A 70,026-nucleotide genomic window follows, 5' to 3' on the forward strand; every position below is an offset into this window, starting at 1 on the left:
TATTCTTCAATAAGCAATAAGGATTGCAGAATAGATTGGAAAGAAGCCTTAAAATAAGAGGTTATCGAGAAATTGTATGATGAACCATTAGGGACAGAACTGTGGTGAGAGCTGAAAGCAGGAAAACCCCAAAATAATTTCAATGCTTTATCTTTGTACTACAAAAAATAACATAAGATGGTAAGAATGTGAAATTTTAAAAACATTTTTATAATGAAATGTGAGATCCCCATGAGTTCCTCTATTTTAATAATATTTGGCATTAAGTGTCTTAGAAGGAGTCCTAAAGCTATTATATATTTGCAATCTGCCTTGTCATTTTTGCAGGAACTGTACTTCTATAATATGAAACCCTTTTTAACTAATATGCATTTGAAAATGCTGTACAGTGTTAGTAGATAGAAAATAAAAAGTAACTTATTCAATTGTTTTAACATAGTCTTTACCTGATTTAAGCTTTTCTCTTTATAACATCCTTCTTTTAAATTATGTTGACTTGTGTTACAAATGTACATAAAATCTTGTCAGTATCTCATTAATAAAGTACCATTAGTTTATACTTGTAGTGGGTTTAGCACCTGGGATATTAAAAAATTGTTTAGGAAGATAACATCTTGTGTGGGATTGTCTTGTGTGTTTTATAATATCTTATATCCTTGGCTCCAACCACTAAATGCCTGAGCCCCCATGTCTCTGTCCCCAGTCATCACACAACCATACATGTTCCCATGTTTCCAAGATGCACCCTCTGCTACAGTACTTGCCTGGTTGAGAACCTAACTAAATCAAAGGTTCCTACTCTTTCATGAGGAATATTATAGGTTTCAATCATTTGAGCCTGTAGAGTGAAGCCTGGAGAAATAGATTCTGGAATGATTTCCTGATGGCTGGAAAGGCCACCATGTGTTTGATGAAATGAGAGTTTGGGAGCTGAAGTTAAATGATAAATGTCAGATTTTGCTAAGATGGATGTCAAAAATGCCCTTGAGGAATAAACTGGCTATTAGCAAGAAGAAACTTAGGTCAGAAGTGAATTTTGCTCTTGTTTTGTTGTTGTCTTTCAGTCTGCAAAACTGGGTTAGGATGAGGTAACCAAGAAGAAAAGGAAACTAATGTGCAAGCAGGTACCATGTGCCAGAAACTCTATTGATACTCCCATATCTAATCTTCATAACAGCTCTTTAAGGCGGCTACACTGTTCTCACTTAATCCTTGCTTAACAGCAGAGGAAACTTGGGTTCTGAGCAATAATGTAACTTTTCCTATCTCTGTTGAAAAACAGAATCTGCCAAAAAGAGAAACAAGAAGAAAATTGGATGTTGGAATTGGAGCAGATTGGAATATTAATGCTGTTGAGTAGGCAAGCAGACTCTTTAGGTGAGAGATTAGTATGTTTGTATAATAGTAGGTAACACTGAATCTCCTAACCTGATCTAAGGTCTTCCGTCCAAGTGGTAAGAATATACCTTATAGGTAGGATGTGTACAAAATACATCTCCCAAGTCTTTAGGTTTTTCTGCAATTTAGGTTTTTCTGCAATTAAACATAGCAAATTCAAAGAGGGAAGTTCTACTGAGCTCAAATTAAAGATTCATTGTAGGTAAAATGAGTTGCTTTCTGAGAGGTTATGGACAGAAAACCTTTAAGTGTTTATTTCCTGTGCTATCTTTGGCAAGATCTACATTTAAATCAGTGGGGCTTGTGCTTCAGTTCTGGAATCTTACAGGCAGTGTGCCGGAACATGCTCTTACCAGCTCATGGGGGCCAATTGTTACATTTTCAGGAGTTTTGCCATCTGTTTGTTAAATCATTGATAGTTTGAAATTAGCTCTGATGGGAATATTTACATCACAGAAATCAGCAAACCCTACAAATCTAGCCCCTCCCCTTCCTTTCCAGAACTAACTGTTAAACATTTATCTGCATACTACTGCTTAAAGGTTATGGAATGCTTCCACTGTGGTCTTTGGCATTCACTTGTGCTCAAGGGATCTTGGGTTTCTTGGGGTATCTTTCTATGGCTTAAAATCATTGGCCATAGGACAGATACTGAAAAAATTATTTGCTCCTTTGTATTAACCCACTTTCAGTTGGGATAAGAAAAGTAACTCAGTTACTAATTTTGGGGGAGCTCTCTAGTGCAGATGGTCCTGTTAATCAGTTTGCAGCTCATTATCATTAAGGCTCTTATTATTTCTACTTATCCTTATTCTTTACTCCCATTGCCCTCTGCTGTCACTGGCCAACATTCTAATCAATATAATGTTTATACTTTTGTGTATATTCTTATAAAATGTGCACTTTTCTGCATATATATATTAACTTACATAAAGTTTATCTCATTCTATTTTATTCTATTTCTTATCTGTTACATACAGAACTAGTATTAAAGATTCTAAATTTGACCATGTTTTGACCAATTGTCCTCTGGTACTTTCCCATCAAGTGGGAATTCCCACATTCTTTCCAACACTTTACAACCATCTAGCTTTCTATTTCCAGGCTAATAGGTATAAATAAAGTGATATCTTTTCTTCATCTACATTTGTTTGATTACTAATGAGTTAAGCATCTTGTTATATACTTGCTAGCCTTTTGGGTTTTCTCTTATGTAAATAGCCTATGGATATCTACTTTGCACAACTTTTTTTTCCATGGAGTTCCTGTCTCTTTATTGTACATTCTAGACATTAATTTCTTATCAGCTTCAGTTCCTGCAAGTAACAGAAGGAACAAATTTAATTACCTTTAATGTCTTGGCCCTAAAACTAGAAGCCCATAATTTTATATTGCTTGGTGATAGTGTACCAAGAAGGAAACTGCTCCCGTTACCTTGCCCTCCACCCTCCCCCTTGGTTCTTTTATCAGTTAAGACAGATTATATTATGTCGTAGTACGAAACATTCCCCATACTTTTGTAGCTTAAAATAAGCAGTATGCCTGAGTGAGAAATGAACATGTCAACTGTGGATCAGCAGAGTGGTTCTGCTTGTCACAGTCACTCAGGGACTGATGGATCAGCTACCACCTCAAGCATTGCTGGTTGCTAAGACAATGGGTAAGAGAATTCTGGGGGGAAGGAAGGGGGGTCTCGCATCAACAATTCCATGCTTGGTCTGGAAGTGACACCTGTTGTTCCCAACTCATTGGCTGGAAGTGGTCATGTGGCCTTATCCATTTCCAAGAGGACCTGGCAGTACAATCCTGTCATTTTACTAGAAAGAAGAGAGATACAAATTGTCAACAAAAAACATTAATATCTGCCTTTCTGGCTGAACAGCTATAGAAATGCAAAGATGGGTGGAAATTAAGATGGACACACTAGTATTTCAGCAACATTTGACTTTAAAGTGAACAGGTTTTTCTCTTCCTCATTCTTGAAGCCTCCCCCTCCCCTTCACTTGTTTTTCTGTAGAATCCTTTGTTCCAGGAACTCAGTATTGATATTGACATCTCACTGACCTCAGTATATACTTAGTAACGAGACTCAGATGGTTGGCGCCAGTGCTTGACCATCTTGAGACCACCTTGAAGACATGGCGAACATGGTTGGCAGCACATACCAGATTCCTATCAAAACCACCCAGATCCTGTATTTTCCTGTAAAGCCCCTCAACCTTTTACCCCAGGCAGGTCTGCAGTTTTGAAGGCATTATCCTGCTACAGCTTACTTCGCCTGGCAAAGTAATAAAACCATCATTCCTCTTTATCTCCAAACTCTGTCTTGGTGTTATATTTCAGCTCTGGAGCACAAAGGTCAGTGTTCATTGATTTGGTTGCCACCAAATATGCTGGTCACCACTTTCTGTCCTGTAGCCAAAACACGTTTGACCTTTCTTGAGAGACAGAACCCCAGACTCACTTCCAGTCAGTGCATCAAACTCAAAGCCAAGGATCTTTGAGTGATAAACACAATTCTTTACATCAGGTACAGGTGTGTGTTCTCCATTATCTAGAAACCTATGCAACAAGATGACAAGTTACTAGTTTTTCACACACCAATATACATTGTTGGAATACCAAAAAGATAAACAATATTTTTCAGACTGGGAAAGAATGGGACACTTGGGAGTCAATGGCAATTTTAAAATCACCCTGGGAATGTGTTGTGAGGGTCTTTTATGCTGTAGGTGGGGGATGTTTCTAACTAGGGTTCAGTTGTGCTTCCTGGGAGGAACTTCCAAGCCCATTGTTTTCCAAGGTCCTTGGTTTCAGCCTTGGGGAGTTTCTCCCTTCTCCGTTATCTTTCTTGGCTACCTTTGAGGAGGGAAGGAGAATATATCCTCCATAGACGGTGAAGAGCTTTCTTAGCCTGTGCTTTAGGGACTAAGGGTCATTTTAAAATTCAAATAATCAATTTAAGTTTCAAATTTTGGTTTAGTCTTGTGGTTCCTTGAACTACAACTACACATGTAATTGGATTCTCATCTATTTGATTCCAATCAGAAGCATGTGCCAATAGACTCATCCATAATTATTTTCAAGACTGGGATAAGTTCAATCAAGTGCACAGCTTGAACCTACAAGGATTTGGTGGGAGAATCATAGACTTTGTCTCTTCTCATCAAGACATTTTGTCCTCTTAAAACAATGTTGTGGCTATTATAACCTTAACCAGATCTATGCTCCAAGATAGCTGAAACCATTCACAAGTTTTAAATTTCAGGCATGCCTTTCACTTGGTTCTTTCTATAAGGTTGAATCCTAATAAGCCTTTTTTGCTCAGAAGACTTCTCATTTTTGTCTATTACCAGTTGGATATGAGAAGCAGCGCCTCTCCCAATCCTACAAAGCCAGGACTTTCTGGATCCTCACTCTCTCCTTTCATTGTTGGTTACAAACCAGCCAACTCTTTCCTGAATTAATCTAGTTTTTGTTTGTTGAAAAATATAGCCAGTGGCAATTAAAGTTCCAATCTGTTTCCTCAGCGACGCAAGTTTATCAAGCATATATATTACATACCTTCCAAAGTGTTACAGGTGACAATTTTACCAAATGTTTCACCACTGTATAACATGGGTTGTTATTTTTCTAGCCTCCAGACTTTATTTAATTGCTATTAGTCCCTCAGCCAGTGTCCAATAATTTGAGATTTTTGTTACGCTGACACCCCCTTTTCTAAGTGCTTGTTTGTATAATGATCCAGGTGTTCTTCTTTCCAAGATGGGTGATTAATGTAGCAGGTTGCTGTGAGGTCCTGCTGCTTACTGGAATGTCTTCCTGTGTTACTGAATTAGAAGGAGAAGACAATTGATTCATTTTCTTTTAAGGTCCAATATTTCTAAGTAAGTTACCAAAGATAACATGTTAAAGTAACACGAAATGAATATCTAAAAACAATATATTGAATATCTCTTTCCCCCCTTGCTATAATCATAGCAGTCTTAAAGATATTCCTCACATGGTTTGCCTCATTGCCTGACCCCTCCACACAGATATGAAGAATAAATGAGTAACTTGGCAATACCTGTCTTTTGTCAACATATACTTGCATAATCAGAAATTTTCAAGGAATTGAAAAGTATTGAGGCTACTCAGGCTCCAGCTTCATGGGTCTGTCCTTTCAAAGACCCTTCAGTAATTTCAGACACTAAAATACTGGAGTACAGATTTTTTGGGAGATAGAGAAATGAATGATACTTCTATACCATGGGGGTTGGGATAATAGTTTCTTCCATAAGGCTGAGGGAGTTGATGCCAACTTGATGTTTAGAGTTCGTTGACTAATAGGTCTCAGAGTCATCCAGTACTGTCAGGGCATGAGAAGGTTGGAGATGGCAAAGAAGACTGCATAGGCTAGAGACAGCCAAGATGACCCTGAGTTAACCACAGCCCTGGGCTTGGCATCCAAGAAGACTCAAACTCCCCATGAACCAGGTGGTCAACACCTGATCATTGGGTACCAAAGTACTAACTCCATAAGATTGTCTGATGGAGCAAAGTGACAGCATCAAAGAGAAACTCATGAGATCTCTATGTAGAGCAGGGGTTCACAAATTTTGACTCTAAAGGGCCATATAGTAAACATTTCAGGCTTTGCAGGCTATATGTGATCTCAGTCACACGTTTTTATTTTTCCCTTCTTCCTCTCCCTACACTTCCTTTTTCTTCTCTCTCTCCTTTTTCTTTTCCTACTTCTGTTCTTCCCCTTTTTCTTTCACAACTCTTTAAAAATGTAAGAATCATTCTTAGTTCCTGAATCATACAAAATCAGGATGAAGACTATATTTGGCCCAAGGGAGAATCTCTGATGTAGAGGAAGTGGGCCAAATCTCTATAAGACCATGGATACTAGGAAGCTACACAGGAGGTAAGGGGCCATCTGCAGGAAGAAATTGATGCCATGTGATGAAGTCCTTATTGGTCAATGTCTGTGCTAAAATACCAAATCCCAAGGCACCAACACTTATGCATAGAAAGATGTGGTTATGCTCTTTTTCCCTCCCACAGCTGAATGGACATAATTTCTGAGCAAAGATAAAGAGGAAGCCTGAAAAAGGATCTTTAAATAAACAGAAATGTAATTAAATGATTTTGAACTTGGCTGGAAATAATCATTGAATTGGACCACGTTTTCTACTGCTGAGCAGAAGTAGGGCTCCAGAGCTAAGATGAAATTGGTTACAGAGATAGTTTCAATTATGTTCTTTCCATATTGACTTTCAATCTATACCTGGTTTACAAAAATGTTTGAATTAGAGACAATACATTTCTGTCTGCCATTCTCATGTTGAGCTATCAAGTTTGTACACTGCACATTCCAGACCTCTTTTAGTCTGTGCCGTACAGGTTTTGTACTCCTTTCTCTCTATGTATATCCAAACCTCTAATAAGAGATGAAGTTATTTACCTTGGAATCCTCAATTATTTTTTTTAACATTTTTAAAGTTTATTTATTATTTATTTATTTCAAGAGAGAGAGCACACACACAAGTGGGGGATAGGCAGAGAAAAAGAGAGAGAGAGAGAGAGAGAGAGAGAGAATCTCAAGCAGGCTCTGCATTATCAGCACAGAACCCAATGCAGTACTTGAACCCATGAACCATGAGATTATGACCTAAGCCAAAATCTAGAGTTGGACACTTAACTGACTGAGCCACCCAGGCACCTGAAGGATCTCCAATTGTTTTAGCCACTTTATAAAAAAGAGGTAAAATATAATTCTTAAATAGTTCATTTTTTGAGAAATTTTCTAGACTTTTAAAATTGGGTACTTTTCAAACCAACTCTGACAATACAAAACCCACCAAAAGATACTGTCAAAGTTTACTTGATTAGAAAAAAATTAACACTATCTAGGCTGTAAGAAAAAATTGAGAATATTCTAATTATTGGAGACATTTAGGTTTTAAAATGTATCAAAAGTTCAATTATAAAAATAAATTTCAAAATGACCCCTATACTTGTTCTTTGTGATTCTTAATGGGGAGAGCTACAGGACAAACAAAGAAGCCCTCAAATCTTGAGCTGATATCTAGAAAGGGTTATTTGACTCTTAATGCCTTGGGTATTTTGGCCCAGGAAGTAGTAACAATCAGGCTCACCTTTAGGGCAGATAAACTCTTAATTGCAGATATTGCAGTGTAATCCTGAGAAGAATCCTCTTATCGTTTTGAGAAGTTCTAGTCCACATGCCTTTGGTCTTTAGATCTTTTCTTTTGAAGTTCTTTCATTCTCCTGAAAGGCTCAGAACAGAGTTGTACAGGGCTTGAGTCAGGTTGGCATGTGATGGTATAAATCAGGTTGGGCCTCATGGGATCCCCAGGGCCAAGACAGACAGGAACTCCAAGGCTGGGGGATAGCTGTCAAGAGGGTGTGTTTACACCAACTTCTTGATGGCTTGATGCTTTTACTGTCTTTAATTCTGAGTCAGCTCAGGTTCCCTTGCCCAGTTCTATCCTGCCTCTGTAGTACCTTAAAAACTGAACATAAGGAGATTTAAAATTGGACTTGCATTTTATCTCTTGGTTTCATGTCCAGCAAGACTGAATTCCTAGATTTACCTGGGAGTCTTCAGAAAGATTTGAATCAACTATTTCTCAGAGATGGGTTACTGTCTTAGCAAGATCTCCCTTCATGGGAGGTGCATCTGGGAATAATTCTGTCATAGTAGCCTCCAGTCTATCCAGTTTTCCTTTGTTTGCCCAATCCTTGGGCAATGGAGAGGATGGCAATTAATGACTCTGTATAGCTTGTTCAGATGATTTGGGGCCGAAATGTCTACTTCATTCCACTGTCTGCTTTCTCCGAGGATTTTGCATCAGCATCGACCTGCAATTGAATGCCATTTTAAGGTTTAAGGTTTCTAGCAGTTGTTAAAAATTCTGTTAAGAATTTTCTCACTTTTCCAGAGGCTTGGGAATTAAGAAGGGCAGTGAAGTTTCTGAGTCAAGGATAAAGTCTTTCATAAACCTTGAATAATTGCCCCTGCAAAATATCTTTCTTTATGAGTGGTTAGAATAGATATATTAGTATGGCCTAGGTAGAAATCATGAAGTTGTAGAGTCCCTTTTTTTAAGTTATGCCATTGTTATTGCTACAGTTTCAACCCTTCCAAAAAATAAATATTGTATTACTACTACATATTTATTGTCTAGGCAGACAAGTTTATAAAATTTATTTGGAGATGCTCAACTAATCCTGTCATTCATGTTTTGGTGTATATCACCTTTATAGGTTTTTCTTTTTATTTTTTTAGTATTATGTTAATTATAGTGAAGCATGAACTGGGCATATCTTCTCTTATTTTAGAAAAGTTTTCCTGTTACTATTTAGTATCAGAGGCAATTTGTCCAAATTGTAATGAAGTGTATCATGGAGGATTTTAGCAAGGTCGATTTGAAGTTGTCTGGAAACACTAGGCATCCTTCCTGGATTTGACAGATCTTATCCTCATGAATTTTAAAACTTGATGATTTCCACTTTTTTCCAAAATTCACGGTCTAATTTTATGCTCCTGTTTATGGACTCTTTGAACTTCTTAACGGACTTTACTTATCTGTTTTGTAAGGGAGTATTTGTGTTAGAACAGTTTGTTTAGCAGGGTGATCTGCTATTGCAATCTCCTTTACTATAGACCTCTATCTTGATAACAACCTTCTTGGGCAGAAAACATTTGTGTTTCTATGGCATTTCAAAATCATGAACGACTGAACTACTAATGAACTATTTCAAAAGCATATCAGTGATCAGTGTGTATGTGTGTTTTATTTATTGGCAATTTAACTTGCCTTTTGTATGACCACAAGTTCAACCACTTGAACTGATTTGGCTTCTGTTAAGGGATAGGGTTCTACAAGAGAATCTAGAATAGTTACTGCATGTCCATCTGGTATTATTACTTTTCCCTTTTAAGATAAAACCCATCAATAACAAAACAGTCATAATCTGGTGTGGGCATGTCCAAAAGATTTTTTTTCCGGGATGGATACTTCTCAAAGTACAGAAAAATAACCATGAGATTCTTTCTCTTTCATTAGTTCAAGTTAATCATGTTACTGGATTAAGAATGTTAAATCAAGAGATAGGAATATAAAGAGGAGAAAATAACAGTATTTGACAATTAGTTCATCCTTAACAGAGAGTGCTGGATGTCTTCAATGAGCAACAGGGGCTGTGCTGCATGTGGTACTTCAGATTTGTAGATGATCATATTACTCCAAGACCTCTGGGAAAACAAATGTCAAGAAGAAATTAGAAGCGCAAGAGCTTTATTGGAAGTAATGATCCTGTGAAATATAAAAGCAAGAGAGAGGGAGGAGCAGTCAGGTAAAGTCTTTAGTCTGTGAAGCAGGGACAATACTTGTCAAAGAAGAGAAGAAATGAGAATTGAGAATGAACTCTGGTTCTTGACTTGAACACTGTGGTGGATCTCAAAAGCACAGTCCTTGGAGGCTGTCAGCTAAGTGCACGGGTAGAAATCATGGTGGGTTTTCTCTTTAGAGGAGGTACTGTGAAACTACATTGCTGTCACAGTCCACGCTTATACTCTGCAGATTCACTGAACACAATGGAAGCAGCTTTTTAGGGTTCCTATATACCTCTCTTCCTGAGTAGGGATTCAGGTAGGAGGTTGGTTGGAATAACCATAGCTTTGCCATAGCCGGTGGCCTTCGGGCAATAACACAACTGATATGTTGCGGACTACTTGACAGATGATCAGATTGTGAACTGTCCCTGAGGAAAACTGTAAAGGAATTTTGTCTTTACAAAATGCAAATATGAATGAAAGTTTTCTGATTGGGACAAAAAAGAAAACATTGTTAAATCCATGGTTTCAAACCATGTACTTTGAAGCCTTATTAATCTGCTAGCAGTGCTACCACATCCAGCACAGTGACTGTGGCAGGTGCTCCTAGTTGGTTGTATAGTCTGTGGTGTAGTAGACTATGGGGCAGGGGCGGGGAGGGGGGTCATTTACCAGGATCCAGTCAATTTCTCTAGGGCCAGAGCGGCAAGTTAAATGAAGATATAATAGAGACCACCGCCCTTGTATCCTTTTTGGAATGTGCAATTGTTTTATATTTCCTTGTCATACCTGGGGTGGGGGTATTTCAGGGACTTCCACTTGGCCTTCCCCTCTACGATAGCTCCTATCAATAGAACAAGGACCCAATGTGAAGGTTATACCAACTGGCAAGTATGTCAGTTGAGGATTATACATTTGAGGGTTAGGGAAATGATGACTGCATGTAGAACAGATATAGAACAGACTGAGTGGATATACTGTAAGTCAGTGCAATCTATTTAGTAGCTGGGGTTTGCGTGCCCCACTCTAGCAGTGGAAACTTTATTCTGTTCTGTGGGTATCAGTGTCAACGATGAACCTTTGTCCAAAAGTCCTTGAAATGTCTGGGTGTTCCCCTTCCCCATTTTTCAAGTAAATGGCCATTAATCTTGTTGGGAAAGGACTAGTGGAACCCTTAGTAGGTACCTACCATGGTTTTGCAAAGTCCTTCCTCCTGAGGACCCAGTCATTTCCGTAGCCAGTGAGTTCCAGATCTTAAAAACTATTCGGGTCCAGGAACTGAGAAAAATAATAAGACTTTAAAATGAGATGACCACCTTCAGCCTCCTGCTCTTTTATTCTTGACTTCTTTTGTTTGTATGTAGTAAGCAGCACCCTCACTAACTGCTAGTCTATTTTGTCTGTAGAGACACTGCAATTCCTTGAAGGCTAAGCCCCCTTAGCTGCCCCTCCAAACTTGCTGGTCATGAAGCTAAATTTGACCCCCTGGTTTGTGGTATTTAAGCCCCCACCTCTCTCCTATTATCCCCCATTAGCCTGTGTTATTAATAAGCCAAATCCTGAGACCATGTTTCCTCCTCTTAGCCCTGACTTGAAGAGGAAAGGAAATGCCTTTTAGAGATGCTAGTGTCCCTTTCTCCAGCACATTCCTAATGGCTTGTTGAATGGTGGTGTATTCTGAACCCTGCTGTGGAGCATAATCCTGTGGTGAGTATTCTGGCCTCATATAATATGTTCATTCCAGCAAGTCTACTCCCCTGAGCCTTTTAATCCCTTTTTCCAATGCGTGTCTCAGCAACTCAGACCTTTTTCCTTCACACAGTATAGATGGACCAGCACTTCCCCAGGTTCCTAAGAACCATCTAGCAGCATGCTCACTGCAAACTTAGGGTCCTTGCCATATCCCATTAGGAGCCCTCAAGTAAATAAACTCTCATTTATCCAGTCTGGCACCCTTGGTTAAACTCTCAAAATCCATTACAATGGATACACCCCTTGGTCTTGTTAATAAAAGCTATATAATTCTTACGGTTCCTTTGTGATCTAATCTCTATCCTTTCTTAGCAAACCTGGCATAACCCCAGATGGCTCATGCTGGCATTTAACCCTAGTTATCAGCCTTAAAACCAGAGCTGTAGGGGCCGAGGGCAGGCAGCCCCAAGATGGGCTAGTTTGGCATGAACACTGTTTGGAGTTAAAAACAATCAAAACCCAGCAGAGTCAGGAAAAGTTCTTTACTCAACCCCCCCTCAACTGCCTGCCTGTACCAGGAAGAAAGCTATTAATAGAGATTCCTCTTTACTGAGAAACTTATCTGCATAACAGGGTAATGTTTCTTTTCTAAAAATCACCTTTCACCTTCCTGCTAATGATCTTCCTTCCCTTTGTATCATCAGACTCTACCCCTCTCCTTAGCTCCTGTGTCATGTTGCTTCACTATCCTTGGAATTCCCATATCTGTGTGGATTCTCCAAATGTATGCTATCAAATTTGGTTTTCTCTTTTTAACCTGTCTCATGTCAATTTGATTCTTAGTCCACCTAGAAGGACCTTGAAGAGTATAGAAAATTCTTCCTCTCAACAACACAAAATGGGGACATTTCTTGAGGTGGGCACCAGATGCCTTGTGAGGAAGAAACCTTCTAAGTATCTTGCTGTATGAAGTCAACATTAGCCTTCAATAGGGAGGGGATGGCCAACTTTCTCGGCTCTGATTCAGGGTGTCCACAGAGACACTGTCCTCAGGGACACCCAACCATCTAGATACCCTCTTGCCATACTTCCCCCCAACATGGCTTTATCCTTAACATAGTAGACCCTCTGTTGGATGAGTTTTCAATAGTCTTTGAACCCTCCTAACCTTGACTGTCAGATTAGGTGTTTGTTTCTCAGTTGTGCCTGATCTCTTTCTGAAGAATAAAAGGGCCTCTTTCTAAACTATTAAACAGCCCCCATGGTTCTCACACTTACTTTTAAACTTTTTAACTGCCCTACAGTGTATCATTTCCCCTGTGTAGTTCATCAATGAAGCAGCAATAGCCAGCCAATTCTACTTTCCTTGTATGTATTGTTACCCTTATTATCTTATATATGTTGAATAGTCCCACTGTTGTTAGCACTTGGGCTTCCTTTTGCCTTGTGTCAGGGAGTAGCCTTGCCGCACATGCCACTTAGAATGAAGTCCTTATTACCTGACGAGGGATCATAAAGCAAGCTGAGGGCAAAGCACAAACTAGCATATTCACCCCCTACTCCCCAGGAGGGATATGTGTGATATTCCTCAGGCACTCCTGGCTGCCCAAGAACTAAGGACAGGACAGAAAACAAATGTTTAAGCCAATAGAACCTCTATCAGTTTACAAATATCTTACTACAATTACAAGAAAAAGACAATCTTATCAATAGCCTAATGTCCAGAAACTCCCTACTGTCTTAATGTTAATGCTTTGCTAGAGGGAAAAACAACCTTAGCTAGATAATAGCCAGGCCTCTAGAAATCTATGAGTTGTTAGCATATGAAAATCCCTTTAAGAAACTTCCTCTTATATATATATAACTCCACTGTATATAACCAGTCACCCTTCACGACCATAGTGCAGCTCTTTCTGCCCACGGGTCCTGTCCCCATGCTTTAATAAAATCACCTTCTTACACCAAAGATGTCTTCGAGAATTCTTTCTTGGCTGTCAGCTCTGAACCCCCAATTACCCCCAAACCTCATCACTACCCAGCTGGTGACTGAACCAGTTCCCAAACCCCATTTTACCACCTTTCTTGGGCCACTCCAAGTACCAATTGTGTTAGGTTATGCCTTTTAAGAAGCAGCACTAACAGCACTTCAACTAGTCTAAGGGTTAACTTGACTCAAGCTTATGAACTCCTTGCTTACTGACCTAAGTCCCTTCATCTGTAGCAGAACTGTCTTACATTCTTTGACACTTGCAGACTACTAGTCTTAAGGAATGAAGGGCCACTTTACCAGAAGATAAGGGCTGACTACATTCGAAAACAGCTGCCATGGATGTCCACAACTCTGTTCAGGGTCATGTCAACTTATGACTAACCACCTGGGCACCTGCTTCTCTTACATGCAGCTCCCTTCCCTTTTCCCATGCCTTCCCTTTAAAACACTCTAGATTTGCCAGGATGGGGAAGATGGTCTTTGAGATATTAGTCTACTATCTTCCCAGATTGCTGCCTTTCCAAATAAAGCAACCTTTCCTTTCCCACCTCACTTTTCTCTCAGTATTGATCTTTGAGTGGCAAGCAGTCAAATCTAAGTTTGGAAATAGTTCTGTGTCCAGTAACATCACCAAGACATCCAGAAATGCATTAATTTTATTGCTGGTAATGGCTGTGAGACATAAAGGGGTAAAGAAGCAGGAATAGGGAAAGCCTTTAGACTACAATTCAGGTCTGACACTTATGAAACAAGGCAGGGAAGAAATGGGGATTGGATAGGAATAGCATGCAACAGAGGTGCAGCTTTGAGAGTCTCAATGAGCCTGACAGAAAGCTCCAGAGCAAAGATTGTCTATCACAGGAGGCTTGTACTGGACAAAATATCCACACTCTTGTATTCCTGTTTCTCTGTGTCATTGGGAGCTGTCGGGGTAGGGTTGTCTGATTCAAATACAGCAACAAATCCTGAAGATGCTACAACTACTGGTTGTCAATGACTTGCACTTCTCATTACAGGCCCTCAAAGGGAGATCTGAGCAATGCATTTTGCACTGTCATGCTGCTAAATGAGGTATGTGCTAGAGGCTAGGCCTTACTTTTTATATTGCAGATTCTATATCTGGGATCATTTCCCTTCTGTTTGAATAACATTTATTAGAATTTACTTAGTGGCTTTATTCTGGTTGTAAAACAGTTTTGAATGCTCTTTTTCTTGAGTATGTATCTAGGTATAGAATGATAAGTTCTCTTTTCTCCCCCACTTTAAATATATCATTTCATTGCCTTCTACCTTCTATGATACCCTTAAGAGTTCAACCATCATTCTAATTGCCTTTATTTTGTAAACTATCTTTCATTTCTGACTACTTTTTACAGTCTTTCTTCAACATTTATAACGTGTGAGGATGTGGTTTTATTTTTATTTTTATTGCTTTAGATTGGGAGTCTTGGCTTTTTAATAACTACAAAAAATATTTCGCTACTATCTATCTTTTCGTCATGCTTCCAAGTCCTTCTAGAAGTGCAATCAGACAAATGTTAGACTTTTCATTTTATTCTCCATGTCTCTTCTTTATTGTATTCATAAATCAGTCCTCCTGGAATACATTTTGGAAATTTTCTTCAAATTATATTTCTAGTGTAGACAGCGTAAATAAAATTAATCAGATTTTTAACTCATATTCTGAATTTTGCATTTTATGTACTGTATTTTTTCCTACTTATTCTATTTGGTTGTGTTTTAAATCTCTTGGTCATTCTTTAAAATCTCCTGTTCCCAGCTCATTTTCAAGGATCTCATTTCTTTAAACATACTTGCTTTTCACTCTGATTGTTAATTCTGATATCTGAGATGTTTGTGAGTCTACTTCTGCTAGTTCTTACTCATAATATGTTTTCATTATTATTTGTGGTTTGTATTTTTATGCGTGTATGGAGATCCTCCATTTTCTTGGAGTCCTCTCTGTGGAAATTCCTAGAATTCTGGGTTGTTCAGTTTCTCAGTAAGGATTGATGTGTTCTTTTCTCGGTATCCTGGAAGTATGACTAATCCTACTGAGAAATTAAATTCTGTGCTTGGGGTTTCCTTGGACCACACAACTAACTTGAATGGAGACAGTAAATATGAAGACCAGACTAGTTTATGTTTATGTACTCTCAGAAAAGAATTTATCTTCATTTCCCCATAACTTAGTGCCAAGTTTGAGAAGGCATGTTTCCTTGACATCATCTTTTCTGGCAATGTTCCTTTTTTTGTTTTTGTTTTTAATATCCTGAAGAAGTCAAAATTTTGTGCAGTGATATAGATTCCCTAGGTGGATGGGCTGTACATTTATTTCTTCCTCGTATTAGCTCCCAAAGAAGTAACTTGAGAATATCCAGTGTTCCACAGAAACTGACAGGTTGATTTGGTGCCTACTTATTTGGCATTCCTGGTTTTAAATAATTTGGGGAGTTTTTCATATTCCTTAATTCTGTACCAATCTGTTGACACTTTATAAAAGATATTTTTATATTTCTATTTATTCTATTAAATATTCCCTCCTTAGGGAGAGACTGTTTAGAATATTGAATCCACCATATTTCTACAAATAAGAAATACTAATAGCTCTTTATCCGTTAGTTTTTCATGGAATCCCAAATTTTTTCCAACTGTTTTTCACCAGAAAGTAAGATTGCATATTTTGGCAACTGGATACTTTAAATAAAACCAACTTTAATAAAACTCTAACTTACCCCAAAATATTCTTGTGAAAAAAGCTTCCCGTTGAGGAGAAGGAGAAAAGGTAATGTGTGCCAAGAAGAAGCTGTTTGTCACAAAAGCGTTTTTGTATGTGTGTGTTTTGTTTTTAAGTCAACTTGCTGTTTGCTTTGTTATCCAATACAATCTCGATGTTAACAAAATGTTTATTTCTTTCTGGCTTATCCATATTTTGTTCTCTTAGGGCTCTGTTTCTTACTGTTGATCTTCTCTCTGTTCGTTTCCATCCCAACGGAGCCAAAATTCCAAGCTCTTGTGTTGGGGCGGCATTCAGTCCATTGGATAATAGAAATATGCATTTCTTTTTTTTTTTTTTTCAACGTTCATTTATTTTTGGGACAGAGAGAGACAGAGCATGAACGGGGGAGGGGCAGAGAGAGAGGGAGACACAGAATCAGAAACAGGCTCCAGGCTCTGAGCCATCAGCCCAGAGCCCAACGCGGGGCTCGAACTCACGGACCGCGAGATGGTGACCTGGCTGAAGTCAGACGCTTAACCGACTGCGCCACCCAGGCGCCCCAGAAATATGCATTTCTAAGGTTCCCATTTACATTATCTTTCCTGTGAAAGGTACTGAAGGACAAGAAATTTTCTACTGACCCCTGCAGGACCTTAGCCCCAACTCTCCCCTCCTCCTGATTGTACCACCAATGGCTGCTCCACAGCCTCACTCTTGTTCTTGCATCTTGTCCCATGATTAACACAGCCTCAGTTTCCCATATTTTTCAAGGTTTGAAACATGAAATCTGATCTTCTTTAATAAAGTCTATGAAATCTTAAATGTCTTTCTCCTCTAGAACATTCAGTTTGAACACTTGTCACAGAGCAACTTTTAAAGCAATTGCTTGAGTTTACACCTCTTTTGTTCATTAAATGTTATTAGTGACCAGACAATGAGTATTCTTGGCACTAGGATGACAAGGTGAATAAATATGACCTTTGCCCTCAAGGTTTTTTTGTTTTGTTTTGTTTTGTTTTAACAGAGAAGCAAAGAGTTCCTATGTGATTTGAGACATTCTTCACATTTCCTGGTAACCAAAGTAATCCAAGTTTGGGTAAACTTAAACTCTACAAATGATAGGAGAAAAGAATAATGAGGGTGCATCTGATTCATCTGGAGATGGTAAGCTTATGTTTCTGGCCATGGAAGTTTCTTCTACAACACACAGACAAAACACATTTCCACAGAGGAAGACATATGATCTTCACATAAAATAAGATGCTTTTAAGGAATCTGATCCTTCAACTCCCTTCCAAAATGGGGAGGGAGATTCTGGCAAATTTATATCTTCCAGAAAAATAGGTATGTGAAAGTTGGATGGGTTCATTTACTGTGTTTAAGGAAATGTAAATTTTTTTTTTAATTTTTTTTTTTCAACGTTTTTTATTTATTTTTGGGACAGAGAGAGACAGAGCATGAACGGGGGAGGGGCAGAGAGAGAGGGAGACACAGAATCGGAAACAGGCTCCAGGCTTCGAGCCATCAGCCCAGAGCCCGACGCGGGGCTCGAACTCACAGACCGCGAGATCGTGACCTGGCTGAAGTCGGACGCTCAACCGACTGCGCCACCCAGGCGCCCCAGGAAATGTAAATATTTTAAACAGACCACTGGGGTGGCAATCAAGTCACCATATCTGAAGTTCCCCAAAATGTAAGAGAAAATATTTACCTTCAGATTATTTTGACTTGTTAGAACCTCAAGGCTGAACCAATCAACCTCAAGGGTTTTGACTATATACCTTGCAATTGTCTCCAGCTCTAAAACTTCAAACTATTTAATAACTTAAGAAATGATCATTGTGTACTCCATTGTTATAAAGGTCTAAAATTAATTAAAAGAGTTCTTCACCCAATAAATTATATACTTTTGAAATGTTGTAGATTTGCTTATGCATAGCTCTTATCTGAGAATTTAATATATGAGAAATAAGACTGTGTGTACATTACACCAGCTGTGTACCTATACTGCTATTTTATAGTAAAGGAAAACCCGATTTGTGATTATGAGAATGGAGCCCTGAGTTTTCCTTGTGGTGGCTGTAACTCCCTTATGCTCTACACCTTGGCTCTGCTGGCAGTGCTCTCTACTTCTGTTCTGCTGGCCTCACTGTAATTCTAGTTCACCCTGCTGTGGAACAATAGGGGAAATGGGAATAAAGACACCAGTAATAATGACAGCATATTATTGTATTATTGCAGCAGTGTGCCCCCACGCCCCCATTTTTTTGGTACCACAAGAGAGTATCATTTAGAAGAGAGTGTTTGTATGTGTAACCATTCTATTCCTATTAGGTAGATATCAAGTGTTATCCTCATTCTGTCACTGAGGAAATGGCCCTATTGCTGGGGATTGGCCCAAAGACACACTGTAAAATCACAGTAATATACGAGGAACTAGCATTTTAGTAGACATTTGAGTATCTACTATGTGCTAGGAGTTTGTTAACGAAATCAAATTTCTTTATGGAGCAAAATTGCCAATGCCAGGGGGAAAGATGGGAATGGTACTGAGAGAATATAAGGGTCTGGTAGATATGGAGTCTCCCTGAAATGAGAAGATTCAGAGGAAGTCTTGTAATATGCACTTGAAAGATCAGGTGACTGGTAGCACAGTTTCATTTCAAAGAGGAGCATTGTCTACAAGGAGTCAAGCACCTTACAAATGTTCTTGTTTAATTTCCTGCACCGCCCTATGAGGTAGGTGTTTTCCATGTCTCAGAGATAAGGAAATTGTGGTAAAAAGATCAAACCGCTAATGCGACAGAGAATGATTTCTGCTTCCAGGAAGATCAAGTGGAAGTACTTATCTCTTTTCCTCTCACTAAGCACAAGAAAACACCTGAACACTTCATATAAAACAAATATAAGGCTCTGAAAAATAGAAAGAAGAAGGACAATAGACTAGGAACCCCAGGACCCAAGGAGTGACAGTGTGGAGAAATCCCTGGGTTTTCTTTTAGCCAGAGGTTGACAACCCAGAAATGCCAACAGGCATAGACTGTAAAGGCCCAAACAAAGGCCTTTTCTCTGTACTAAAAAGACCAGGAAAGAAGAAACCTGTCAAGACAGGAAGCTTTTAGACAATAACCCCTCTATTCATGCCAAGCATCACAGAAAAACTGTGGTGGAGAGCCTAGATTTCTGCCTTCTGGAGGCTGTAAGATCCCCCACTGGGGTTGTATCAGGGAAAGCTGAACAAAAAATGAACTTGCATCCCTTCTAGGCAGTAAGGAGAAACTTGGCCTCACCCAGGGCAGTGGAGACTATGTTGGAGTCTGGGTTTCCACCTCCACTGAGTGGTAATGAAATGGCATCCTTACCTTCCCTTACTGGATTTGTGTCCAAAAAAGCCAACTCAAATACAGTGTAAAGATAAGATCCAGAGTCCTATAAATTATAGAGGTGGAGAACAGATTAGTAAATTCCAAGGGTTAGATAGGTTGAGAGAAGGGAGGTGCATGTATCTATGAAAGTCAATATGAGAGATCCTTGTGGTGATAGATATGTTCTATCTATGAATGCCAATATCCTAGTTGTTATAGACTGAACTGCCCCCCCCACCCAAATTCATATGTTGAAGCTTTAACCCCAGTACCTCAGAATGTAACCATATTTGAAAATTGAGTCTTTAAAGAGGTACTAAAGTTGAAATGAGGTCATTAGGGTGGATCCTGTTCCAATATGGCTGGTTTCCTCATGGGAAAAAAGGAAATTTGAACATAGACACTTATAGAAGGAAGACCCTGTGAAGACAGAGGGAGAAGATAGCCGTCTATAAGCAAAGAGAAACCATCCCTGTTAACACCTTGAGGTGCTCCGCTCACCTTAACTTCAGCCTCTGAGGCCAAGAGACTTGGAAGAAACCGACCCTGTGGACAACTTGATCTCAGACTTCTAGTTTCCAGAACTATGAGGAGGTAAATTTCTGTTTTTTAAACCCATCTGATACCTACAGGACTTTGTTATGGCAGCCGTAGCAAACGTATACACTAGTTATGATCTTGTACTTTGGTTTTGCAAGATGTTCCAGGGAAACTGGGTAAAGAGTACATGGCATCCTTTTGTATTATTTCTCACAAGTGCATGTTAATTTATAATTATCTCAAAATAAAAAGTTTTTTTAAAAGTGGTCCGAGTTCCAAATGTAGATCTCTCTGTTGCTAAAGCTTTTGCGCAAAAGTTACCCAAACATTTTTAATATATTGTCAAATTGGTTTCCATACAACACCCAGCACTCATCACAAGTGCCCTCCTCAATGCCCATCATCCACTTTCCCTTCTCTCATACTGCCCATCAACCCTCAGTTTGTTCTCTGTATTTAAGAGTCTCTTATGGTTTGCCTCCCTCCCTCTCTGTTTGTAGCTTTTTTTTCCCCCTTCCCCTACCCTACGGTCTTGTTAAGTTTCTCAAGATCCACATATAAGTGAAAACATACGGTATCTGTCTTTCTCTGACTGACTTATTTCACTTAGCATAATACCCTCCAGTCCCATCCACATTGCTGCAAATTGCCAGATTTCATTCTTTCTCATTGCCAAGTAGTATTCCATTGTATATATAAACCACATCTTCTTTATCCATTCATCAGTTGATGGACATTTAGGCTCTTTCCATAATTTGGCTATTTTTGAAAGTGCTGCTATAAATATTGGGGTACATGTGCCCCTATGCATCAGCACTCCTGTATCCCTTGAAAACTTACCCAAACTTTTGACTCAGTCTTATGTCAGAGGCTCATCACTTCTGAGGCTGAGTTAAAAAATCAGACTATTCAAATTTAGGTGATTGGCATGGGTGCTGACATAGAGTCTTAGTAGTGATAAGTCAATATGAGCATTTTGCCATAAATTTTTCTGATTTTCTTTATTGTGGAACAATACTCCTGACTACTTTCTTTCTTATAGTAATGACCCTATCTTATAAATCCAGAGCTTAGAGTAGGGAGTAACCTCAGATACTATTGCTTTCGTAGGTGAGTAAAAATACCTCACCAAACCTTGAAGGTAATTGATTCCACCCAGTATCCTATGACTTTCCAAAATTGTCATACTGTATAATTTTGAGTGCAAGTATTTCACAGTGATTAGGAAAAAATTGCTTTTAAATAGATATTTTTGGTACTACATAGACCCTACATGAAAGTAGCTATGTTGGCTCCTCAGCTGAAACATAGTAACCTGCACTAAAAAAATAATAGTCCATTTCCATTCTTAAACAATAAAAATACAAAAGGCAAAAACTTTGAACTCTGGATGTCTCTGTTTCTTATGTGGTAAAGGACTTTCATAAGGAATTTTCAGAGGTAATTTTGACTTTGTGAGTGTTTTGCTTTATATGCTGACTTTAGAAATTAACCTCCTCATAAAATCCAATCCCACTTTGCTATTTTGACACTTCTTTTGTCTGAAAGCATTCATTAACATTTCACATAATTGCCCCATTTCCAGAGCAAGTATATAATTTCCTGCAGAGTGAAGACTTTGTGATGCATATCCAATAAAGTCCATCCTGTCTGCTGGTAGTTGATGCCTTAGTCTTACCATGAGCTTGAAAGAGATTTTCCTGTCGTGGATCCTACTGAATCTTGTTGGTCATCTGCAGCATTAAAATGTGACCATCAGTAATGACCATTTGTAATGTCTACTCTTCTTCAGTCATTGTTCCTTTAATGACTTCCTGGCTCTTTTCTGAATATATACTGTTAGTGGCTCTTGCCAAGTCAACATAGAATTTTAAGAAAAATTAAGTAAAGTACTTTCATAGCTTGATTTTTACCAAGATAGTCATGTAAATATGAATCTATTTTTATAATAACATTAGAGAATAGGGAAAGCCATTATAATATACCTATGAGAACTTATATTTTAGTGAAATATGAAGTCAAAGGATGGGCTTGTTGAAATAAGGATATTTTACTTTCTGACTAAAAAAGTAAATTGCACAGAGATTCAAGAAGAATTTTTTTTAAATCGAGTATATATATTTTTTCCCAAAGTGTTAAGAGCAATTATGAAAACAGATTTCATGTCATTATTTTTCAACTGATAGGACTTACTTTTTTTTCTGTTCAAACAAACTACAATTTAGAAGTTCTTTAATATTTATGTGTAGTTGTTAAACACACGGATAATTCTGGTGTTCAGCCCATAGAAGAGTAACTGGTAACTTTTTATATGTAATTCTATTTTAGGTCTTGAGAGAAATGGATTCCTTGGCCACTCTATGTAGACTGTATATATGTGCTTTAGGAAGAGCATGACAAAATCTCCATTGTTTGTTCCACAGTGACAGATATTTCAATCAACAGATCTAAGTTCCAGAAGTTGTGTCTTAGTTTCTTTTTTTTTTCATATTTGTAACTTAACACACTACATCTAAGCCTTTAGTGACCAGCAATCACAGCAATGTTTACATTCAGACTGCTTGATGTCTGGTATCTGCCAAATATTCTAAAATGACGTTTGTTGGCTCTTAAATAAAAAGCATTGTGGCCAGTTGATCTGCTGGTCTGCACAAGCTGAACAGAATTGTTCCTTTTGTACTATTATTTATCCTTAAATTTGTCTTTCCAAATCAAGAATAGTCTGACATTCAGCAGTTGGTTTTTCTTGATCCTGTGCTGGTGGGTGATGCTTTTTTTGTACCAGAAACAAACAAATATGAATAATCATGTTCCATCTTTATAAAATTCGTGAGAGGAAAATCCCTATTAACACATATGCTTGTCTATAAATAAAACTGGTAAATGTCGATATTATTGCTTTAGAGCTCAAAGCTATAAGACATCATCCTATTTTCTTCATTTAGGAAGACTTTTTAAAGTCAGCCATCAATATACCTAAAACAAGAAGCCATAAAAATTAAATTTTTACTTTTTATTAGAAAATATAGGATGAAAAAAAAACCAGCCCTGAAGCTTTATAGACATGGAACCCTTGTAAATTGATCCTAGAAATGACACTGAATAAAAATAGCTACTTCCAGCTCTTTTAAGTCATCTGTTGAAGATCAATTTACGTATTTCTCTTCATATTTATGCATACATAATTCTTCTTTAACAATCATTACCTTCAAGGTGACCACAGTTTCCTATTACTAAGCACCTAATGTGTGAAAGTCTCCACAGAACTTAAAGAGGTTATAGTTGATATTCAAATATTAAATCTATACCTGTTGTTTGTAAGTGGAAAAAAAGATGAGTATTGAGATTGAGTCTGGTGATTAATAGGGTAATAAGAAGAATGAACTAGAAAAAATCAAAACAATGTGTTTGCAGCCTGTTTTAACTTAGGTTCCTCTAGGAACTTAAGCCATGATAATGTTCTTAGGAAGAAGAACCTAATATAAATTTTTTATGCGAATAGTTGACTTGGGGGAGTGAACCCAGGGAATAGGGGAGGGACCCATGGGAATATTAAAACAAGGGAGGAGGGAGAGCTAACCCAAAGGTGTGCACTTGAGTTGGCTGTCCCTGTGGGGAACAGGGGTTTAGTCCTGGTAAGGATGCTTTAAGGAAATACATAGAAGACCCATCAGAATTGTCGATCGTAGACACAGGGGAGAGGAACAACCCAACCTCTACAAACTAGGATTAACATTGGGGGGTGTTAATTTTCTCTTCTTCAGGATTTATACCATGAAGCAGAGAATCCCTGAAACAAACAAGGCAGACACACACTACAGCTGACATGCAGTGCTGTCAAGAGCACCTGTACACAGCCAATGGTTGACTCAGCAATGGTCAGAGCCAAAAGGTGGGCTGATGGGATATGGGAGGGAAATGGCAAATATGCAGTGCCCATCTTTGACACTTACTCATTAGGTGCATCATTTGTACACTCTTTTTTTTTTTTTTAACGTTTATTTCTGAGACAGAGAGAGAGACAGAGCATGAGCAGGGGAGGGGCAGAGAGAGAGGGAGACACAGAATCTGAAACAGGCTCCAGGCTCCGAGCTGTCTGCACAGAGCCCGACGCAGGGCTCGAACTCACGGACCACAAAATCATGACCTGAGCCGAAGTTGGACGCCCAACTGACTGAGCCACCCAGGTGCCCCTGTACACTCTTTTTTTTTAAGTTTATTAATTTATTTTGAGAAAGAGAGAGAGAGAGAGAGAGAGAGAGAGAGAGAGCATGAGTTTGGGAGGAGCAGAGAGAGAGAGAGAGAGCAAGAGAGAGAGAATCCCAAGCAGGCTCTGTGCTGTCAGTGCAGAGCCTGATGCAGGGCTCGATCTCACGAACTGTGAGATCATGACCTAAGCTGAAATAAAAATTCAGATACTTAACCAACTGAGCCACCCAGAAGGCCCTCGTTTGTCCATTCGTAGTACCTGTTTCCTCATCCTAAAGGAGGCAGAGGGTAACCTACCCTGCCTGTTTCCCTGGGTGATCATTTAGGATTTATTAAAGGACTTGGTAGCAATTTACGGAATAAGTCACTACAAAACTGAAGGTAGTTGAGGCTGAGCTAGACCTGAGACATGTAGAAATACAGAGAAAATAGAGAACAAAGAGGAGGTCACAGAAAGAATCTAGAAGGCCACGAGAAGCCTCTGCATCTGATGTGGCAGCTCTGTAGCAACCATGGACCAGGAAAGGAAGATGTGCACAAATGATGACAAATATCATAGTTAGCATCTTGTAAAGTAAATGTGTGAATTTAATAGGTCAAATTATTTACCAGCTGGGATATTAGGAGAATGTTCCTTGTTAGGAATAAGTATTGATTGAACTGATTTAGCAAATGCCTAATATATGAAGACTAATGTCTAGTCTGTCTCTCAGACCAATTTAAGATCTTTTACATTGCAGTCATGTCTGTCTACCCTTTAGCTTTAGAGATCAAATTCACTTTCTTTTGCAGTGTTTTGACAATTGAAAGTCTCCAGTTGGGTTATTAATTTCAGTCCTATTTGATCTCTGAGGATTCAGCCAGCAGCTACTCTCCCATCCTCAAATTATATGACAGTTATACTTTTATTTCTTCAGAACTTTTGCAAATTTAATGAGTGCTAAATGCCAACATTACTTTAAATTTTCTCTGAGCTTTAGTGTAGGTGCATGTTCACGATAGATATCATCAAGGCTAACAACATTCCATATGTTAGATCTTCTTCCAGAGACTTAAAGATATTATGGAAGAACTTCGCAGTGGAGAGCCCGAACTGGTACTTGGAATAAACAGATATCAAAGCCTAACAGCTGAACTTCTTCAAGCAGTGGCCTCTGGGCTTCCCTAATATAGGATCCTAATGGCTCATCCTACTTCCTTCAAGGTACCTCTTCTGGGAGAGATAGTGACAAATACATCACAAAGGAGAGAGGTATGTGACCTAAAACTGCTTATTTAGTCTTCAATTGTGGCATAAATGTTGTAGTAACTTTCTCTGTGACATAAACCTCAGAGAAACTCTTATCTCTCAGCTGTTGACATTCTTAAAAACCTTAATTCTATTTTTGCTTTAACATGAACAGTCTCTGCATAATATCTTTGTGTGTATATGGCATTTCATCCTAAAACTTCAAAAATGTTCAAAGAATATCTAGTTCTTCTGTTATGAGATTCTGTGAAAGTCTGTTCTCCCCATGTGAATGCTTTGGGATCTTAGTATTCCTTAACCTAACATTAGAGTGGCTATAATGTACCAGGAACTACATGGCCTAGGGGACTGAGGGGTAAAAGCTGGGATTGCCTGGATCTTTAAAAGAAGTCCCATTTTGATCTTATGTCACTGTTGATCTTATTAAATAATGATAGAAATTGGCATGAGTGACTTTGGGGATTCTGGGAGCAGGGCAGGGACCTCCAACTCAGCTTCCAGTGGGTAGTAAAAGTCTCACCAAAGACAGCCCCTGGGTAGAAGTGCAAGAAACAGATGGGAAAGTAGAGGAGAGGAGCTCTCCAAATGTACCCTGTCCTTTGCTTCAAATGTCTCCATGTGGCGGGAGAAAAAAATGGATGTGGGAAGTAATGCACAAAATGTAGAAGGCTAGGCAGAGCCAGATGATCAAGGGCCTTGAGTACCTGGCTAAGGCTTGGATGGTACCCTTTGATCCAGACAGAAGAGCCCTGTTGAAATCCCATTGAGAGCCCATTGTCTTCATAAAGTATCTTTTTGTTCATTTTGTAAATTTGTGTCCATGCATCCAACAAGCACAATACTGACCACCTACTATGCACTAGTATGTAACAGGTACAATGCTGGTTATTGAGGATACAGGGATAAGTAAAGCATGGATCCTAGTATCTACTGCGTGTGTGTGTGTGTGCGCGCGCGCGCACGTGTGACAGAAGAGAGAAGGAAACACCAACAATTTTAATAACAATATGTGATATGAAAACATAAAAGAGAAACACTGTTAAGCTCACCCCCACAGACTTCAGGGAAGTCTTTACAAAGAAGGCTTTTCTCTGACTCCAACTTTGTTAAGCTTGGGTGTTCTAGCAACCAGAACTGCAATGAGAATTGTAGATGCAGATAAACTATGACTTTGTGTAGGATTATGGTTCTTTTTCATAGAACTGTCAGCACTTACTGCAACCAGAAGCACACTTCTCTTTGTCACTCTGCAGCAAACAAGACAGGTTTGCTCTGGATGTGGAGTATAGAGCAGTCTCACCCCGTAGGGTTGTGTGAATTTTGATGATGTGACCGCTGGCACCCATAGCATGGAAATCAGAGAAGTGCCGTAGATCAGTGTTTTGCTGCTCCATTATACTATTTGTAATGGGGCATTCTGATTTCTCGACTTTAAAATCTATAAAGACCCCCTGATCTGGGTGGGCTTTAATTTGAAAGAAGTCCTGTGTTACATCATTGGTTTCTTTGATCTGTTATGGATAATTAACCAAACATATCATAGACTTTAGTCTCTGTTTCACACTGCATACCTCATCCCTGCTTCTTTCAACTGAATTCAAACTTTACTCTTATGGACTACTTAGCATTCAACTGAAAGGCACAGATTTCTAAGTAAGGTAAGAATTTCTTCTACGTTGTTTATACTTAGATCTTAAAATTAGGCATGAATGAATCAAAAATACATGGTTTTACTTGATGCTTTATTTTTCTGTTAGGAAAAAATTGTTACTGGTTATTTAAATTGATTTTGTGCCAATATCTATAGTATATATGTGTAAAACAAATGCTTAAAAAAGGTTGTCTTGAAGAATCAAGCTGAGATATTTGAAATAAAAGAATTCACCAAAGGGGCACCTGAGTAGCTTCTGTGGTTAAGTGTCCAACCCATGATTTTGACCCAGGTCATGATCTTATGGTTCATGAGTTCCAGTCCCATGTCGGGCTCTGAACTGGCAGTGTAGAGCCTGGTTAGAATACTCTCTCTCAGCCCCTCCCCTGCTCACTCACTTGCTTTCTTTCCTTCTATCTCTCTCTCTCTCTTTCAAAATAAATAAACATTCAAAAAAGAATTTACTAAAAGTGATAAAATGCAAAAGATTAAGGTCAGAATGTTCTGATAAGATAGTGAAAGGAGGATGAGAAGTATCTGTTTTGAAAAGTATTTGGGGGAGAGGTGCCTGGGTGGCTCAGTCTGTTAAGCATCTGATTTTGGCTCAGGCCATGATCTCGCGGTCCGAATTCCAGCCCCGCATCAGGCTCTGTGCTGATAGGTTGAAGCCCGGAGTCCACTTTGTATTCTGTGTCTTCCTCTCTCTCTGCCCCTCCCCTGCTCATTCTCTGTCTCTCAAAAATGAATAAATGTGAAAAAAAATTAAATTAAAAAAAAGTATTTGGGGGAAATTTATGTCTGAGGGTATATTCTTATTTACACTGTAATTGTTCATCTAGTACACTAAGAAGACTTGTTAGCTCCCCCAAGGATACACTTTGCCCCACTCTGTGTGGAAAAAAGGATTGTGGATGTGGTTTTCTAGCAGAATCAAGTGATCATTGAATTCTAAAATAAGAAACTGAAGTCTGCTAGATATTTACAGTGTCTCAAGGGAGAGTCATTAAGTTAATCTCGTTTTTAATGCCTAAGAAAGGATATCGTAAGTTAAGATTTAATTCTCATTAGGTTCCTATTATTTGGGACTTTGGACAAAAAAAAAAAAAAAAAAAAAAAAAAGTACTGAAAGATACTTTGGATTTTCTGTGTTACCAGTCCCTGACAAAGAAAACTTGAGTTTCCTCACTTCTTGGAAATTTGGAGGAAATCATTTCTGTCAAGAGCAGTAAATTGGTGTCATCTCACACATTTATAAGCATATTTTAATTAAATGATGTAATAAGGTGTAGTGCTGAAAATCATGGTCTCCAGGGTCAAATAATCCTTGATGTGAATACCAGCTTCACTGTTAGCGGTTGTGCACTTTTCTCTGAGCCTTAGTTTGCTACTCTGTAAAATGGGATAGATAGAACTTCCTAGTTTTGTTGTGAAGATTAAATGCAATGTTGTAAAGTCTTGGCAAGGTTCATGGTATGTAGAAAGTGTTCAATAAATATTGATTGTTATTACTTCAGAATACAGGTATAAAAGACAAGTAATTTTCTAGTTTTATTATAACATCATATTATGATGTCTTGTAACACTTAATGTCCTGAAAGTTTGATGGGTCTTAAAGTAAATTAAAGTCCATAGTTGAAGACTCTGTCTGGTTTCAGGGCCCAGCCCAACAGCGTGTTCTATCAGTTGGCCTGTGTTGTCAATTGATTCCTGGATTTAGTTTCCCTCCAGATGATTTGAAGAGACCACAGTTGTATGAATATTTTGATCAATAACCAGGGATCCTGGGTGGCTTCTCCTTGCTGTAGTCAGCAACTGATGTACATTGTACACTAAGGCATTAAAGGTGTTTGTCTTCCTGTGACTGCCAAGCAACTGGAAATTCCCAGAGCCTTGCCTAGGAGTGGAAACGTTTTCTAAACTGTTACAGGACAGCACCCTCATCTTTGAGACTTTGAATGAATCTCTGTAACTGACTTGAAACATGCAAATGCCCGCCCCTCCACCCCCACCCCTGCCACCTAGTGAGAATGAATATCTTTTCTCTAGGAGGCCCCCTAACAGCTACCTAGGGGCCACCAAAGAGCCCTGTTAGTTTGACTTATTTTAAGTTTGGGGAAGAACAAATTGCCTACTCAGGTAAAAACTGTCTCTCAACTTCTCCCAGGCGAGACTGGCCTTTGGGTACACACTCTCTAGCGCTCTGACCTGACTTCCTTACAAAAGAAAACTAGGATCCAAGTTTGTTCCATGTAATTGGAGCTAAAAACATATGTAGCCCTAAAAATCCTGCTATTCTGGTTTTCTTTAACTTTGGATTTGTCTTTCCAACCCGATACTATCTTTCTAAAATATGTACACCTTTCACTGGTATTCAGTTGTGGTATTTATGTATTAAAAACCCCTCCAATTTGGCCCAAATTAAAGTTCCCAATCCATATTTTAAGGCCTCTTTTACTCCATGATCTTAAAATATATATATATATATATATATATATATATATATATATATACACACACACACATATATATATATTCTTTCTTTTGAGATAGACTTTACCCTTGGAGGCTTTCTTTTCTCTGGGTGTTCGTATCTACAGCTCTCTGTGACAGTGCACCCTGTGCCATCCCTCTCTGTTGCGAAATCAGATGTGGCTAGCCGGGAAAGCTTCTCATCTCTTCAGCTGCAGATTTTTTTTTCTCTGTAAAACCTGTTACGTGACTCTGCAGAGGTTTACTCTTAAATTCTGAGTAATGGGGGTTGCTCTTTCTTTGCTCTTGGAATCTTGTAGTCTTTAATTGCATTACTCCTTATCAGCCATGTAGAGTTCAAACTACTAATCCCAACCAATAGGATATTAAGATTCAAACTGGAGATACATAAGCAAATGCACGCTTACAGCTCTATTGCTTTAATACTTTGTTTCACTCGGCATGTCTTCTCCATAGCCAGCCTGGTTCTGTCCTACACACCATCTTTGACGTATGGGGTCCTTGTAATCGAATTTAACCTAGATGAGAAGCATTGCAGAGAACACCTTCTGAAGAGAATAACCTTCTTGCCTTACCTTTCTATCCCATCCTCTATTTTCCTTAGCTGTAATCATTAGAATGTACTGACAATTACAGCAAATCAATGTTACCAAGACTGACTTTGGTAATATTCTCTCTACAGGATGTTAAGGCTTAATATCATTTCAAATTATGGCTTAACATCATTTCTTTTCTTGGAAAATATCACTGTCTTATACAAAGTTCAGTACTTCATTGAACATTCTATTCCCAGTTATATATTTAAAATTTTACTTACTGTTTTGGGACTACCTTACGCATATTTTTTTCTTCTAAACCTATTATGATTAAATTGAGCCCTCCTGTCTGTGCTGTCCCAGCCACAAAATCCCCATTTAAGTCTGCATTTGAAATATTTAAAAAAGCATTTTCCCATGTTTAAATAGACTTCCTTAATTTATATATCCTTTGAACTATTTCATCTAATCATCTGATCTCTAAAAATTTTGTTATACCTTTTTCAAAGCTGTGCTATATATTCTTTTAAAAAATTTTTTTAGTGTTTATTTATTTTTGAGAGAGACATACAGGGGTGTGAACAAGGGAAGGCAGAGAGGGAAGGAGACACAGAATATAGCAGGCTCCAGGCTCCAAGCTCTCAGCACAGAGCCTGACACAGGGCTTGAACCCAGGACTGTGAGATCATGACCTGAGCTGAAGTCGGATGCTTAACTGACTGAATCATCCAGACAGCCCAAAGCTGTGCTATATATTCTTAAAAGCCTAAAACACTTAATGATCACTTACCTCTAATTATGTGAGAACACTTTCCATAACTTTTGAGATAACTGAAAAAATCCCCTCACAATATGTTTCTAAGTAACACAGGCAACAGGTGAAAATATTTAGCAAAGCTGTCTCATTTGTTTAGAACATTATAATGTGAATTAATACAAGACAAAGGTGCCCCTTTTTATTAGCAAAATGTTTAAAGTACCTAATGCTGATGATATTGAGTTATGATAAGCATTTCTGAACATGGCAAGTGGCAGATTATATTACAAACCCCTTCTTGAAAGCAGGATCTCAGTAAATATAAAGCATGTATAAACCTAGAGTTAATATAAAATTTCATAAAATGATAAGGAACTGGGGTGTCTGAGTGGCGCAGTCAGTTGAGTATCTGACTTTGGCTTAGGTCATGATCTCACCATTTGCGAGTTCAAGCCCCACATCGGGCTCTGTGCTGGCAGCTCGGAGCTTGAAGCCTGCCTTGGATTCTGTGTCTCCCCTCTCTCTGTCCCTACCCCTGCCCTGGGCTCTCTGTCTCTCTCAAAAATAAATAAACATTAAAAAAATGCTAAGGCACAATATACAAAGCACCTTATTTCTAGACCTGGTGGGTTACTGGAAAGATCATCTCCTGGGTGTGGGGTTCGGGGGGTATATATTGGAATAGAGTTCTAAGGGCTAAGATGGTAACTGTTGTTAACTTTTTTCATCTGAGATACATTATTTGCCTGTGGGACCTGTAGACAATAAACATATAGATATTTTTTATTCCCAAGATTTTATCACTTTTAACTATAAGGTAAAAAGCCTTTGGTAACTTCTAAAATTCCATCTGGTAATTATTGGTAAGGGGGACTCATTTCTGAGTTCCAAGGTATTTATACTAGCTAAAACTTACTGTGTACATACTATATTCCAGGCATTGTTTCAAAAACTTTTATACACTTTAATTTGTATATTAACCACCTCTGTCCAATGCCACAGACCTAAGTGTAAGAGCCAGGTTTATATCCCAACATTCTTATTCCTTATTGGTCTTTCTCAACAAGGTCATTTGTGGTATGCTTATATACCTTCCACCCAGATGTTATCAGATGTAGATAGCTACGGTCTATGCTATATTCTCAGTTGCCATAACTATTTCTGAAGAGTTAAATTTCAGGAATAGCTTTCATTTAAAAGGTATAGATTTAATATTTATCCATGACTGAGAGTGTAGTCAAAATATTTATCAACCCTTAAGGCAGCAGCACTAGCCAGTCAGTGAAGACACCACCTTATCAGATGCCCCATAAGCAACCAGTGAGATCATATGGATGCAAAGTGATTGGGTATAAATCTCCTCCATGACTAACTCATTCAGGGATGTCTATGTGACTCAAGAAAATTAGCAGGTACGTTTATCATTAACAATGTACATTATATTTAAAGATAGCCTATGGAAATCAGAAGATTGTGGTGGAGCAGGAGGACCCTAGGCTTGCCTCGCCCCGCTGATACAACCAGATAACTATCAAATCATCCTAAATACCCCAGAAATAGACCTGAAGATTGGCAGAACAAACTTCACAGCTAAAGGTAGAGAAGAGGCTACAATGAACAAGGTAGGAAGTGCAGAAATGTGGCTTGGGAGAAAATGGATTATGGCCGTTATTGTGGAAAGGGAGCCACAGTCACAGAGAAGGGCAAGAGACAGGTTCACACTCAGAAAAGTACATGAGAAAAATAAATCCCCATAGTAATTGGCTTGGAGAGCAAGAGGGCTTGAATTTCATGAGTTCTTGCAACCAGTGGGGCTTAAAGCCTGCAGTTTTAAAGGCCAGTGTGCTTGACTCTGGGAGAACTCAAAGGACATTGGGGCTGCTCTTAGAGAGAAGGCTGGCAAACAGCCCACAGACATACAGTTTGGAAACAACAACCTGAAAAGTGCCTGGGGCACACAATGGGGAGGTTAGTTGCTCATCTTGGAGTGGGTCCCAGAGAGGCAGTGTTCACAGAGACTCTTCCAGGAACAAAGGAACTGGCAGGCACCATTTCCCTCCCCTGTTTCTCAGCATAAGCATAGGGCCACCTGTGGGAACCCGTGCAGCACTGACACTGGCTACCTAACTTGCTTTCACCAAGTCTGGCACCCCCACGCTCCCGTGGAACCACTCTTCCCAGTCACACTTGCCTCAGTCCCAGCGTGGTGGGCCCCCTCCTTCAGAAGACTGGCCCAAGCCCCTGCCAACATTACATTTTCCAACCCAGGAGTTTTGCAAGGCCTCAGTTCCAGCAGTGGCAACAGGTCTTATTTCACAAGCAGACTAGAGCACACCTAGTTAAAACGTGCCACATTCAGGCAAGGGACAAAAACACTACCTGCAACAGGCAAAGAGAGCTTCTGCAGACAACCATCCTGAAGGATAAAGCAGCCCGTACACAATAGCAGAGCACATGCAGCACACATTGGAGACATTCCCAGAAGCACCAGGCCCTGGGGCACAGAGGACACTACATGGCAGGGCACTACAGGACCTCTTCTTCATAAGGCCATTACCCTTAAGAACAAGAGACATAGCTGATTTTCCTAACATACAGAAACAGGCACAGAGACTTAGACAAAATAAGAAGACAGAGGAATTTGTCACAAGCAAAAGAACAGGATAAGGCCCCTGTGGAGACCTAAGAGAAACAGATATAAGTAACATACCTGATAGAGAATGTAAAGCAATGATCATAAGGATGCTTTCTAGGCTTGAGAAAAGAGTGGAAGACATGAGTGAGTGAGACTGTTAATACAGAGATAAAGAATAACATAGCAGAGATAAAGGGCTCAATAAAGGAAATGAGAAACACACTTGATGGAAAGAATAGCAGGCTGGAAGAAGCAGAGGAATGAATTCACGACCTAAAAGACACAGTAATGAAAAGTAATCAAACTGAACAAAAGAGAGAAAAAATAATTATGTAAAATGAGAATAGACTTAGGAAACTCAGTGACTACATCAAATGTAATAACAATTATAGAAGTTCCAGAAGAAGAAGAGAGAGAAAAGGGGACAGAATTTATTTGGAGAAATAATAGCTGAAGACTTCCCTAATGTGGGGAATGAAACAGATACCCAGATCAAGGAGGCATAGAGGACCCCCAACAAAATCTACAAAAGCATATCTACACCAAGCAATATTATAATTAAAGTGGCTAAATATAGTGATAAAGAAAATATATAAAAAGCAGCAAGACAAAAGAAGAGTATCAAATATAAAGGAAATCCCATAAGGCTCTCAGTGGATTTTTCAGCAGAAACTTTTCAAGCCAGAAAGGAGTGGCATGATATATTCAAAGCAGTGGATGGTAAAAACCTGCAGGCAAAAATACTCTATCCAGCAGGGTTATCTCTCAGAATAGAAGTAGAGATAAAAAGTTTACCAGAAAAACACAAACTAAAGGAGTTCATGACCACTAAACCAGCCCTGTAAGAAATATTAAAAAAAAAAAAATTTTTATGTTTATTTATTTTTCAGACAGAGAGAAACAGAGCATGAATGGGGTAGGAGCAGAGCGAGAGGGAGACACAGAACCTGAAGCAAGCTCTGAGCTGTCAGCACAGAGCCCGATGCGGGTCTTGAACCCACCAACCATGAGATCGTGACCTGAGCCAAAGTCGGACGCTTAACCCACTGAGCCACCCAGGCGCCCCTCCCCACACAAGAAATATTAAAGGCCACTCTTTGAGAAGAAAGGAAAGACCAAAAAATGACAGTATGAAGGTAGGAATATGAAAGCGCTAAAAATGAATATTTCTTTTTAAAAAAGCAGTCAAGGAACTCACAAAATAGAAGGATGTAAAATACGACACCATATACCTAAAACATGGGGAGGACAGGAGTAAAGAATGGTTCAAACTTAATATAGACTGACAGATGCAGAAGATGTTATATAGAAACCTAACGGTAATCACAAATCATAACCACTACCAAATATGCAAACAATAAAGAGAAAGAAATCCAAATATGTCACTGAAGAAAATGAACAAACCATGAAAGAAAGACAAGAAAGGATCAGAAAAAAGTCTCCAGAAACAACCACAAAACAAGTAATAAAATGACAATAAATACATATCTATTGGTAATTACTTTGAATGTAAATAGACTAAATGCTCCAATCAAAAGACATATGGTGACAGAATGAATGGGGGAAAGAAAAGGACCCATCTATATGCTGCCTAGAGGAGACTCATTTTAGACCTATGGCACTTGCAGATAAAGTGAGGGGATGGAGAAACATTTCTCATGGAAATGGATGTCAAAAGAAAGCTGAAGTAGCAATATTTATAGCAGACAAAATAGACTTTAAAACAAAGACTGTAACGAGATAAAGAAGGACACTATATAATAATAAAGAGGACAATTCAACAATAAGATATAACAATTATAAATATTTATGCATCCAACATAGAAACACCCAAATACATAAAGCAGCTAATAACAAACATAAAGGAACTAATCAACAATAATACAGTAATAGTAGGAGATTTTAGGGGCACCTGGGTGGCTCAGTTGGCTAAACATCCAACTCTTTTTTTTTTTTTAATGTTTATTTATTTTTGAGTAAGAGAAAGAGAGAGTGATCAGGGGAGGGGCAGGGAAGGAGGGGAACAGAGGATCTGAAGCAGGCTCTGTGCTGACAGCAGAGAACCCAATGCAGAGCTTGAACTCACGAACTGTGAGATCATGACCTGAGCTGAAGTCTGTTGCTCAACTACCACCCAGATGCCCTAAGCATTTGACTCTTTATTTCAGCTCAGGTCATGATCTCATGGTTCAAGAGATATAGCCCCATGTCGGGCTCTGTGCTGTCAGTACAGAGCCTGCTTCGGATTGTCTCTCTCCCTCTCTCTCTGCCCCTCCCCTACTTGCTCTCTCTCTCTCTTAAATAAATTACAAAAAAAAAAAAAAATAGCAGGAGACTAACACCCACTTACATCAATGGACATATCATCTACACAGAAAGTCAACAAGAAAACAATGTCTTTGACACACTGGGTCAGATGGATTTAACAGATATATTCGGAACATTCATTCCATCCTAAAACAGCAGAATGCACACTATGTTCAAGTGCACATGAACATTCTCCAGAATAGATCATATATTAGACCACAAAACAAGCCTCAATAAATTAAGGAAGATTGAAGTCATGTTGATGAGTTTGTATTTTTGAGCAAAATGAATCTATTGAATATTTGAAGAGGAGAATAAACTGCTCAAAGCATGCATGTTGGTCATATTCCCTGTCCTCTGTGATATGTAGTATAAGATTAATAGCAAGTGCTTTATGCTAAGGCCTTACCACTTGCAATAAATGCAAAATAAATTATCCAATACCTTAATCTACTCACCTATAAAATGGACATATTAGTATGTATTTTACAGAGTTATCACTATGATCAAATAAGGCATGTTTATAACCTACTTAGCAAATTTCCTGACACATCACCAACATTCACTGAGTGACTTCTATTGGTTATAAAGTGAACCACAGGAGATGACTTCTTGTGTACAGGGATGAACAAGGGGGTCTTTCATATTGCTTAAGCCATCTTTATAGACAGAATAAAAATCAGAGAGTTTTTTTTTTTAAATTTGAGAGAGAGAGAGAGAGAACATGCAAGTGAGGAAGAGGGACAGAAGGAGAGATAGAATCTTAAGCAGGCTTGACACTGTGGGCAGAGCCTGATACAGGGCTCGATCTCATGACTCTGGGATCATGACCTGAGCTAAAATCAAGAGTTGAACACTCAACTGATTGAGCCACCCAGGAACCCCTGAGAGAGCTTTCTAAGATCAATTCTTTTGTTGTTTACTTGATTTACTTTCCATATCTGGGTTTGAGTGCACACTTAGAAGGCAAGAGCATTGAGAAACTATCTTACCTGTGTGGCTGAAATGGTCACCCCTGAACATGCCCAAAAGATAATTGTCTTCTCTTCCTCTTGATGATGCAGACAGTGTGGAGTAGAAGGATGAGCTTTGGAATGAGACTCAGGCCCACTGCTTAAGAATCTTTGTGACTTTGCGCAATTTACTTACTTTCTGCACCTCCGTTTTTTCATTTTAATAGAGATCAAATAGGGACTTAAATGGGGACTATTATAGCTCATAACTAATTATCCAGGCTTTTAACATCTTTTCAAAGATATATCTCCATAGAGAAGACTCTCTTAACTTTTCATCTTTTTAAGGCTGTCTCTATAGGTGATCTAATTGAAAATTTTTTTTCTTTTCTGTAGTTTAGACTCCATTAGCACTGCCAACTAAAGAGGAAAAAGATTTCTGGGAAGATAAAATCTCTTACTCTTCCATAGATTTTTCTAATGAGAGAAAATAATCTGTAATTCTGAGTTTTTATAATCATATTTATGAATTCTGCCAACTTTGAATCTTATTTCTCCTTATACTGTTTTACCCTTTGGTCAATATAATAAAATACTTGAACCTCCACTTTCCTCCCCGAATGGAGTTGGCAATATTTTTTAAAATCCAAAAATATATGTTCCTCTGAACTTGTTCTTCTATAATTTTTTATACCTAACCTCTTTAGATTAGAAGGATGTCTATCAGAAACAGCTTCTACACCCTCGCCCATTTAAAATCAGTATCTGCAGAGGACAGCTATGAATCTGGCATGTGGTATCCAGTTTACTAAAGTGGGGACCTGGTGGAAAAAATGTGAAATCTTTGCTGATGGAATAAATAAAAATTATGCCTCTGAAATCTGTGCCCCTGAAGAGTTATGTGGACAGATTGTATAGTGAACAGGGGAGTAATCTCTTCCCCATGTACCTTTTGACTAGGGCTTGTGGGACTGTTGAAGGGAGGGAACAGATCAATGACTTCTACACAATCCCATCGAAGGAGTTGTTGGGAGAATCTTGCTCTACCCAAGTAGTTCTGAGAGTCCCTGTTTCTTTCCTTTTGAACACAGGAATGCCTTCATGTGGACTGCTTTAAGATTAACCTGTCTCAGGGCACCTGGGTGGCTCAGTCAGTCAAGTGTCCGACTTTGGCTCAGGTCACAATCTCGCAGTTCATGAGTTCAAGCCATATATTGGGCTCTATGCTGACAGAGTGGAGCCTGCTTGGATCCTCTTTCTCCCTCTCTCTCTGCCCCTCTCCCCCTCGCACTCTCTTTCTCAAAAATAAATAAACATTAAACAAAATAATAAAAAAAGATTAAGCTGTTTCACTAAATACTTCCTTTCAGCCTTCCTCAGTTTCCTTAAAAATCATGGGTCCACCCTTAGTGTGCAAATCTTCAGAGTCCTGGAAAGTCATTGTGATCTTTTACTAGTTTTCCAGCCTTGGAAAGGGTACTTTCCCTTTAGCAAGTAAAGGATAGTTGTTTCCAGAACTGGTTGTAAGCCATGGGCATGTTGTGTGGTCTGGGAATGCTAATTAGGTAAATGAAACCTGGCTTCTCTCTTTGACATCAGGATTGTGTAGCCTATTAAAACAAAAACATCCTAGCATTTCTTGGAGAAAGAACTGTCCAGATGACATCAACAAGAGCCCACATGCTTCAGTGACTCAGGTGTTGCTTAAATGCCAATGACAACTGGCTTGATCTCCAATTCAAAAGGTACATGGTGGAGAATAAGTGGGTGTGAGGGGTATGTGGGGCACTTCCCTTCTTCCATTCTTTTTAAGAGGGCATGCACTTAATGTTTTCAATTGAAAGGAGTTTTTAATCTCCTCATAGAATTCAAAATAATAAACACTCATGTTAATTGTAGGATAGATTCTTTAGAGATGTTGGTTTATTCATTCATTTCATCATCGGTTGCATTAGGTGCTAATTGGAAGTGGTGGACCTTTCTACCACATTTTTGTCTTTTTGGGGAAAAAGAAAACCAAAGCCTTATTGCAGTCTAGGAGTGGTGTACCTATTCTTTTTTGTCTACATGACTAGTCTGTGAGAATCTGAATCTCCCCTAGAATAACCACATCAATTGCTAGATATTGCTCTCAGAGATTTACAAATTTACAAATTGTATTATTAATATAATTATATGTAAGCTAAGCTAGCAGCTCTGTAGTTATCAAAATTAACTGGCAAAAAGGAAGAGAAATCTGGTTAGTCTTTTTTTTTTTTTAATCAGCTCAAAATGTTAAATAGTTTTTGTCAAAAGACGCAAGAAATACGTAATAGCCTAAGTGAGAATGGGAGCAATTGATGAAGTCAGGTCTTAGAAATCATAAGATTGTCAGGTTAGTGGGAGGGGAGAAAGGATGTTTTGGGATGACAGAAAGTTGTGTCAGGGTAGGATATCCTTGTTTTATGATCTTGTTTATTTTTAATTAAAACTTTTTTGTTTGATGTATAAATTGACATACAACACCCCATTAGTTTCTAGGGTACAACACAATGATATGATATTTGTATATACTGTGAAATGGTCACCACAATAGATTTGGCTAAAATCCTATTGTAAAATGTAAATTGTAACACATGGTTACAATTTATTTTTCTTGTGATGATAACTTTTAAGATGTAGGATATTCTGAGTTTGATACTTCAGGGATGAAACAATTCTGGGCAGGGATCCATCTATGAAAGTGTAGAGTGAGTGAAGAAGTGACTTAGTTTTAGAGTTCTTGATCCTCATCAAGAGAGTTTTGTATTTCTCATCACATGGGCATCAAAATCAGCAAGAATGTTGATAACAATGGGGATGGAGAGGGAGACTGAGTTTTGGTGCTAATTCTCAAAATCTCTGGGGCCTGATTGGAATTTAGTAGGTAACAAATGAAGGCATAAGAATGCCAAGACAGATGATCCAAGCCACAGACATTCATTAAAAAACATCTCATACCTGATAAAAAGTACAGCATAGGGAATATAGTCAATAGTGTTTTAATAATGTTGTATTATTAATTAATGATATATCACCACTTATCGTGGGGAGCAGTGAGAAATGTGTAGGATTATTGAATCGCTACATTGTACACCCGAAACTAATATAATATTGTATGTTAATTATACTTCAATAAAATTTATTTTTAAATTTCATACCTATAAAGGATGTAAAGAATACTGTAACATACTTATATATGCCCCATCTACCTTAAATACAGCTGACACTCCCTAGGTACCTTCCTATATGGGAATAAGGATTACTTCAGAAGAAACAGATTCTCACAGTGAAATCACAGTGAGATCTTGAAACCCTAATGATACAGACGTGACAGTTTGGAAATAACATTGTATGCAGAGATTGACAGCTTTATATCCAGATTCCAGTGTGAAAGAAGATGGGAAATGAGTCATCTCTTTATTAAGAAAAAGGAAAAAGGGAAATGGTGCCTTTGGGAATGAATCACGTTTCAACTGAAGCTGGAAGGCAGTGGGAACCTACATAGGTATGGGCAGAGGGAAGCTTATCATGAAATGATGTTTTCAGAGGGCACAGAAAAGAGGTCTCAGAATTGCAGGAGAAGTAGGAGGCTGGGTCAGGGGAGGAGCAGCACAGAACCTGGGGAAGGGTATGTATGAGAAGATGAGAGTGTCTTATTCGCAGTGTGAAATGCCAGCATTTGCAGAGACGTGAAGGTGGGAAGGAACCGTTCTGATAACCTGTCAGAGGATTTCAGTGCATTGTGTCTTGAGGACATTTCTACTAGAAGCAACTGCTTAGCCAAAGATTTAGGTGCAAATGATTTATTAAAATAGTGCTCCCAGGAGAAACTAGTTAGGGAGTAGGAGAAACCAGCTCCACAGATGGGTGGGATAACATGACCCAGGTGAGCCAATCATGTGCAAGGAATTGTTTGATTGGGTTTCTGGGTAACACATTTCTCCTTAAAAGGTGCTGGTTGAAATACTTGTTCTTTCCATCAGGGTTTGGTGGTGTGCAGATGTCAGGTCTGAGACATCCGCGGCCATGTTATTACCGTGAGCAAAGCCAGACTGTACATGAAGCAAAGCCAGAGAAGGTAAAGCAAAGATATGGAACCTGGTAAGATGGTTCCTGGGTCACACTGGCCTGGGACTCCCAGAATCTCAGAAAAAGTCCTTTGTTGTGTAAACCAAATTGTTCTGAAATTTTGTTGTCATTATTGTGATTGTTATTGCTTGTAACAAAACTGTAAATTCTCAAACTCTTTAGACTCCTCTCGTGTTTATCCAAATGTGCTTTAATCTTGGAATTGAGAGTAATCAAAAATGAGTAATGACATCACATATTCGGGTTTAGCTTAGAACACAGAGGAAATATTTCATAGCATTACAAGTAAATGAAAGAAAACTTCCTTTCTCATTGAAAAGGAAAGAGGAGATTATACTTCCACAAATATCTCTTCTAATTTATGTCTTCTGGTCTTGCAGTTAGCTTTTTTAAAATTTGAGAATGAAGAGACTGGGCCCTCCAAACCAATTTTCCCCATTGAATTAAGCCTTTTATTTTATAGCAAAACAACTTTACATCCTCCGTGTACTTCCTAGGTTACTTTTCTAAATCTTCTGCATTCTTGTGCTCTTTGTGTTGTGTGCTCTGAGGTGGTTCTCCAAGTTGTCTTTGCAGGGCTTCTGCCTGCCTCTAGTCTGTGAATTCCAGAGATGCAGCAGCAGAAACAGATGGTTGAATTCCAAGTGTATTGTTGCTCTAGTTCCCACGTTTATTCATTTCCTTTCCGAAGATTCCAAATTCTTCTGTTGTTTTCTGAGGCATTTGCTTTCTCCTACAGTCACCTTCTTGGGGTCTTTTTTCTTAAGTTACCTCCTATTCCATCAAAGTTTTTTCCCCGTGTTCTTCACCCACCACACCTGAAGTCTGCTGCATTTCCCTCCTCTGCCCCCAATTATTTCAAATGTCCTTATCTCTTGCAGGCTTCTTTTCTTCCTTCGGGTAATTTGAGAGACTTGATTGTTCCTCTTTTCCTTTTTGACATTTTGAGGATGAACCATGGTCGTTTTTATCTCTTTGACAAATTCTTGTAATCTCTGCTTTATAAGGATTCAATCCCCATCTCCCTCCACTCAAGCAGCTAAGCTCGTCTTGTTTACTTCTCTCTTCTTGTAACCAAGTAGCATATTTTATTTCCCACTTTTCTCTACCTCCTACCTTAACCCTGCATTTCTCTTGTGTTTCCAGGTTGATTTAATCAGAGTAATTCATTCGCCGAGGACCTGAGTAGCCTGGGTGGTTTTTGTTTGTTTTTGTTTTTTGTTTTTTGTTTTTTAATAAAAGATAAAACTAATTCAATCCACATAACTGACCTGAAGTACTGAGTTGACATTTTAATTTTAGAAGAAAGTTAGATCTGTTACAGGTTTAGGAAATAAGGTTAGTAAGGATCTGAGATTTGATTTCTATATTGCTATTTATATTCATCTAATTCATACAAGAATGTATACTTACTAGTTACATAGATGTGGTTTTTCTAGTTGGGAAGTAAAATTTTTAATATGAAGATTCAACAACAATCTGACATTTTTATGGTATATAAATTGGGTTAGAGAGTACCTCATTTCATTTTCTATTTTACTGCAAGAGTTAGTCACTAGAAAATAGGTCTGAAAGAGTAAGCAGGAGATTAACTGGAAACCTGTAAATATTTTACTTTCTGAGCCTCCACCTGTCTACTTTTGCTGACAGTATGTTGACACAAACATGATTTTATTGACAATTTAACATCTCCCCCAACTTTCTGCTCTGCTAATTGTACTTTCATTTGTTCAGGTTACAGTTGGGGATTTCTGGATTCTGACAACCCAAGACATTCAGATCTATTCAAGGCAAGTAATACTGCTTTTTGAATAAGTTTATCATTTTTTTTCTTTTCCCCAATTCAGTTTTAGCCACATATTTAACATAGCCACAGGACTTGTCTCAGGTAGAAAATGGCTGCTACTTTAGGGATGTACCTTTTTCCTATTTTTGTTCTTGGGAGTTCTACCTCATAAGACATTGTGCAAAAGGTCCTGAAGTTGAAAGGAGAGGAGGTAGGAAGGAAGAGGAGAAAAGGAATTCCTTGAGGGCATTTAATAGAAATATTTCCTTGGTTCTCCATTTCTGTCATAGACTGGTGCTCTCCATGAAAACAGCACCGACTGATAAGAAATGGAACTTTATGAAATCATCTTCTCTGTTATCTTTTGTAGAGAAGTTAGAGGTCCTTCCTTGTCTTCTCCATCCTTTTTCTACTGTTTTGTTACAAAATTGTTTCAACAAAAAAGTAAAATTTTCTCTCCTCTTCCCTTTTATTTGATATTAAGCTTAATTAGGATATGTCTTGGTCCTGGAACATGGATGTCCATTTAACAATTCAATTTTGTCTTCATTTCAGGGAAATTTTCTTCTATTTTATCTATGTATCAACAGCTTAATTTGATAGGCTTTTTACTTCAATTCCAATAACAATTATCTTTATATTGCATCATCTCTGTTTTATGGCTTAACTTTATCTAATTGTATTCATCTCTTCTTTCATCAGAATTATCAGGATGTATCAAATCTTTCTGTACCATGGTGTGAGATAATAGAAAATATATACATTGGTCTCTGCCTTTGGATCCTGGCATAGAGCTCCTAAAACTCTTGTAGATTCCTAAGTGACGGGAGCAGTAGGAGCATCTTTTGTTCTAATGAGGGACTCTGAGTAGGCTCCTGGATGGAGGCTGGTCACCAGAAAGACCAAGCCATGATTAGAAGCTTGGAATTTTCAGCTCTATTGCCCCTTCTCTAGAGAAGGAAGAGGGACTAGAAATGGAATTAATTGATCATGCCTGCATAATGAAGCCTCCACAAAATTCCAAAAGTATGGGGTTCAAAGAGCTTCCAGGTGGGTGAACACTTCTATATATCAGAAGAGTGACGCACTCCAACCCTTGGGACCCTCTCAGACATTGCCCTATATGTCTCTTCATCTGTCTGTTCATCTGTATCCTTTATCATATCCTTTAATAGACTGGTAAATGTGTTTTCCTGAGTTTTGTGAACTGTTCTAGCAAATAATTGAACCTAAGACACAGGAAGTAATAGGAACCTCCAATTTATAGCCAATTCAGATAGAAGTTGTGGTTAACCTGGGGACCTACAACTTGTGATTGGTATCTAAAGTGAGGGGAGGCAGTCTTGTGGGACTGAACTTTTAAACTGGGGGTTCTGACTCTATTTCCAAGTAGATAGTGTCAGAATTGAGTTAAATTGTAGGACACTCAACTGGTGTTGAAGAATTGCTTGGTGTGAGGAAAAAAACACCACACATTGGATAACTAGAAATATCTAAAGTGTTCTATATGAGTAGTAAAGGAGACACACAGAAGAAATGTAGGGGTTTTTTTTGTTTTACTTTAATGTTTTTATTTATTTTTGAAGGAGAGACAGAGCGAATGTGAGGGGGCAGAGACAGAGAGGGGGACACAGAATCTGAAGCAGGCTCCAGGCTCTCAGCTGTCAGCCTGACGTGGGGCTTGAACTCCTGAGCCGTGAGATCATGACCTGAGCTGAAGTCAGACACTCAACTGATTGAGCCACTCGGGCCCCCAGAAATGTAGGTTTTTAAAAAAATATATATGGTAATTGGCTTTCAGTAGTATCTCTTCTGTACTTAACTAACTCTATATTGTTATTGGTTCTCTCTAGAAATTTTAATACATGTTTTGTTTCCTTAGTCACATTTTCATCTTTCATTTATCTTGTTTTTGTGTACTTGTTTTACTGTACATGTGTTCTGGGGATTACTTTCTAGGGATATGGATTTAATGTAAGAAAAGGCTTTCTGGTTTTTTTGAACTGTTTTATTCTAGGTTGGGCTTTATTTTTACTTTTTAGTCATTTGCATGCTATTGCTGCACCCTCACCCCTTTCTGGACTGTGGTATCTATTCTATATTTAGTGTGTCATTTTTTGGTTTTGCTCAATTAGTGACAAAACAGTCAAATTGCTCTGACATAGTATGTATGTGTTGAGTTGATTATTGCACACCACCACCCCCCGCCCACACCCCCACACTATATCTGAGATCTATGACCACTAACACAACCTCTGAGATCACCATCTCATGTCAAGGAACTCTTTAAGGACTGTTATTTTGTATTCTATCCTGTTTCTTAGCCTGATTTATTGGCCAGGGGTGGACATCGACCTTTGCAGTTTCTGATAGGTAACTGGGCTGAAGTCTTTTTTTGGAACCTGCTGAATATTCTAGTCATTACACCAGTTAGTTGGTGTGTGTGTGTGTGTGTGTGTGTGTGTGTGTGTGTGTGTGTGTGGTTTTCTAAAGGAGAATATGTCAGGAGGCTTTGAATGGTTTCTCCCATTCGAGGTACTGTTGTATAAGCTCTACTTTCACTGTAGAGTCCACTTTATTGTTTACGTTCCCATTTCTTTCCTACTACTCCTCCAATTAAGAAAAAGAGAAAAATGACTCCTCTTCAAATCTTGGTATTAGTTTCCTAGGGCTTCCATAAAATGTACCACAAATATGGTGGCCTACAACAACAAGAACTTATTGTCTCACAGTTCTGCAGGCTATAAGTCTGAAGTCAATGTGTCAACATTCCCTTTTAAGGTTCCAGGGGAGAATCCTTCCTTGCTTCTTCCAACTTCTGGTGACTGCTGGCATTTCTTGGTTTGTAGGTACATCACTCCAATCTATGCCTCCATTTTCATATGGCTGCCTTTTTTGTGTGTCTGTGTGTCCCCTCCTCTCTCTCACTGGACTTAGGGCACACCCTCATCCAGTGTGATTTTTGTTTTGATACTTAATTACATCTACAAAGACCCTATTTCCAAATAACATCACATGCTGAGGTTCTAGGTAGACGTGAATTTTTGGTGGATACTAAAGGTGTAACTACAGGTTACAAAGGTATAACCTGTATAACTACAGGCATATTAGGAAAAACTTTACTTTCAAATTTTTGTCAACCACAAACACAAATCTACAGGATCACCGAAGGTTAGCTGTATTTTCTCTCCTAAAGACCGCAGTTCATATCCTACAGATGCCTGATGTCCCCAGATCTGGTAAATTGCTCCTTTAGCCCAAGGCAATGAAGATTCTCTTCCCTGTTGCTAGCCTTGGAGGTATAGCCTAGTTCCTGTTAGTTTCCCTTAACTCTGCCCATCACTTTGTAAATAACTACATTAGTAAACTATTCTGAGCTACCCAATATATTATCACATTTGCTGCTCAGTCCCTGCCTGATTCTGCATCCTTGCTTTATAACTGATTTTGCAGGGAGTATTTCTATTTTCCCATTTAAGACTGTATTTGTTCCAGGTTTTTCAGACATACGCTTTATCATATTTTTAAAAGTCCTTTACTCATGTAATGAGTTTTTAAAATTATTTTGCATACCAATTTTTTCTTCATGTATTCAGGTGATTGGATTTTCCACTTTAATCTGTTTAATGTGTGTGGTAACCTGTGTTCTCTAGGAAGCAGAACCTGAAGCAAGGATTAAAATGCTGATGCTTTCGTAACTTGGGAGGTGCAAACCCAGGGTAGTGAGAGAGAAGAAAAATGGAAGTGAGGCAAGGAAATATGGGAAACTTTGTGAAGGGATGGCTTACCATGCTGGCTTCTGCTTCATGGGTAGCCAAAAAGAGAGCAGTTCTCTTGGTAGTTGTATTCATTCAACACCAGAGACTTTCCTGAATGTGCTGCAAAGGGAACTGTGTCTCCAAGCAGTAGTACTTGGGAGGAGTGTGTCTGCCCAGGCCCACTGGTTCCTATTGATAGAAGTTTACCTCACAGGAAGTAAATTGCCCTGTATATCCAGGTTTCATCATCTAGCCCCTTTGATAGAAGCTTAAGACACCTGGTCCCATGCCCTGCCGTATAGTGTTTCATTCCACCCCAGAAGTAGGAGGTGTCAGACATCCAGGTATGTGGCTGACTGGCTCAGTTCTGCAGTGGTGAGTAAACAGGAGGGCCTACTGCTAATTAGGGCCAATTAATAATCCAAAGCTAACAGTGATGGTAAGGTCTGTGAAGCATTTGAGCCAAAGGAATCTGAAGAGGCCCATAGATCTGGGTCTAACACATGTGGTAAGTCATATTTACAGATCTTACTAATACTAAACCTTTGGATTCCTGAAGAAAACCCAACTTGGTCACTGTGGCAGCCATGAAAATGTAAAGCTCAGGATCTCCTGGGCAGAGTATGGTTGATTAACAGCCCCAGTTGCCACCCTCAGTATTAATCACCACATTTGTGTTATGGCCATGTTCACCACAGGCCTTGATTAATCTCCCCCAGTGCTCAGTTATTTACTTAGCTGATGACTCAGCATGGTGGTGAAACTAATGCAGGCTCCTTTCTGAGGGCCATAAAATCCTCTCATGGGTGACAGGCTTAAGGACTCACCAGTGGCCTTGCTACAACTTTCTTAGAACTGCACTGTATTTGAGGGTCTTTTTATTTTATTTTATTTTTTTTAAATGTTTTTTTTTTTTTTTAACATTTATTTATTTTTGAGACAGAGAGAGACAGAGCATGAATGGGGGAGGGTCAGAGAGAGAGGGAGACACAGAATCTGAAACAGGCTCCAGGCTCTGAGCAGTCAGCACAGAGCCCGACGCGGGGCTCAAATTCACGGACGGCGAGATCGTGACCTGAGCCAAAGTCGGACGCTTAACCGACTGAGCCAACATTTGAGGGTCTTTTTAATTCACTTCCTCCTTTCACATGAGTCTGAAAGTTTTCTGCTTCCTCACCTTTATCCTTCTCAGGAATTTCCCTCAATAAATTCCTTGCACATATTATACCAACTTGGTGTCTGCTTCTTGGAGGACATGATTAGCATAGGTACAGTATATTATCTGTATAAACGTTGCTAGATTTGGCTTACTAATATTTGTCTAGATTTCTATGCTTATTTTCCAGAGTAAAATTGTTGATTATCTTTTGTCCTTATGCTGTCTTTGCCTGGTTTTAATACTGTGGTGATACTGTCCTAGAAGTTTGGTGGAGTTCATCTAAAAAACCATCTGGGGAGTGCCTGGATGGCTCAGTTGAGCGTCCGACTCTTGACTTTAGTTCAGGTCATGATTTCACAGTTTCCTGAGTTCAAGCCTCGTGTTGGACTCTGTTGACAATGTGGAGCCTGCTTGGGATTCTTTCTTTCTCCCTCTCTTTCTGCCCCTCTCCTGCCTGCATGCTAGTGTGCTCTCTCTCTCAAACTTGAAAAAATAAGATAAAAAATAAACTATCTGGGCCTGCTGAGTGTGTGTGTGTGTGTGTGTGTGTGTGTGTGTGTGTGTGTGTGTGTATGTGTATGTAAGAAGGTTTTTAAACTATTATCCAATTACTTTAATGAGTGTAAGATTCTTTATGCTTTCTATTTATGTGTGTGTGGCAGTTTTGTAAGGGAAAGATGCCTGGAAAAGGGTTTTCATACCCATTTGCAGAAAGTTGCTGATACTCATTTTTCAAATCTCTGCTGTATTTATAGTTATGCCAATCTTTTCATCATACTTTCGTATTGAATTTTGCCAGAAATTTATCTATTGTCAATTTCATTAGTCTTGTTGATCAATTTTTGACTTTAACTTCTTCTATTGTATGTTTTCTATCTTATCTCCACTGTTATATTTTCATGCTATTTTATTTTTCTAACTTCTTAGATTTAACACTTCATAAATTTTAATGTTTATTCATATTTAATGTAAGTATGGCTATAAATTTCCCTTAAAGGACTAATTTTACTGCATTGCATGTGTTTTCGTGTACGCTATTTTTTTCATTTGGTTGTAATTAAATTTTTTTTTTGTTTTGGAATAATTTTAGTTATAGAAAAGTTGCAAGAATACTAGAGAGTTCCTGATTACTTTCATCTAGTTTTCTCTCTGTCAACATTTTATATAACTGTAGTTCGTTTATCCAAACTAAGAAATTAATAATGGAAAAGTACTATGAACTAAACTACAAATTTTATGTGAATACCACCAGTTTTTCCACTAATTTGTTTTCTGTTCCATTGAACCCAAATACCACATTGCTTTTAGTACTTACATCCCCTTAGTCTTTTCTAATCTATGAGAGCTTCTTTCTTTTCTTGTTTCTTTGTGACCTTGACAGTTTTGAGATGTAATCATCAGATGTGTTGTTGACTATCTCTCAATTCAGCTTTGTCTATTGTTTCTCTCCTGATTGATGAGGGAGCCAAAGGCAAGCTGAAGGCAAAGCAGAAGCTAACATCCATGACCTACTCCCCTTCCCCACCCCTCCACATGGGATATGTGTGACACTCCTCAGGCACTCCTGGCTGCCCAAGAACAAAGGAAAAGGAAAAACAAATGGTTAACTGATAGAAATCACAGTCCTGCAAGACAAGAGTCTCCATCAGTTTGCAACTGTCTTAATGATTTACAAGAAAAAAGGCATCTCCAGAAACCTATAGACTCAATTTCCTGGAGCCCTAACATCACCCTCCCCTCCACAGAGATGTGGGGAACAAAAGCTAGAAGAAAATGTAGATAAAAGTAAATTTCTTTATAACCTGCAGCCCACTGACAAATACTGAGATAGGTAGAGTGAAACATACCTCCAATAAACTCCCACATGTCTTGTCTTAATGTTAATGCCTTACTAGAGGGCAAAATAACTTTAGCTCAGCAATAGCAAGGCCTCCAGTATCGTAGGAGTCCTCTTTAGCATATGAAAGTCCTTTTGGAAACGCTTCTTTTTCCTTACCCTACCCTAACTCCGTAGTATATAATTAGTCACTTCTCACAACCCCAGTGCAACTCTTTCTGCCCACCCGGGTCCTGTCCCTGTGCTTTAATAAAATCACCTTTTTGCACCAAAGACACCTCAAGAATTCTTCCTTGGCCATCAGCTCCAAAACGGCATCACTGATTAGACTGGGGTTGTGGGTTTTGTGGCAGAACACTGGACAAGTGAAGTGCTCTTGTTATCATATCAGGGGCACATGATATAATACTAACTTTGATCACTTAGTTAAGCTGATGTCTTTCCACTGTAAAGTTACTATTTCCCCCCTTTTCATAGTGTATTGTTGGAAGTGAGTGACTAAGTCCAGCTCATACACAAAGGAAGGTGAGAGGGTGATATGTCCTATGTATTCTTAGGAATGTTTTGGTAAGGAAAAAGCTCTTTATTCAACCATTAATAGATGTATAGATTTTTAAAAAAATAGGTTTCAAAATAGAGTTACTCTACAATCCAGGAATTGCACTACTATTTACCCAAAGACTGCAAAAACCCTAATTCAAACATATACATGCACCCCTATGCTTTTTGTAGCATTATTTATAATAGCCAGACCATGGAAGCAGCCCAAGTGTTCATTGATAGATGAATGGATAAAGAATATGTTAAATGTATACAATGGAATATTATTCAGCCATAAAGAGAATGAAATCTTGCCATTTGCAATGAACTACATGGAACTAGGGAGTATAATGTTGAGTGAAATCAGTTAGAGAAAGACAAATACCGTATGATCTCACTCATATATGGAATTTAAGAAACAAAACAAATGAGCAAAGGAAAAAAAATGGGGGGGGGGGAGGCAAACCAGGAAACCAAGTCTTATCTACTGAGAACAAACAGATGGCTACCAGAGGGGAGGTGGTGGGAAATGGGGGACATAAGGGGATAAGGATTAAAGAGCATACTTTCCATGATAAAAGAAAGTGATAAAAACAATATTTTGGGTTTTAATCTAATATTTATTTTGCTGCTTAAAGGTGCCAGTGTTGGCCATTAGGGACTCTTTGAAGTTGATGCCTGTATGTGTGTGTGTGTGTGTGTGTGTGTATGTATAATGTTTTTAATTTTTATTTTTAGAGAGCGTGCACAAGAAGGGGAGAGGGGCAGATGGCGGGGGTGGGGGGAGAGAGAGAGAAAGAGAGAGAGAATCTTTTTTTTTTTTTTTTAATTTTTTTTTTTAACGTTTATTTGTTTTTGAGACAGAGAGAGACAGAGCATGAACAGGGGAGGGGCAGAGAGAGAGGGAGACACAGAATCTGAAACAGGCTCCAGGCTCTGAGCTGTCAGCACAGAGCCCGACGCGGGGCTCGAACTCACAGACCGTGAGATCATGACCTGAGCCGAAGTCGGATGCTTAACCGACTGAGCCACCCAGGTGCCCCGAGAGAGAGAATCTTAAGCAGGTTCTATGCACAGTGTGGAGCCTGACATGGGGCTCCATCCCATGACCCTGGGATCATGACCTGACCCAAAACCAAGAGTCAGACACTCAACCAACCCCAAAAGCAATTACATATTTTTAAAATTGCTTTTAGGGGAAAAATATCTAAGGAATGCAAAACTTGTCAAAAGTGTCAGTTAATACACTTTTTTTATTTTCATCAATCATATTCTATTGGAGTTAATGGATTATTGTTCCCCTCTTGTTGGAAAAAATCAGCTAGCTTAATCATTAATTTTTTTTTGAAATTTTTTGGCAAGTCAGAGTAATTCATTTGGATTATCAAGAGAAAGTTTATAGTATAATGGGCTGAATTCTCAAAAGTTGTTAATCGTTGAAACTTAACTGCATTCCAGATCCATACTGACAGTGAGAATGAACTTACTTATGTGTTATGATTATGGATTTGATTTCTCATCTCAGCAGATAAAAAACTGGATGCCTCCCTGGTGCATCTCAAAACTGATCTGAAAGCTTATAAGACTATTTAAAATTTGAATATGAGGAAGACGTGAGTATTTGGTATATTCTAAATATTTGACTCAATGTCATTTGCCTGTGGCATATAAGTTCCTTGAAGGCAGAAATTTTTATTTTAATACAACATTTAGCATATACATTTAGTCATTTTTTTTTTTAACCAATAAAGTTTGGGCAACTTTGTGCTAATATGTCCACACATAAATACTATTTCTTCCATAAGATTTTACCATTCACCAAAATGCACCATGGATGTGGCAGCGGGTTATAGCTTTTACATCTTCTAGGTTGTTTTAAAGAAACATAGAGTTGAAAACACTTACAGAATGCTATTTATTGTCTTCAGTTTACTAAATAGAAATGGATGTGTGTGTCTACATGTGGTATATATACTTGGAAAATTGTTACACTCATAGCCAACCTGTATGTTTGTTTGATTCCCACCCCCCAACTATTTGATTTGCAAGTGGTAGAGAACAACACCTGAGAGGCTGATCACTTGGCTAATCCCCTAGGGGCAGCCATTGTGTAAACTGTCTCTTGAGTAGTCCCAAGTACTGATGCAAATTGACAAATAATTAAAAACATATGTAAATGTTCCCACTAAATTTGGACTTATGGTTAATGCTTAATTATGTTATTTTAGTGCATGGTGAAACATTTCAGGTGATGATTAACATTTTGAAAATATCAAGTAATAGTAAATACTAAGTATTTACTCAGACATGTGAAAGAAAAATGGAAATTCAAGCAAAGGGAAATCCTGCCAAGTCAACCTATGCCAAAATTATTAATAGAATGGAGCTCAATTCTTTGTTTTTAATGTTTATTTATTTTTGAGAGAGAGAAACAGAGCACAAGTGGGGGAGGGGCAGAGACAGAGAAGGAGACACAGAATCTGAAGCAGGCTCCAGGCTTTGAGCTGTCAGCACAGAGACCTATGAGGGGCTCAACTCATGAAGCCTGAGATTATGACCTGAGCCAAATACAGATGCTTAACTGATTGCACCACTCAGGAGCAATCGGAGAATGGAGCTCAATTCTTTTTTTTTTTTTTTAATTTTTTTAAATGTTTATTTATTTTTGAGAGAGAGAGACAGAGCGCGAGGGAGGGGCAGAGAGAGAGAGAGGGAGACACAGAATCTGAAGCAGGCTCCAGGCTCTGAGCTGTCAGCACAGAGCCTGATGCGGGGCTTGAACTCATGAACTGTGAGATCATGACCTGAGCCGAGGTCAGATGCTTAACCGACTGAGCCACCCAGGCACCCGGAATGGAGCTCAATTCTTAATGTTACTTTCAAAATCCTCCAACTTTTTTCTTTATCCCTTTGCTTAGATTTTATTTGGGTCTGGGAATGGGCATCAGGAGGAGCGTAGCTTTTGATTTTGGTCTCTTCCATAGTTTGAAAACTAGGAACCAAGCTAAAGCAGCAAACTGTGGTGTACATTTGATTGCATACACTGAGACCTGGCATAAGTTTCATTACTTCTATTTTATTCTAAGGGAATGTCTGTGTCCCCTAAACTAGTTTATTATCTATAATAGCAAAGAAAATGGATGACACACAGCTGCTTTGGTCAACGTGTATCTCACTTGGTATAAACAGAAGTGCTTACGTGTACTGTACCAGGGTCAGTCACCTGCCCATTGGCTCCTGTTCTCTTTCCGGCCTTCCCCTATTCTGCATCACAGGAAGCTACATTTCCATGGCCTCTTTCCTTCTGGCATCTTTATAGGTTTGGCCAAGAGGGAGCACAGAAAGAAAGCTGGAAGGCTGGAGGTGAGAGGAGAACGCAGCTTATACCCCTATCCTTATTTCCTGAGGTGTCCCTTCTGCATCCCCTCAGGGGTTCTATATCCCCTAGATAGCCCTGACTGCACCACCTTTCATTGTCCCTCAAACCCTAGGGGGTGATAGCAGCTTCTTGTTACTGCTACTTAGTGGATTTTCTTACCTCTGTTGCTTTCCATCTGTCCCATCACCCATGTGGCCAATTTCCTGTAATTACTTCTTTATTAAAGATCTATGGTTGTTGCTGCTTCCTGGCTGGACCTTGTAGACTCCTAGTTATGTCAATGAACAGGAGTCAGGATGAGAAGTAGCCCGTGTTTGTGTCCTGTGCAGATCCCATTTGCTGGTGAGATGTACCCAACCCCCAGCTGCTGTGAATGTTGGCTATTAATGGCTCAGGATGCACTCTTTTCCAGAGATGTCTGGGGAACAATGCCGTCCCACCTGACCAACAACTGACTGAGTTGAGATTACAAACCATCCATTCTTTGCCTTAAGGATAAACAAGTCTATGGTGCCATTCATGCTCCAGTGCTCCCTGTGCCATTCATCAGGGACCAGACTTCAGCCAGCCCACCTTTGCTTGCTTCCTTGCCCTCCTTGGTTCTATTCCCTCACTTCCTTAACTTCTCTTGGAAGTGCAACCTCAGAATAATCAATTGTAGGAGAACCCCCATCTCTGGCTCTGCTTCTAGGGCACCTGACCTAAGTATATTTCACGGCTCATTTTATCCATTTCTTCTGTCTTATGAGGTGGTTAAATGGAAGTTGTGAACAGAGCTTCAATTACAGTTCCTAACAGAATGGTAATGGTGAGAATATTAAAAAAAAAAAAGAGAGAGAGAGAGAGAAAAGCAACAGCTGAACATCTTAGAGGATCTACTGTTGTTGAACTCAAAGCTTTACTATATAGAGGAAGAGTGCCTTACAAAATTAAGGGTTAGAACACTATGTATTATGGCAAAAAAGATGATATTATGCTTTTTACTAGGTGAGTGTGGAGCCCCAAGAGTTTGAGTGAAAACACCTGGGGGTGATTAGAAATGCAAGTCAGATTTAAGACTAGAAATAGAAACTGAGACAATTATATGTAGGCAATTTTTCTCAGACTTGAATAATACATAACTCTCCTTTGGGGTGATAATTCTCTTGTATTCCTAATATTGACTTAAGTGTTTTTTAGTACAGAATTACTTGTTTTTTTAAGCTACTGGTGACACATTCCATGTGGTATGTCACTTGATCTTCAGTTCATAAAAATATGTCTGCCCTGTCCTTATTTAAAAAAAAAAAATGTTTATTTTTGAGAGAGAGAGCATGCAAGCGAGCACTAACGGGGGAGGGGCAGACACAGAATCTGAAGCAGGCTCCAGGCTCTGAGCTGTCAGCACAAAGCCCCACGTGGGTCTCAAACTCTTAAACTGTGAGATCATGACCAGAGCCAAAGTCAGATGCTTAACTGACTGAGCCGCCCAGGTGCCCTGTGTAGCAACTTTTTGAAGTGGTCATCCATGAGACTCAGAATATGGGTCACTTTATCACAAAACTGAAAATATTAAGTTCCCAGTAACTTTTAGAATACATCCTTGAATCATCTGAGGAGGGGAGGAGGGGGAGGATGAGCCCTTGGGAATGATGGTCTTAGGCTCTGCTTTCAGGGAAAGCCAGGCTACAACAAAGACTTGGGAAGGTGGCAGGACTGCAGTTCAGGGGTAGTCAAACCAGGAATGAAAACCAACACAGCGATGCATCGTTGATTAGGTCACCACCTCCAGTGACTGTGTTCCACCTTTGGGGACTTCTCAGAAACATTAGGAAATGTGTTTCAGAACTGTTTACATTTAACCATCCCCTCCAGTCCTCTCATGGGCATTACCTCCTTCAGATTTCTGGATTGTGCATGCATGCATGCGTGCATGCATGCATGGGAAGCACCTTGAGAGAATTCCTGTGTCTCTCTCACTTCTGCTTCAGAACTTTCTAGGCAGTGGTATAGTCTCAGGTGCTTCAAGCTACATCTGCAGTCAGCTGGTTGAAGCTTTGGTAGAGCTGGTTGCTGCAACATGGTTGGAGTAAGAGGTTTACTAAGTGGATTGAAGTCATGCCCAACAGGTGTCCATACAGGCTACTATGTGTAGGGTAAGGGGCAACCACACGCTAGTGAAGACTGGATTGGGACTAAGGTCTGGCTCTTTGCCACATAGAAACTGATCTCTGTGACCTAAGCAAGTCAGTCCTAAGGCACTTGTGTAAAAATTGAAGGTTGAGGGTGTTTGGTTTTCATCATACCTCTTTTCAGGGTTAAAATGACTTCATGAAAGCCCCCTCCTTTTCTTCCCTGCCTGCCACTAAGTCTTCCTTAATTTGCAAGGCACAATTCAAATATTATCTTTTCAGGACCATGAATGGCTTTACAAAGGGGGGTCTCATGTTCTCCCCTGAATGCCCACTCTTTCTGGCAGAAGTCTAGCATGTATCACCTTTAGTGTAACTGCATATGCCTTTATTTCTGCTGGACTGCACTGTGTGGGACACAGATGGATTTTTGCCTTGTGCTCATAACACTAGCAAGTTAGCAAAGTGCTGTACTAATGAGTACTAAGCACATTCCCTGGGTAAGTATCTGAAAATACTTGACATAAAGAAGGAGATTAAAGGAGAAAGAAGTTGGGGGCGGGGGCAGCCATGGAACCACATTCTATATTCTTGTGAGCACCTATTCTTTTGTTACCATAAGAAAAGTAAGTCCATAGCCCTGTTTTCTTTGAAAGAAGAAATTTTCTCCATTTCCACATTCTTCAGCTTGCGTTTAGCCATTTTGCAGATTCCTTCCCCTTTTGCCCTGCCTTGCCTTTTCTTTCCTTTCCTTCCTTTTTTTTTTTTTTTTTTTTTTTTTTAAGGTTTATTTATTTGAGAGAGAGCACAAGCTGGGGAGGGGCAGAGAGAGGGAGAGAGAATCCCAAGCAGGCCCTGTGGGGTCTCAAGGAGGTGGGGCTCAACTTCATGAACCATGAGGTCATGACCTGAGCCAAAATGGAGAGAGATGAACGCTTAACCGACTAAGCCACCCAGGCACCCCCAGATTCCTTCCCCTTTTGAATCTATTCTTACAAGTCCTTCTCAATTTGTAAATAGGAAAAGAATAGTGTTGACAGGGAGAGAAGTTGGCAGGAGAAGGGGAAGAATTTTCCCTGGCCCCAGATGTGATGGATCCAGATCTGGAACACCCACAGCTCCTTTCTCCAGGTCTCCTGTTAGGAGAAAGGCTAGAAAGACAATAGAAGTTAAGGAGAGGATGGTAGAATGTGAAAAAATCCATGTACCTACCAGCATAGAGCCAGGCATTTTATTTCATAAAGGTGTCATAAAGATTAAGAAATTATTTGTATCCACCACTGCCCCCAACTGCCATTTTACGGGTGAGGAAACTGCTCCTAAACTGGCATATCATCAAAGTCCTGTAACCAGTACATTTTGGAGCTGGAAGTAAAAACCTAGGCCTGACTGCAGAGCCCAGGCTCTCCCCTGCCTCCCGCCAGAACACCTACTGGTACAAGACTCAGGTGCCCCACTATAAAAGCCTGCCACTCTTACGTGGGGCCTTCCCCCTACTCATCTGAATACAAAGGTTGCTGTGCCTGCCAAGAAGGATGCAGGCTCTGTGCCCAAACTTCTTTTCGGCTCTTCAGAAGGACAAATGCCCCTATTTTCCCACATGGGTTGAAAATGGTACCTTTGTACTCACATTAAGCCTTTCATCAGAGGCTCTTACCCTGTGAGATTAAGTTCAAGGTGGCTCACTGAGTGCATTCTCTTGCCTCCCTGCTCTTAGAGGAACCTGGTGTTCAGACTGAGCCCTGGGTGCACACCAAGTGTATTCTGTGGCTCCAGAGACCAAAACGGCAAATGGAGAATCCTCAGATATGACAGAGAGAGCATGGCTTCCTATTACATAGTATGAGAGTAATAGTCTCTTGGAGCCTAAGCATGTGCCCAGGGTAAACACATGTGCTTCCTTAGAGCTGTTAACCTCTCCTTTGCCACTCGACTCTTCTTCAGTGGATCCTCCCAGGTGGTTAGTTTTCCCTGCAGAGGCTGCGGGTGCAGAGGAAGCACTTGGTCCCAACTGTGCTCATCCTCTATGTGGTTTTAGGCAAGTCTGTTAACTCCTACTACAGTGTATCTATCTCATGTGCCGGGAGGAGGCAGGCTAGCATTCCAAGAGACTTTCTACTTCCAAGATTCTAATCCGCTTTGGTAGGTGAGCTATTAGATAAATTAAGATGGTGTATCTTATGTCAGGAACTTTCTCTTCTGGAAACCCCAGGGGTGGGGAGGGGGCTTTCCTCTGAAATAACAGAGTGCTGCCAGAGACCACAGGTGATATATTTTTAATGAGTAATTAAGCCAATTAGGGATTATTAGCCTATGAATATTTTGTGTTAAATCCTTTTTATTAGAATATAATGCAGAATTAGAAGTTTAATTGATATGTGACCTAGTGTTAAGCACTGTTTATGAATCTAAAGATAGTAAGTCTGATCATTCTAAATGTTAAGAGCAGACCTACATAAGCTTATTTTCATGGGAGAAAAGAGTCTTGATGCTTGATGGTTTTCTTAATTTTTTTTTAGTTTTATTTATTTTGAGACAAAGCGTGCACACAAGTCAGGGGGGGAGAGAGAGAGAACCCCAAGCAGGTTCCCCACTGTCGGTGTGGAGTCCAATATTGGGCTTGAACTCGTGAGCCGTGAGATCATGACTTGAGATGAGATTGGATGTTTAACCAACTGAGCCACCCAGGTGCCCTGGCTTTTCTTAATATTTTAAAAGGACATATAGTAAGCATGAGTAAAAGTATATGTGGTAATTTTCTTAAGGTTTCTTGTTTGTTTTTAAACTAGAATGCTATACCTTGCATTTTCTTTTCTTTTGATTTTCAAATATGTATCTGTCCTTTAAAACTTACCTCCACTCAGAAGCTTGATTTATTTGTGTGGTTTGTATGTGATTGATGTTTATTTGGGTAATCTGAGGTAGCAGAAGAGGAATATATTTAATCATCTAACCTTTACAATAAGGAACATTTGAAATGTCAGCATTTTATTTCAGGAACAGGTGAGCTATTGCACTATGAGGCTTTTATTTATTTATTTACACCATGTGTCTTTCTGAAAAGGAATTTGAAATAGCTTAGAACAGCTTATAATAAGGGTAAAATAGTAAGAAAAGAATATGAAAGATGAAACAGAGTAAATATTCCAACCAGAAGAGTCAACATAGCTGCTATGATGGAATATAAGCCTGTGTCTCAGATTCTTGGAAGCAGGAAAAGGCAAGAAACAATTACATACTTCTTAATATTCAAAAGCAGGGATCAAGTTCTTCTGGTTCAAAACTCAGATCTCTAATAGAGTACATTATATAAGGGACATTGGTTTAATCCATTCAACAAATACCTAAGTACTTACTATGTAGTCAGATCTGGGTCAGGTGTTGGAGGCAAAGCTATGTAGGTATGAGTGCTCTTCTCACGAAGCTGTGTCTATGGGTACGATACAGATCAAACCTATTTATAACCAATTATACTTTTCTTTTATGTAGTTTAATGAAAGTAGCAATTCCTAAGCTCCTAAATTGGCTTAATTTCTTCTCTGACTCCCCAACTGAGACCTGAAAGCTGAGTAGGCGCAAACCCAGTTGAGGGGACAGAAGATCCCTGGATAGGGATCCCTGGCTGGATAGGTTGGAAAATGGCAGAAAGTTGTGTGTCTGGAGGAGGTGGTACGGACAGGAGAGGCCAGGAGAGGCAGGTGATGACAAGGTAAGCTTTACTTTATCAAAGTAAAAAATGTGGGTCTAAGTAGACAGCATTTATTTTTCATTTTTATTTATTTTGAGAGAGAGCATGTGCATGCAAACACGGGGAAAGGGCAGAGAGAGAGAGAGGGAGAGCCAGAATCCCAAGCAGGCTCCACACTGTTAGCGCACAGCCTGACGTGGGGCACAAACCCAGCACCCACAAGATCATGACCTGAGCTGAGGCCTAGAGTTGGATGCTCAACCAACTGAGCCACTCTGGAGCTCACAAGTGGGGGAGAAATATTTATTTCTTGAGAAATATTGGCCTTTATTTTAAAATTACTATGCTCAGGAAATTACATACTTTGTCTTACTTTTTTCAAGTAAAACTTGACAATCCTTTGTCAGTTCCCAAGAAAAGTTAAAAAAAATTTGTTTTAACTGGTCCATGAAACCCCAAAACCTGGGAAACATTGGTCTACATAGGACCCTCAACAATTATGGCTGGAGAGACATGAGAAGAGTAAAAATTTGGAGTTGAAGCATAGTGTAGTGGCAGGATTTCCTCATGGGACTGAGGAACACATAAACCATGGCTACCCTGGACAGTTACTGGGACTGAACAGTGTACTGGGCACCTAGCTCATGAAATAAGTGGAAAATGAAATCTGATCCTCATTCCTCTTACTGAATAATGTATCCTGGTACAGGGCAGTGTCTTCTTGGAAGAAGGGAGGCTTTTTTTAGGAAGACACTGGCCAGTGGTAACACATATGGTCTTCCAGTGATCTAGCTTGATCCAAAGATAGAATTTAAACCTGTAGGAGTAGATACATGGCATGAAGCTAGAATACCTGTTACACTTTTTCTGCCAGGTATATTTCTTAATGTGTACAACTGTTCTTCATTACCCTCTAGTAGGGGTCTAAAGTGCTAGCTGTTGATGATTAAAGATGGATCTATGTGTTTTAGAAATTAAGTTGGCAAGTGGAAGCATGAGTCGCAGTGAGGGAAGAAGAAAATATTGTGTCCTAGTCATTGAGTTAGATACTTTAGTAATTTTACATGATTGTACGTAAGTTTGCCCATAGAATCCTGACGAGTCCTGTCCTTGAGAGGTAGCATATGATCCAAGGAGACTGCTTCTTGAGAAAAGTGGTAGCTTTAACTATTCTCAACTTTTAATTTAGACCTCACTGGAGCAATCTTTTTCTCAAGACCTCACAATAAAAGTAGAGATGGTTCTAGTCAAAAACTTTTCAGAGAGGGTATAGCCAGTTATTATCAACAGCCCTGAAAAGAAAAAAAATCTTAACCTAAAGGTCTACTTTGGCTAACATGGACTACTAAATATGCCTTCTAGGATGAATTAGCTGCAAAATGCATCCAGGGGTTATAGGGTAAATTGACCTGCTCTATGGAGTATTTTTTTTAATATTTAATAATTGACCAATTATGTTGGAGACTGTGCAGAAAACATGGACTTAGTTAATGTTTAGTAATTCTTGGAAATAAGCAATTGCCAAAATTATTTTTTTCCAACATCTTTTTCTTTATATTATATCAATTCATGTTCATTGTAGAAAAATAGAAAATACAGATTAAAAAAAATCATAACTTTATCCTGTAAAGAAACAGTGGTAACATCTTAATCATGCTCTCAAATATTTTCTACCCACATATAGTTTGTGTATGTATATTTTTACCTAAGGTGTCAGTTGTGGTGACCCTGCCTTTTACAGCCTACCTCAGATCAGCTGGTACCCCTCCTACCACTCCCCAAGTTAAGTGGGAAGTTTAGTGCATGACTAAGATTTCTGAAATTGCTCAGGGACTTTGTCAACCTTGATTATCATTTCTTTATTTTGTAGATGCTTCCCTAGGTTTACTTGGCCTGCAGCTGTTTTTCCTCATTCTTTCCAAACACACAGAATATTACAGGGCAGCATCAAGTCCCTTTGGCGTCTGAACACCTTGTTACTTCACTCTTTCTCTGTTCCTTATCTCTTTTATTCTTTATGTCTTCGCACACCCCAAATTGCTGTTTATTATTTCTTATTCACAGTGGCTTAGGAAAAGGCCTCGATAAGGTGGTTGCATAGGGGATTTAGAGCCTCAGGGCCTGGGTAGGAAAGTGGCAAAATCCCTAAAGGAATTGTAGTGGTACATAGTAAAATACTAAAAAAAAAAAAAAAAAAAAATCCACCATAGACTGTATTTGACTTTAAAACAAAGAATGGGGCCATGCTACTGAACACCCCCTCCCCCGCTTAACTATATTGTTAAGAATAGATTTCAGCAAATTTGGACACTTAACAGCCATCAGATTCTTTTTCTGTTATCTGTTTATGATAATTAGATTATCAGTGAGGGTACTCAAACTCTCTTGTAGGTGATTTGCAGTTTGAATTCTGCCATGCATACTATAGCAGCCATGAAAATACTCAGGTCTCCTGCTGTGGGGAGCATAACTGACTGCTAGTGCCAGCTGCTGCACCTCTGGACACACAGCCTCATTCACCCTGACATCCTGCTTCCTATGGCTACTTTCAGCCAGTCACTGAGCACGGCTAGCATTATTAATGCAAGTCCTTGGCTGCAACATGAGTGACTCCTGGGATGAGTGACTTTAGTATAGGAACTCCCTATCAAATTGGCTAAAAGTTTCTTGGAACCCCATTGTAAACCAAAACCCTTCCCACCTAATCTTTCTCTCTTCTTCCTCGGCTCCTTCATAAATGTCAGAACTTCCTCATGGCCTCGAGGTCCTCCCTGCCTTCATCAGCCCTCTTCTCTTTTCCTTCATGGGTATGTCCCCCAATAAATCCGCAATAATCCTGTCTTGGCATCTGCTTCTCCAAAGTACCCAAATATTCTGTTTAGTAAGCGACCATTAAGAGTCCTAAAACCTGTTCATGCGTTTGGGGAAGTACCAGTGTACTTGTCTCATAGGTACTCAAAGTTCCTTGCATGACAGGTTTACTTAGAGGGAGACACTGAAGTATTCTTGTGTTAACTGCTCTTGTAGGTATAAGCTTCTATTATACCCCTGTTCGTGCAAGAGCAGACGTGTCTGTAGTTTTCACCACTGAAAATCTATTTTGAGCATCTCTTAGGCTAGTTAGCAAATCCTCCAATGCTGCTGGAGCTAGTTGTTATCATTGAAGCCCTTGCCGGTGTTGCTTCTACAGCAGGTCACCTGAAGAACACACACTGCACAGGGTTCTTCAAATATTAACTAGCCACCCCTGGAGGTAGATTAAATCAGTGCATACACACACATCCTATGGTCTATGCCTAAGTATTTTAAAGTAAATTACAGTGTAATGTGAACTTTACCCATGTCAGCAAATGCACCATATCAAATGACTGCATAATTGTCAATGGCATGAATATCCCAGTTATTTTAATCAATTGTACAAGAGTGGGCATTTTGGACTCCTAATTTTTAACTGTTAGTGTCTGATTTAGCAAAGCCTTTCAGTGTACTTAGGGCATTGTTCAACTTTTCACAGACTAATTTTTAGAGGTGGAAAAAAGCATGCCCAATTTTAAGATTTTTTGATATTCATTGCCAAAAAGTCACCCAGGAAGTCTGTTTTAATTTACAGTCCAACCATTACTATATGAGTAGGCTTCTTTTTCCCTTATTTTCTGCATGTGAAGTTATGTGAAAAGTGTAAATTTTTAATTAAAAAACCAACAATTTAAAAAACCTTTAAATCCTCCACTCTAGTTATAAAATAGAACTAAAACTCTCCTGTGTTTGTTGCCTCTCAACATTCCTCTCCATGCCTTTCCTCCCATAGGGTGGCAAATACAAAGCTAGTTGTGTGAGCAGTTCCAGGACAAGATAAACCCAATAGTTGCTGGGTCTTAGGCTTCTGCTTCCTGGGAGTTTACAAGAGGACCTTCTGGTGTATTCAGTGGGGGAGGCCATGCATGTGTTCTAAGAAATCTGAGCTCACTACACTCTGTGAATTTGGAAGGATTGTAGCGTAAAACAGATACCAAACACGAGCAGTGGGAGTGAAGTGGACTGCCCTGGGTTTCTTGCTTCGAAGCTCCCCATGGCCTTGTTCCAGCTCCCAGAACTAAATTGAAGCAGAATACTTTGGTGGGGTGAAATAAATGTCCACATCCATTTTAGGCAGCAAAACCTGGAGGAAAGAACAGAACATTTATGAGCAAATTGTCAAGATCACCACATTCTGATATGGGCTGGGCTCTCCAGGGCATTCATCTAGGTATTTAAAAAAAAAAAAAAAAGACTAAACCAAAGTAGTGGGGCTCATGGTCCTATGTCCTGCAGCATATCTGTCTAGACTTGCATTACTCCAGTCTGGTCAAGTTTCCAGCTAGCATCTCAGGATGCCTGTTTGCTATCCTCCTAGGAATCCCTTCATCCTATTTGGAACTCAGGCTGCCTGTATCCTGCCTTCCTTTTTCTTGGTTTATACTTTTATTTTGGTGGAATACATTTCTAGCAGCTTCTTGAGAAAGAGGATGGGTATTACATTGTGTGTGTGTGCATGTGGGTGTGTGTGTATGCCTGTGAATGTCTGAAAATGTCATTCTACCCCCACAAAGTTTGGGAGTTTAACAATAATTATAGGTTACAAGTCATTTTCCTTTACATTCCTGTGTATTATTTCATTATCTTTTTGCTTACAGTAATGTTGCTGCAAAATCTGAAGCCATTGTGATTCCTGATCCTTTCTGATCTGCTTTTTCTTCCTGGAAGTTGATAGAATCTTCTTTTCTGCCAGTGATCTGAAATTTCAAATGACTTTATGTAGCTATTTCCATCTACTACTTCTATTCAGAAAACTTTTTTCCCAGTAATAGCAGTTCGAGTCCTATTTTTCTGGGAAATTTTCTTGAACAATTTTGTTTTATGCTCTGTTTCCTCTTTTCTTTTTTTCCTAGATTTTCTGGGGCTGACATCCAATTTTTTTTTATATCTTTTTCTCCTATTTTCTGCCTCTTTGTACTTTTGCTCTACTTTCTAGGAGACTTCCACAACTTTATCTTCTAATCCTCTAATGACTACACTTCTGTTATGTTCTCAATTCCAAGATCTTTTCTGTTTTCTTAAATTTTTATGGCATCCTGCTCTTCTTATATGGCTGCAGCATTTTCTTATTTCTCTCAGGATGATGATGATTTCATTTCATTTGATTGTGTTGATTTCCTTCTTCTCCAACTCCTATGTTCTTTAGCTACTCCAAGATGCCTTTTTGTGAAGAAAATTTGTTTTTTTTATTTTTTTTTATTTTTAATTTCTGTCTTCCATGATAGGAGCTCTCCTCAGATATCTGATAATATCTGAGTACCTGCTTAATATTTAGTATGGGGGATCTAGAAAGCTCTTTAGAAGCTCTGAGAGCTTAAAGTATGGGCCATGCTAATCAACTGAGTTCACTAGAGTGTGATCAAGATTGGTGGTGGGGGAAGATCTTTTACTCAGCTTTAGGTGTACATTTTTAAAAAAATTTTTACTGTTTGTTTACTTTTGAGAGATAGAGACAGAGACAGAGTGTGAGCATGGGAGGGGCAGAGAGAGAAGGAGACAGAATCTCAAGCAGGCTCCGAGCTGTCAGCACAGAGCCCAATGTGAGGCTCAAACTCATGAACCACGAGATCATGACCTGAACTGAAGCCAGATGCTTAGAAGACTGAGCCACCCAGGTGCCCCAACGTTAGGTGTACATTTACTCCTGACTTTTACCCTAACTCTAATGAATGCCAGGATCATCGGTCCAGACATCTTGCTTTTAGTTTCTCCAGAGAACAAGCTTCTAGATTTTCTTCAGAATTGGGAGGGGCAGTTGCTCAGCAAAATGGAGTAAGAGAAGAAATCTGCAAGGTTTAACTTCTTAAATAGTATAATAGAGTCTGAATCCATTTTTAAGAATCTTTGACAACTGAGAGCTGTCAAGCCCCAGTTTATTCCTTCCCCACTGCCTTCTATTTAGGCAAGCTGATAAGAAATCCATGGCACTGCTTCCTTTGGCACTGGAGAGGAGTTCAAACAATTCTGGGAATGAATTCTTCTGTAGCTCCACCCCCTAACCATGATAAAAAACCGGGGCCACTTGCCCTCGCTCTCAAGACACTCAAGCCAGTTCTAGACCATTTTGGGTACTGTACCGTTCTGCCCAGAAAGTTTCATGATCTAATACAATTTTTTCTACCTCTTAATGTGTGCATGGTATCATCATCTGGACATCATCTGTTCACTGGGTGTCTTAGACTGCTTGGGCTGCTGTAACAAATTGCCATAGACTGGGTGATCTAAACAAACACACAAACCAACAAAAGCAGTTATTTCTCATAGTTCTGGAGGCTGGGAAGTCTAAGATAAGGTCCTGGCAGATTCAGTGTCTGGTGAAGGCACTCTTTCTGGTTTGCAGAAGGCCATTTTCTTATTGTATCCTCATACGGTGGAAAGCAGAAAGGGAGAAGTATGCTTTTTTCTTATGAAGGCGCTAATCCTATCCTGAGGGTCCCATCTCCCAATACCTTACATTGGGTATTAGGGTTTCAGCATATGAAATGGTAGGCATGCAGGTGGATAGAAACATGCAATCTACAACAGAGAGGGCCCAGACCATCCATATTGCATAGCTATAAGAAATAGCTTTCAGAAGCTTTTCTTTTCTTATTCTTCCTTTCATTACCGGTTCCAAAGACAATTCTATGTTTTCTGAGCACTCTGTAGTATAAATTGTTTGGCTCTCACATTTCCCCAGTACTAGCCAGAGATTAGTTTTCTTGGGTCTACCAAATCAGTTCATATTTACCCACATTTCTCTAGCTCCCAAAATTTTACTATATTCACCCCCCTCCTGGTTTTCTGATTTGTATCTTTCTCTTTTTAAGAAAATCCTTTTCTAAATTTTTATTGACTTGAGGTAAGAAACAAAATTAAAAAACATGTGTTGAAGTGGCTATCTTAACCCGGAAGTCCTGGGTGGCTCATTTATTCACACCTTGTCAACAATGGTTGTTACCTTTTTATTTATTACTGAATTCCCTAAATATATTCTGCATTTAGTTCTAATCATTCTGGCAACTCAGATTATCCACATTATTGAAATCTGATCTGGTTCACTCTTCATATGACAGTTTACAGTACAATTTCATGATTTATGGCAGATTCTTAAATTCAGTCATTCAGTTTACTCTAAGTTTGCTTCTTCCTATTTTTAGTAGCACTCCATTGTAATGCAAATGGAGGCTTCTACCAATATTCTAGAAACAAGTTGAAATGAAAATGAATTAACTATACCTGTCTCCGTTGCATTTGTGTGAGGGCAATGGAAAGACAATCAACTCATGGGTGTCTGTTTAAAATAAAAGCCACTCTTCTTCCCTTCTAAGTTATGAAAATTTGAGCCATCTTTTGAACAAATTTAGCAATGATTTAAAATTCTTGGTTTTACATGCCAGGCTTAAATTAAAATTTCAAAATGCCGTTGTTAATTTTAAAATAATGATTTGATCAAATAGTAACCCTATTTTTTCAAAATTGATTTATAGGTTGGTAAGATTTCTTTTAATTTAAAAAAATAATTCAAGAGTTAATTTCACAGTAAAAAGCATTTGGATGAAAATTAGTCCCTTCTTTCCATAAAGAGCAGAGTCTTAGTCTCCCTTCTAAGAGGCAGGGGGTCAGATTAAATTTATTATGTAGGTTTTGAAAAGTGATCTGTGTGAATGCAAGCATGTATATAAGTATGTAAGCTTTTTTTTTATTACTAACAAGAGCATACTATTTCTGCTGTTCTGAACTTTATTTAACCATATATTTCTGATGATTATACTATATCAGCACATTTAGATCTCCCTTATACTTTTATTATTTTTTGTGGAAATCAAATAAATACAGGGAAAGGCACAAAATACATATAGTTAAATGAATCAGCACAAAACAAAAGCCCATCAGGTTAGCCAAGCAATAGAACATTCCTAACCCTTCATGTCCCCTCCAAATCACCCCCATCTCTCTTTCCCTCAAAGGAGGGAAAATCTCTTCTGAACTTTTATGATCATCCTTTCCCTCCTTTTCTTTAGTTGTACTACTTAAGTGTGTATCCTTAAACCTTATAGTTTAGTTTTGTCCATTTAGAATTCTTTGCCTCTGTTAGAATTTCAGACAAGTGGAGTTGTACAGTATGAATTGTTCTTGTCTGACTTACCCAGTACTTTCTATTTGTCCCATCTATTTGTCCCAACTATTTTATGTTCTATTTTATATATTTTCCTCCAAATGTCCTTCTCTCTGGCCTTTATTTCAAATTTATTGATCTATTTTTTTTTGTTTGTTTACTATCCTGGAGGTTACACATTCTTTTGCAGTTCTCCTGGTTAACCACGGATTATGATACACATTGTTGGTTCTTAAAGCCTCATATTAATTGTATTTTACTTTACTTGAATCTTCATGGACAATTCAAGGACCTTAGACTCCTTTTAGTTACTTCAATTCCTTTAGCCACCTCCATACGTTCAAGTCATTATTATTATATTCTTTAATTCTGTCTGTACTTTTTAAATTGTTTTATTGTTTATTATTTTTGAGAGAGACAGAGACACAGAGAGACAGAGAGCAAGCAGGGAAGGGGCAGAGAGAGAGGGAGACACAGAATCAGAAACAGGCTCCAGGATCTGAGCCCTCAGGCCAGAGACTGACGCGGGGCTCGAACTCACAGACTGCGAGATCATGACCTGAGCTGTAGTTGGCCGCCCAACCGACTGAGCCACCCAGGTACCCCTAATTCTGTCTGTATTTTAAACGTTATCATAAGTTCACCTACTTAAGTTTGCCCCATATTCCCCTTTTCATTGCTTGTCATTCCTTCCTGAATCTTAGCTTCTACCTGGTATCATTTTCCTTCTGCCTGCAAAAACTGCCTTTAGTATTTCTTTTAGTGCCGATCTACTGGTTGCAAATTCTATTTGTGTATCTTAAAATTAATTCACTTTATTTTTTATTCTTCATTCTTGAAATATATTTTTGCTAGACTAGTAATTCTAGGTTGGAAGTTATTTTCTTTTAGCACTTTGAAGATATTAATCTCTTTGGACTTCTAGTAACTCTGTTTAAAAGTTAGCTGTCTATGGGGCGCCTGGGTGGCTCAGTCGGTTAAGCGGCCGACTTCAGCTCAGGTCACGATCTCGCGGTCCGTGAATTTGAGCCCCGCGTCTGGCTCTGGGCTGATGGCTCGGAGCCTGGAGCCTGCTTCGGATTCTGTGTCTCCCTCTCTCTCTGCCCCTCCCCCGTTCGTGCTCTGTCTCTCTCTGTCTCAAAAATAAATAAACGTTAAATAAATAAATAAATAAATAAATAAATAAATAAATAAATAAATAAATAAAAGTTAGCTGTCTGCTTAATTGTTATTTTGAAGACAATATGCTTTTGTTGTTGCTGCTTTTACTTCTGACTACTTTAAGATTTTCTTTGGTTTTTAACCTTTCACTTTGAGGTACATGGTTGTTTTCTGCTTAGGGTTTGTTGGGTTTCTTGAATCTGTAAATTAATGTCTTTCAGTTTTGGAAAACTTGCATCCATTATTCAAATAATTCTTCTTACCCATTCTCTTTTTTCCCCCTAAAGTTCCTCTTATATTGCTTCTTCTCACTGTTTCCTCTGTTTCTTACCATTCTTTGTAATGTTTCCGCTCTTTTGTTTCTCTTGACTTCATTCTAGGTAGATCTTTCTGACCAATCAATATTCCAGGATCCTAATGCTTTGACTACCTAAACAGCTGTTAAATCAATCTATTGAGTTGTTGCTAACTTTAGTTGTTATTTCCCAGTTCTTGTAGTTTGTTTGTTCCTTTATCATGGTTTTCAGTTTTCTGCCAAAATTCTCCTATCTTGTCTCATTGAACAAAATAAGTGTGGTTATTTTAAAGTCTATATCTGAAAACTCCAACATCTGAAGTGCTTGTGAGTTTTATTTTCAGTTATTTCTGTTTGATTGTTACTTTGTCTCTGAGTGCCTGGTTATTTTTTATTGCGTGCCAGACTTTGTATTTGCAAAAATGTTGCAGAAATAATTTTCAGCTTAGGATATCTTCTTGCAAAGAGGATTGATTGTTTTATTCTTTTAGTCATATGGGGTACTAATACTCTGGAATCACTTTAATTTCACCCACACAGTATAAGACTACTAATGCTACACAAAATGTGATAGTGATGCTTCTTTTGAATGATACTAAAGTACCTTCTATGCTAAGTGGGGAGATATACAATCAGATTTCAACGAGATCTGTGCTGGCTATTTAATACTTTGTACGAGGTAGTATGTTAAATGCTTTCCAAATATCATTAAGGTAATTCTTACAACAATGATTCTGAGATGGGTATTACTATTATCCCTATGTTACAGATGTAAAATTAATACAGAAGAGTTGAATAATTTGGCCAATGGTAAGGGTTTTAAATGCAAAAGCCAGCTTTTCAATTTGGTTTCAGAGTCTCTGATCATTGTTTTTTTTTTTTTTTTTAATGGTTATTTATTTTTGAGAGAAACAGAGTGTGAGCAGGGGAGGAGCAGAGAGAGAGAGGGAGACACAGAATCTGAAGCAGGCTCCAGGCTCTGAGCTGTCAGCACAGAGCCCAATGTGGGGCTCAAACCCACAAACTGTGAGATTGGACCTGAAGTCGGTCACTCAACCAACTGAGCCACCCAGGCACCCCTCAGAGTCTCTGATCTTAACTTATGTGACAGAGTTGAGAATATTCTCTAAGGGGGCAAAATGCAGATTATTGTTTATGCCAGTTCCTCTTAGCTCCCTTAGCTCAGTC

At 38.9% G+C, this 70,026-nt stretch overlaps 2 long non-coding RNA genes across 5 annotated transcripts; one reads left to right on the forward strand and one right to left on the reverse strand.

Moving 5' to 3' along the window:
- Positions 1-5,007: 5,007 nt before the first annotated feature.
- Positions 5,008-16,400, reverse strand: LOC122230461. Of its 3 annotated transcripts, XR_006207420.1 has the most exons (6): positions 16,166-16,400; positions 10,938-11,026; positions 9,579-9,667; positions 8,004-8,271; positions 7,545-7,922; positions 5,008-5,228 (listed from the first exon to the last, which is right to left on the reverse strand). It is a non-coding gene; the product is annotated as an uncharacterized LOC122230461 (long non-coding RNA). The 3 variants fall into 3 exon arrangements; XR_006207419.1 differs by having other exon boundaries at positions 7,545-8,271; XR_006207421.1 differs by lacking the exon at positions 9,579-9,667 and having other exon boundaries at positions 7,545-8,271.
- On the forward strand, positions 9,687-40,929 carry LOC122230462. 2 transcript variants are annotated; one of them, XR_006207422.1, is made up of 9 exons: positions 9,687-9,768; positions 11,333-11,455; positions 14,447-14,501; positions 17,174-17,313; positions 19,925-20,108; positions 23,819-23,946; positions 25,300-25,515; positions 32,396-32,568; positions 40,846-40,929. It is a non-coding gene; the product is annotated as an uncharacterized LOC122230462 (long non-coding RNA). The 2 variants fall into 2 exon arrangements; XR_006207423.1 differs by lacking the exon at positions 32,396-32,568.
- The last annotated feature ends 29,097 nt before the right edge of the window (positions 40,930-70,026 follow it).

This window comes from Panthera tigris, chromosome C2, assembly GCF_018350195.1.
Source record: "Panthera tigris isolate Pti1 chromosome C2, P.tigris_Pti1_mat1.1, whole genome shotgun sequence".
In the NCBI taxonomy this organism is placed as follows: Eukaryota; Metazoa; Chordata; class Mammalia; order Carnivora; family Felidae; genus Panthera; species Panthera tigris.